A 72,089-nucleotide genomic window follows, 5' to 3' on the forward strand; every position below is an offset into this window, starting at 1 on the left:
GCCTTCTGTCATCTAGCTGTATTTACAGCTTGGGCTGCAAAAAAAAAGGTGCTGGAAAGAGGCAACATTTTGCAGACAGGAGGCAGTAGAACACTTTTATATTCACATTCTGACCTTTTAAAGCTTGAATCTGCAGCCAGAAATACTGCAGTAACAAACTTAACTGCCACTTATGCCATTTAAATGCATTAGCGATCTTGCGATTGTCCAACTGACCCAACACACATGGCGGACCGGATCTACCAGAACACAAGCACATCACCTGGAAGTGTCAAGGAGGCTGCCAACGTGCCAGAAAATGTGGTCACTGAGAAGGCCTTCAGGTAAGACTGAAGCATTGGGGCATGTGAGCCCCCCCCCTCCCACCTCACCCACTCCAGCATCCTTCTGGCCAACGTACAATTGCTGGAGAATAAGATAGAAGACCTAAGAGTAAGACTGCTGTATCAGAGGGGTATGAAGGACAGCTGTGTACTTTGTTTCAGAGTTGGAGACATGGCTCACCCCCAGCTCACTGGTCATGTCTCCAACTCTGAAACAAAGTACACAGCTGTCCTTCATACCCCTCTGATACAGCAGTCTTGCTCTTAGGTCTTCTGCTTTGTTCTCCAGCAAGATAGTTTTTCCATCCACCATATGTACAGGAGTGAGATAGAACATCTGGTTGTGTGGTGCCTCAGTAACAACCTCATGCTCAATGTCAACAAAACCAAGGAGCTAATTGTTGACTTCAGAAAGGGGAAGTCAGGAGATTGGTGGGTCAGAGGTGGAGAGTCAGCAGCTTCAAATTTTCGTACGTTAACATCTCAGATGACCTGTCCTGGGCCCAGCAAATAGATGTAATCACAAAGCAAGTGAGCCAGTGCCTCCACTTTCTTAGAAGTTTAAGGAGATTTGGAATGTCGCCAAATACTCTAACAAACTTCTACTGATGCACTGTCGAAAATATCCTGATTGATTGCATCATGGCTTGGTACGGCAATTCCAACGCACAGGAACAGAAGAGACTACAGAGAGTAGTGGAAACAGCCCTGTCCATCATGGGCACAGCCCTCCCCACCAGTGACAGCATCTACAGTAGGTGCTGCCTCAAGAAGGCAACATCTATCATCAAGGATCCCCACCACCTGGGTCATGCGCTCTTCTCGCTGCTACTGTCAGGCAGAAGATACAGAAGCCTGAAGTCCCACACCACTAGATTCAGGCAGTTACTTTCCTACAACCATGAGGTTCCTGACCTGCATAACCCTAGCTCAGTAATGGAACACTACAGACCACCTCTTGTACTTCCATGGACTTGCCTCTGTGGTATTTTTTGCACTTGCTTCTTGTTTTGCACCATCTTTTTCTTTCTCTCTCTTTACTGTCCTGTATAATTTATGTATGATTTATATTCTGTGTGTTGTCTGAACCTACATGCCAGTTATGCTGCTGCAGGCAAGTTTTTCATTGTACCTGTAGCTCACCGTACGGACGCACATGACAATAAACTTGACTTGATATTTGATATAGTGCGCTGTACTGTACCAATCAAAGCTTTCTGCACATACGGGCTGAGCCTCAACTGAGTTGATTCCTCCAACCGTTCCATAGTTTCCTTAGATCTTCATTTACTGGCCATAGTTCTGACTTGTGTAAAGAAATCACATACTACTTGTTTCTTGCCATAAGAATTGGACTTTGTGTTTGTTAATAAGGTGATATGATTTCAGCTAGAGGAGCAGACTCAATTTTTCAAAAATCACATCATAATTTCTATTCGGTCTTATTTCCCAACTGTTGAAAGCACCTAATCCTTTTTCACATTTCCAGAAAAGGATGTGTCTGACATTTGTGTCATCACTTGTGCCTTTAAGAAATCTACCGAATATTAGCTTTTTAAAAAATTTTCTGTCTGCCTCAACAATGTCATCATCTTCTGAGTCAACGGAGGGCTGAAATTGTGCAGTGAGTGCAGCTAATTTTCACATTGTCAGACAATTACCCCAAGCTAGCACTTTCACCCCCCCCCCCCAACCACAAACAGCAGATTACATCTTGTCTGTTTTCCAGGACACTGTTTGCTAATTTAAATTCCAGTCTAAATTGTCACTGTTTCTCGAACTACTGCTGTCAGCCCAGTTACCTCCAGACAGAACAGAGACAGAGTTCCCCATGTCCTCACCTTTCACCATACCAACCTCCGCATCCAGCATATCGTCCTTTGTCATCTCCGCCAGCCACGATAAGATCCCACTATTAGCCACATCTTCTCCTCCCTACTGCTTTCCTGTCTGCATCTCCTCCAACCTTGTCTACTGCATTCGGTACTCCCAATGTGGTCTCCTGTACATCAGCGAGACCAAGTGCAGACTAGCTGACCAATTTGCAGAGCACCTGTGCTCCATCCACAATGGCCATCCTGAGCTCCCAGCTGCATGCCATTTCAATTCCCCTTCCCATTCCCACATCTTTGGCCTTCGCCATTGCCAGGGTGAGGCCCAACACAACTAGAGGAGCAAACCTGGGTGGTCTACAACCCACTGGTATGAACATAGAATTTTCCAGTTTCAGGTAACTGTCACCTCTGGTTTTCTCCCCACACCCCACCTTCTGATCTTCCTCCTATTTTTGTCCCCTTTCCCATACCTTCCCCCCATCACCCATTTTCACCCCCCTCCCTCTCCCAGTTCCATCCACCTACCACCCACACATTTCACCACTGGTACTCCATCCCTCCCCAATCTGGTCCTGCTTCCATCTACCTTTTACCCTTCCCCTAATAGTTCCCATTGTCACCTTCCTTACAACACTGGTAGCCTTTGTGTTCCCGCTCATCACCCTCCCCTGCCCCCTCCATCTTCCTTATTTTGGTCTGCTTCCATCCATCATCCAGCTGACTCAGTCTCCCAGTTCCACTCCTGCTCTCCCCTACCTTGCTTGATCTGCCCCCCTTCCCCCCCCCCCCCCCGGATCCACCAATCACCTCTGGCCCCTGGCTCCCTACTCTCCCTCTTCTCTTTATACTGGCCATCTCCTCTCTCCACTCTTAGCCCTGATGCAGGGTTCAACCCAAAACATCCTTTCGCCACACAGATGATGCCTAATCCACTGAGTTCCTCAGCAGATTGTTCCTTCTCCGATTCCAGCCTCTGCAGTCTCTTGTATCTCCAGACTAAGATCTGTGGCTCAACAATTTGTTTATTCTTGTAGTCTCAAATCATATGGTCATCGATACAATGTGTTCTCTTTATACAAAATATAATGCACCATTGATTGGTGAGGTACAACAAGTATGTAGTGTACAGATAAATATATATATATATCTATATAGATATAGATATATATAGATAGATATAGATATATAGATATAGATATATGCTTAGTAATATATTTATTCTTACAATATATAACAATATGCATATACTTATGCTTAGAGGCAGTGCAGCATAAATTCACTGATTCCTGGGATGAGAGATTTGTCCTCTGAGATCAGACTGAGGAAATTTGATTTAGATTCACTGAAGAATGAGAATTGCTGCCATTGAAGCACGTAAGATTCTGAATAGGACTGACATGTGGATATGAAGGCATCATTTCTCCTGTATGTAGAAACTAGAATTAGGAGGCATAGAGGATCAGCCACTTAGAGATTGAGAAAGATTGTGAATTTTTGGTATTTCTGAGCATGCTCAGCAGATAAGGCCACATCTGTGGGAAGCGTCAGAACGAAAGGTCTTCAACCCTAAAAGTTAGTTCTGTTGCTCTTCCCACAGATGGAGCCTGACCTGCTGAGTACTTGCAAAATTGAGATTAACAGATTATTGGACACTAAAAGAACCAAAATATGTATTGTACAGGTTGAAAAATGATTAAAGAAAACTACAGCATCAACCATAATGTTATTATACCACTAAGAGGGTTTGAGGGGCCATTATGGACTATATGTGATTCTATTTCTTAGTGTTCTGAATTATTGAACAAAGGATGCAGGCCACACAAAAACTTGCTGGGTACAATGTTTCGATCCTCCAAATTAGTAACTTCATGTAGCAAAAAAGCAAATTGCAAATTACACGGGGGGGGGGGCATTGTATGTGAGAACTGGATTGGGGGAATGATTCAGTAACTAAAAGTCTCAGAATATTCAGCAGGTCAGACAGCAAACAATGTTTCAGGTCAATGACATGCTGAGGTATGCCCAGCATTTTGTGTTGTTGTTTCAGATCTCATGCTCCTGTGATTGGCAGTAATAATGTGCAGCATGAAAAAAAACATTCATATGGATTTTCTGCATAAAATAAGCATCAATGCTTCAAATTTCACCCAGTCTCAAAACATTTAAATAAACAATATTGGGTACTGCTTGTATCCAATTCTATACTTTGTTGTGACCTTGCACCTTATTGCACTGCACTTTCTTTGTAGCTGCGACACTTTGTAGTTATTGGTTTTACCTGTACTACCTCAATGCACTCTGTACTAACTCAGTGTAACTGCACTATGTAATGAATTGACCTGTATGATCGGTATACAAGTTTTTCACTGTACCTCGGTACAAGTGACAATAATAAACCAATATCAATAACAACGAGCCGTTGACATGAGTAATAAACGATCTTGACCCAGGTGATAATGGCTTTTGACTGGTTGTTGATTGATTTACATGCAGGGAAGAAACCCGAGTTCACTGAATAAACTAATCCCTAGAACAGCGAGAAGGCTTTGCCTTCCCGCAAACTGAGAACCACGCTTCCCGGTCGCTCTACCTTCAAGCTGAAGCTCCGCCTACGCTGGTATTCCCGCGCTGCAGCGCCTCAGCCCCGAGTGTCACCTCTCCCTCGGTGAGTCGAGTGACCGGCGGCACCGCGGCACCGCCCCCCACCCACACAGGTACCCGCGGGCTGCAGACAAGCCCCCACTGACTCGCGAATGGGACGAGGCTCCGACCCCACCGTTCCCTCAGTTTCCTCACTCCCATTGGGTGGCTGTGCTGAGGGCCCTGCCTCCACTGGTAGGTGGTGTCGAGGCCGCTCTCCCATTGGTTGGCATTCCGAGGTCCTTCCTTCTCCATGATTGGCTATTCTGAGTTCTATCCTTTCCCCCGGTTGGCTGTTCCGAGGACCTTTCCCCTTCTGGTTGGCTGTTTAGAAATCCCTCCCCCCATCTGGTTGGCCGTTCAGAAACCCTTCCCCCTCCGGTTGGCCAATCGGATCCAAGAGCCGAGGCCCGCCCTTTCCTTGGTTACCTGCTGAGTTCACGTCACACACTCTCTATCTGTTCTTCACGGCCCCGATCAGCAACTTAAAACATGTTTGATTTCGATCTTTCCCTATTCCGATGAACCAGATTATTACATTTATTTTTCTCTCCACAAACTCTGCCTGACCTGTTGAATATTTTCAGCATTTTCTCCATTTATTTATGATTGCCATGTTTTGCCGTCCGCCGGCCCCCTTGCGGCCCCGCCCCTCCCTCATCGGATGCTGGCTGAGTTTAGGCTCCGCCCCCCGGTTGGCGCCTCCGTTGACGCCCCGCCCCCGTTGACGCCCCGCCTCCGGCCGCATTTCCCGCGCTGCCGCCACTCACCCCGTTCGCGACCTGTAACGGCCGATCGGCAAGATGGCGGTGCAGCCGCGTGACCGGCTGAGCGGAGCGGACGGTGGGCAGGATGGCGGCGCCTTCATCGCCTTTTACAGGTCCATGCCCGAGCAGCCTCCCACCACCTTCCGCGTCTTTGACCGCAGCGACTACTACACGGTGCACGGGAAGGACGCGCTGTTCGCCGCCAAGGAGGTCTTCAAAACCAACGGTGTCATCAAGTCGCTGGGATCAGGTGAGCCCGGAGCCGCATGCCCGGCTGGGGCCAGTGTTTCTGCGGCTGCATCTCATTCATCGCATGAGGGGCAGAAACCTCTGCAGAGCAGGGTTAGCAGGTTCTGGCCTGGCCTGGCCTGGCCTGGCCTGGCCTGCTGGTTCTCTGTGCCCTGGACTCAATCACTGCTATTTGTTGCTTCACCTGCAGTAATGCAGACACACAAGTCGCTTTCGGTATTTGCAGCCCAACTTGCATCGATTCTTAACCCCTTACATAAATACTGCTATTGCATGGAGCATAATCCGGAATCAGTTTATAAAACCCACCTCTTCCCAAGATAGTGATTGTGTATTTATTGGATATACAGCACTGAAATAGGTATGCTGGCCATAAGTATTCATCAGTGCTAATCCTTTTTCCTAGGCTTGCCATGGCGTTTCAAATGTTCATCTAAATGCTTCTCAAATGTCCCAGCCTGTCTCCACCACCCCCTCAGCTAGTGTCCTCCAGATTTCAACCACCATCTCGGAAAAAAAAATTATTCCTCAAATCCCATCTACAATCTCACTCTGCTTAAACCTACTGCTTTTTGATCAAAGGCAGGCCTGGCTGATTGGAAAAAGTTTCTCACTACCTACCCTATCTATGTCCTGCATTATATTGTATACCTCAGTGAGATTCTCCAGTCCCAACTGTCTCTGCTCCAAAGAAAACAAATCCAATCTCTGTCTTGGCTGAAACACTCCATCCCAAGCAACATCCTGGTGAATTTCCTTAGCACTCTACCATTCCATCCTTCCTTTAATGTGGTGAGCAGTATTACAAACAGTGTTTTAGCTATAACCTAACTAATAATTTACATAAGTTATTGGTTCGGTATATTATTGTCACATGTACAGAAATACAGTGAACAGCTTTTGTTTGCATACCATCCAGACAGATCATTCCATTCACAAATACATTGAGGTAATAAAAAGAAAAACAGAATGCAGAATATAGTGTTGCTTTCCTGACGCAGCAGGAAGTGCAGACAGAGTCAATGGAGGGGAGGCTGGTTTGGTATTGGTTTATTATTGTCACTTGTACCGAGGTACAGTGAAAAGCTTGTCTTACAAACCGATCATACAGGTCAATTCATTACACACTGCAGTTATGTTGAGTTAGTACAAAGTGCATTGATGTAGTACAAGTAAAAACAGTAACAGTAAAGAGTAAAGTGTCACAGCTACAGAGAAATGCAGTGCAATAAGGTGCAAGGTCACAACAAGATAGATCGTGAGGTCATAGTCCATCTCATAGTATAAAGGAACTGTTCAATAGTCTTTATCACAATGGGGTAGAAGCTGTCCTTAAGTCTGGTGGTACGTGTCCTCAGGCACCTGTATCTTCTACCCGATGGAAGAGGAGAGAAGAGAGAATGTCCCAGGTGGGTGGGGTCTTTGATTATGCTGGCTGCTTCACCAAGACAACGAGAGGTAAAGAGAGTCCAAGGAGGGGAGGCTGGTGTCCGTGATGCGCTGGGCTGTGTCCACAACTCTCTGTAGTTTCTTGTGGTCCTGGGCAGAGCAGTTGCCATACCAAGCTGTGATACATCCAGATAGGATGCTTTCTATGGTGCATCGGTAAAAGTTGGTGAGAGTCAAAGGGGACAAATCAAATTTCTTTAGCCTCCTAAGGAAGTAGAGGCGCTGGTGAGCTTTCTTGGCCGTGGCATCTACGTGATTTGACCAGGACAGGCTGTTGGTGATGTTCACTCCCAGGAACTTGAAGCTCTCAACCCTCTCGACCTCAGCACTATTGATGTAGACAGGTGCCTGTACACTGCCCCCTCTCCTGAAGTCAATGACCAGCTCTTTTGTTTTGTTGACATTGAGGTAAAGGTTGTTTTCATGACACCATTCCACTAAGCTCTCTACCTCCTTCCTGTACTCCGACTCATCGCTGTTTGAGATACAGCCTACAATGGTGGTATGATCTGCAAACTTGTAGATGGAGTTAGAGCAGAATCTGGCCACACAGTCATGAGTGTATAGGGAGTAGAGTAGAAGGCTGAGGATGCAGCCTTGTGGGGTACCAGTGTTGAGAATATTCGTGCCGGAGGTATTGCTGCCTATCCTCACTGATTGCGGTCTGTTTGTTAAAAAGTCAGTTACAGAGGAAGGTATTGAATCCTAGGTCTCGGAGTTTGGTGACAAGCTTGCTTGGTTTGCGTGATGGCCTGGGTTGCATTCGCAACTCTCTGCAGTTTCTTGCAGTCTCAGCAGAGCAGTTGCCATACCAAGTTGTGATGCATCCCCATAGGATGCTTTCTATGGGACGTGTAAAAATTGGTAAGAGTAACCGATGATATGCTGAATTTCCTTAGCCTTCTGAGGAAGTAGAGGCATTGGTGTGCTATCTTGGTCATAGCGTCCACATCACTGGGCTAGGACAAATTATTTATGATATTTACATTAACTTCCTCTCAACCATCTCCATCTCAGCACCCTTAATACAGACACGGGTATGTACTCCACCCCACTTCAAGTCATTGACCAGCTTCTGAGTTTTGCTGACATTGAGAGAAGGATTGTTGTCTAGACACCATGCCACTACGCTCTCTATCTCTATCATTAACTGGTTTTAATATGCATAGAAAATGTGGAAAGCCTGTAAGGGACATTTCTGATGGGGTAGAAAACAAGAGAAGTTAAATGATAGACCGTGATTGTGCAAGTTATAGGATATTGATATTGTGACAAGTCTGAGATATTCATTGAGTCATATGGCATGGTAACAGGCCCTTGGCAGACCCAATCCATGCCTACTGTCAAGTATTCATTTGCACTAAACCCACTACACTACACTACACTAAACCCACGTTCCTATAAACTTCTTCCCAGGTTCTACCACTCACCTACACGGGGGCAATTTACAGTGTCCAATTAACCTAATAACTAGCACATGATGTGGGAGGAACCTGGAACACCCAGAGAAAACCTATGTGGTCACTGGGAGAACATGCAAACTCCATACAGCAGCACTGGAGGTCAGGATTGAATGTGGGTAGCTGGAGTCTGAGGCAGCAGTTTAACTAGCTGTGCTACTTTGCTACCCAGTGATGTGTAAGTAAAGAAGGAAATGCTCAGAAGTGATCCCTTCTGACCATGATAAATTGATATGTGTTGATTAATCTTAGTCCATCCAAAGCTGTCAAAGAAACAAAGACAGCTTGGGGTGTAACATATGGTCATAGATCCAAAAAGTTAATTGTTTCTATTTCCACTGATGCTGTCTGGCCTGCTGAATTTTCACAGCACTTTTTGTTTTTAATTCAGGTTACCAGCAAATGCAGTTTGTTTTATTTTGATGTACTGGTCTGGTGGGCTTTTGTCTAGCCTGGGCCACAATCACATAAACAGATTACAAACTAACTTTAAATAAATTGAGTCGTTTGTGGTTCCTTTTAGTTGGAAAAAAACTGTTGAAAGTAACTATTTCCTGAGGGACAAACTGGAGGGATTATTTGTTGGATGTTTATTGGTGGAATGCTTGCTGCCATTGAAAGCAAAGTATGGAATGAATAAATGGACATTATCACCCCTCTTTTTGCAGGAAGCAATAAGCTTGAAAGTGTTGTGCTGAGCAAAATGAACTTTGAATCTGTGGTCAGGGATCTTCTATTAGTCCGACAATATCGTGTGGAGGTTTACAGAAGTAAAGCTACTAAATCCTCAAAAGAGAATGATTGGTACTTGGCCTGTAAGGTGAGTGTTGGTAATCAATATAACTGTTTGTTACATTAAGCTGCAAGTCAGGCTAGAGTTTTTAATGCATAATATTAACTTGAAGGGTGGGGGTGAGAAAGAAAAAAAAATTGCCTATTGGATGGCAAGCTTTTCTGTACATCATAATTAGAAGTAAGCCTTCTTCCGTAAGTAAGGAGGAAAAATTGAATGTGTTGGACAGAGCCATTGGAGTTTTCCAAGAATCATTTACCTACATAAATTTCAGAAATCGCCAATGAAAAAATAATAAGAAAGTTATGAGTGTCTATGGGGGGGGGGGGTGGAATATCATTTTAGTGAAGGGAGTAAAGAGCAAATTTTCAAAGAGGGAAGAAGGACCTGAGGTGACGAAAAGCTGACTATGTGGGCAGGATGTTTTAAGATGAATACTTGAATGTATGGAATCCTCTTCTGAAGCACAATGTTGTCATGAAAACATGAAACACGCTTTTGCCCGTTGAACAGACAGGAATAATTGTGAAGTATTTGTAATTTGGAAATATCTAGAATTGTTGTCTGCATGGTAAAAATCGAATTGTTTACTCTCTCTCCAGGCTTCTCCAGGGAACCTCACTCAATTTGAAGAGATTCTTTTTGGCAACAATGATATGTCCACTGCAGCTGGTGTAGTGGGCGTTAAACTGGGCACTGCAGATGGGCAGAGGTTAGTTGGTGTTGGCTATGTCGATTCCACACTCCGGAAGCTAGGTGTGTGCGAGTTCCCGGACAACGATCAGTTTTCCAATCTGGAAGCTCTGCTGGTACAAATTGGACCCAAGGAATGCGTGCTTTCAGGTGGTGAGAGCGCAGGAGATGTCACTAAACTCAGACAGGTGAATCTCTGGCTTTGTACCTTTTGTATTTTGAGAGTGGGTGAACACAGTGCTAACTTTAGTCATTATTCAGATTCGGTAAAAGTGGATTGGATTGTGCTGGATCAATCAAAGAGTCACACTTGCCTCCTTGTGCCTCCAAGTGCAATCCATTGCTGGAAATGTTCCATGAGTCAGAATGACTCTGTCACAGCTGTTGCAAGCTGCAGTCTACCCATGACCTGCCTGATGGCCTTCTAATGCCTTGTGCTGTCAGAAAGCCTTTATAGTGTTTCTGTATGTTTCTAATTTGTTTTACTTAGAAAATGTTGAAAAAATGTGAATAATTAAAATATTGTTATTAAAATTAGGTGAATTAATGTTAATGAAATTTTTGTTTTTAAAAACTCGTTTCACTTACCTTTTTTAATAAAGGTTGGTGACCTTGTTCACGTGAATGGGACTGAAGTGTAGCTGTCCCCTAGCAGGGTAACTTGCGGAATGCCCTTGACTTTGTGATGTGTCTGGGAATGTAATGGGAACAGGGGTTGAGAGATCTGAGATATGCCCACATCTGACCTCCAGTACACTGCAATGCAAGAGCAGAGTCTGAAGATGCTGAAGCTTCTGTACAGAAGGGCCAGGTGGTCATTGGTGCATTATGATCCAGTATTTTAAGATATCTTTATTAGTCCCATGTACATCGAAACATACAGTGAAATGCATCTTTTGCATAGAGTGTTCTGGGGGTAGCCCACAAGTGTCGCCATGCTTCCGGTGCCAACATAGCATGCCCACAACTTCCTAACCCGTACGTCTTTGGAACGTGGGAGGAAACTGGAGCACCCAGAGGAAACCCACACAGACACTGGGAGAACATACAAACTCCTTACAGACAGTGACGGGAATTGAACCTGGGTCACTGGCGCTATAGTAATGTTACGCTAACCGCTACACTACCATGCCTGCCCCCATTACTGTGTTCCACATTATGATTGAACTTCTCATTGCTCAATTCAATCAACTTGCTGACATATTGTCTGCTGCTTGTGAAATTTGGGTTGTCTGATTGTTATCCAACTAAAAGGAGTTGGGCAAACTCTACAGTGAACATGAAGCAGAATTTGATAGCAGGCATTAAGGTTGTTTGGAAAGATTTAGGTTGGGAACAAAGAATGGGACAGGAACCATGTCAGACAAAAATGATGCTGAAAATTAGAGTGCAGTTCTAGCAATGTTGGGAGGTCTGCAACTGCAAAGTCAGTAATAATTAATGTATGACAAAAAGAGTTTGAACAGATCTCTTTAAATGTGCATAATTTCTAATAACTTACAAATTATTGCACTAACCGGTTCCCCAACTATAAACTGTTATTATGCAAGGTGACCTTGGCCTTTATGCTTAATTTAAAATGACACTAGCTTGAGCAAAAAATCCAGTTCATTTGGAATTCCATGTCTGCAGGACAATAAAAGCATCAGGAATATTGAGTTGGATGTTTAGTTCATCCTATTCATTTTAACCCAGCTTATCTGATGGCAGTCACCCATGATTGGACAAGGCTTTGTGAGCGTTGCTGTTTTTCTTCACTTGCCTTAACAAAAGTGTCCATTAGCCTGGACCCTGAAGATTATTTAAATATAGCATGGCAGACCTGAACTCAAATCTTTGCCATCCTCATTGCGCCCTTGGTTAGAGCACTGTTGTGGTACTGTGACCAGTTCTGTTCTCTTGTATTCCAAAAAGGATGTAGAAGCCAATTGTAGAACAAATCAGTTGGGTACAATGGCTGATTCCTCTGTTTTAAGATTCCAGGCATTGAACATGATTCACTTGACTCCAGCTCAACACCAAGTAGTTACTTATTAATTGTCAAGGTCATTGCTGCATGAAATTTGTTGGCAGGAATTCTCATTTATCTCCCTCTTTCTCTCTTTCATTCCTCCCTCACACTCCAACTTCTCTTGCTTTTTCTTTCCTCACATTCCCGCTCTACTGTGCTTGCTTATGTTCTCCCCACTAACAACATGGTGTTCCATTTATTTTTGTGTTAATTCTCCACTCTTGGTATTTTGTCCACTGACTATCGCTATTTGCTCTTTAGCATTCTGCCAGAATTGACCTTTCTAACGTTTAGCATCAAAGTATACTCTTATTCTTCCCAGACTTGCTGTGGTTCTTCTTCCCCATTGTAGTACTAAGACACAATCAAACTCCCTGTCTGAGCTGCTTCCCTGGCAGTGCTTTTTAAAAGAACCACGAGCTCTTTCTTGAAAGCTTTACATCACAAAGACCCAAGATGACACAGATATCACCACATTTTTTCTCTGTTCTTATCCTCTAACACAAACGCATCTTACTGCTTTGGCTGAGGGTAAATTTGTAATCTCTGCAGAGGCTCAAATCCTGCTCTTTTAAAGGCTGGATTTATGATAAGCACATGGGAATCGTTACTGTTTTGGTTGGGGAGATTGAGAGTCATTTCATGTTTCCATAAAATAGCAAGAAAATAGTCAGTGATGATGAGGAATGAATGCCACACTTCCATTACCTTGTACTGATAAACATACAGTTTGTTTTGAAATATCTTGCTCTTGTCTGATCTAGTCTATTTCTATTAATGTATGATACAGGTAGTACAACGAGGAGGCATTTTAATTACAGATAGGAAGAAAAGTGAGTTTACAAATAAAGACATTGTGCAGGACTTGAACCGGCTGCTGAAAGGAAAGAAAGGAGAACAAGTATCAAGTGCCGCTCTGCCAGAGATGGAGAAGCAAGTGAGTAAAGAATCTTTCATTGGTTCAGATGAATCATGGGTCTTCTGATTTTTCTACCAATGGAGACACATGTAATCTATGCTATAGCCCTTTGTCTTAAGCACCTGGAGGAGATATTTCATCTGAATGGTGTTAAAATGTTTCAGTCAATTGTTTATTGCATTATTAATTAATTTTATGCTAATCACGTGTGCTAGAGAATGGAGTACATTTGGCTACTCTGAAGTTAAGCCCTTGGTATTGTCCATACTTACCATATTTAATTTTATGTTTGTGGTAAGTTTGTTTCCAAGCAGCTTCTATTATCAAGCCTTGTTTATTGTCATTCTGAAAAGGGCCATAAAGAAGTTTGTGGCAGTGAAACATTGACTGTCCTTAGTCTTCTGCAGGGACAGTTCCTGATCTCAATTCATAACTACCTTTCTTCTTTCCCCACCCCCACTTCCCAATAGTAACATGGATAAGCTTAGACTTTATGAATGATGGGTACAAGTATCATCATCCCATTTCTCTTCTGATGCTCTAAAGTCCCATCATGAACTCAAAATGCTACCCTGACTAGAATGCAAATTTCACATGACTACTTTTACACAAACATGGAGGTGGCCTGTTGTTTAATAGTTAAGTATTCAAACAAATGGGCCAGGCAGATTCCAGTTCAGTTCCCAATGGTCTGAATTATATGGAACTAAATTGATGCCTGTCTAGCCAATTGTATTAGCATAGGTGGTCAAATATACAATGAATCATTGAGCAGACAGCCTGACTCACTAAATGAACCCAAGGGGCTAGGCTAGCTAAGCTTGGGATTTTCACTATTCCATTGAAGAAATCCCTGCAGCAGTGCCCCCGGTTTAAGGCCATTCTGGGTGAGCAGATGGCAAGAAGCCTCCAGTAAACAAAGTGATATACACTGTTTGAACTTTATGGGTTTTGTTTTTTTTCTGGGGTGTGTAGAGGGAGAATTCTCTCAACATCAGACAAACAAATTTTAACTGTGTATATGCTTTGCAGGCTTGGATACACGTGCATGACCGTGTCTATCTGTATATCGGATACCCAGCTGATTAAAATAGGTGTAGCCATTTGGCCCCTTGGGTCTGATTCTCAATTCAGTAAGATCATGCTTTTTACTTCAGTGCTGTTTTCCTGCACTAACCTTATGTTGCTTGATTCTCTTAGCACATAAAGATCTGTTAATCCATTGATTAAAAATCTGAAAATAGTTGATGGCACTTTGCTTAATTTTATTTTGTTGTGAGTACAGAAGCATGATTGTGAAAAAGGCTGAAACTTGCATGCTACTATTAAGTTGCAAATAAAATACTCTTTCAAGAATTGATCTTGTATGTAGATATGCATTATTTTAATCCTGCTGTGTATAGCTTTACATAGGGTAAAAGTGAACAGACAACTGTTGCAAAATTCCTGAATTTTTTTTCAAAGGTTGCCATGTCTTCTGTTTCTGCTGTAATCAAATATTTGGAGCTCCTGTCAGACAACACTAATTTTGGTCAATACGAGCTGATGACCTTTGATCTGAACCAATATATGAGGCTGGACAATGCAGCAGTCAGCGCACTCAATCTTTTTCAGGTGAGGTACACGGCCTGACCCAGTATGAAGAGAGGAGGGAAGGTTCCAAGACATTACTCTGTAATTGCTGTAGATCATATACCAAATGCTGTAACAGCTCAGAATTTGAGGGAAAGTTCTCTTGGTAGTTCATGTTTCTAGTGATTTTAATAAATGGGAGTTTTAATGTTGCGGTATGTGTGAGGAATTAATGTATAATACTTTGCATGATAAGGAAGTATTCAGAAGGGGGAAAAGGAATCCCAAAGTGATTGAATTTTAGGATTCCCAAGAAACCAGATTTTCAGATTTTGGAGTTAAAGGGGTGGAAAAGATTATGGAGATCATGGAGTGATTTGCAAACAAGGATGGGAAATTGAACCATAGCTGCACTTGGTGCATTATAGGCCAGTATGCACAGCCAGGATTGGTGAACAGGATTTGATGCATATAAGAACATGGGCACCAGACCTCAAGTTTACAGAGTAGAGTGAAGTCAGCAGGAGTATGCTGGAATAGTCAAGTTCAGAGGTAACAAAGGAAGAGTGAGGACTTCAAGTCAAGTCCTGAGTCAGACTACGTAATGAAGGTGAAAATAAGCCAACTCTAATGAGTTGGGAGCAGGTCTGAGGCCAAAGTTGTGAACAATCTGGTTCAATTACTGACATTTGTAGGAAGAGGGATGGATTGGTGTTTGAATCTGGGACTAAAGAATATGGCTTCAGTCTTCCTAAATATTTAACTGGAGTATATTTCTGCTCATCTATTCAAGAATGTTGGCATGGTTGCAAAGCAGTTAGAAATAAAAGTACTGGAAACACTCAGCATCAGCGAAAAGGTAAATAGTCTTAGTGTTTCAGGTCCATAACCTTTCATCAGAACTGGGAAAGGAGAAAGCAAGTTGATTTTCGGTCACGGAGAAGGTGGGGGAGAGGTGGCTAGAGCAAAGGGAATATCTGTTTCATGGAAGAATAAGACTTCCTATCATATTTCCCAAGGCATTTTATTCACCATAAATGCCATGCGCCCCTTTCTCTCTTCTTGGATCTCTTTCTGTGTACCTCGTGATCAACTGCACAGTTTAATCCTAGGCCAGTGATATTCTCGGAGTATGCGTGTATGTTTGAAAGTGGTTTGATGAGGTGGGTAGTTACTTTGGATACTCGCCTCCCATTCCTCAATAGGGAAACATTGGTCATACACATTTGCTGTGGTGTAGAGAAAAGTAGGACCTGAAAGTACGTGACTACAGATCTTTTAAGGTAGCAGGGCAGATAATAAAGTGGTTATGAAGGTATATGGCATACATTTTTAATCTATAAGCCATAGAAAAAAGGAACAGAGAGATAATGCTGGAGCTGTATAAAGTACTAGTTAGACCACTGCTCGAGTATTGGTCTGGCTACCATACTATGGGAGGAATATGATAGCACAAGATGGGATAAGAACATTAAAAGTATATGGCCAGGAATGGAGAAGTTCATTGTGAGGAAGGCTAGCTTTGGCTATTTTCTTTAAAACACCTGAGGCTAAGGGGGAATTTAACTGAGATGTATAGGTTTGTAAAATGCATACGTGGTTAGGAATGAACCATTTCCCCTAACAAGTCATTAATTAGACTGTATTGGTTCATAGAGGGATTAGAGAGGAAATGAAGAAAGAAATTACTTAATGATTGATGGGATTATACAGCATGCTGCCTGAAAGGGTAATTTGAGGCAGAAAATTTCATTACATTTGAAAGATACGTGGATGACCACTTGATGTGCCATAACTTAGAAGCTATGATTAAGAGCTGGAATACAAGGCTAGGTTCAGTAGCTTTTAACTTCAATTGGATAAGCCTGATCAGTTTATCGGTTTTCATGTTTTGACTGGCACTCACCAAATCAAAACCCTTTGACCAAACTTCGCTGTAATTAAATCAAAAAGCTAAGATATGTGGCCTTTGGCCTTAAAGTTGCAGTTGTTGAGAAATTTAATCTCTAACACAAGATCAAAGAAATATGATAAGAACCGTAGAACAATACAGGCCCTTTGGCCCACCATGTTGTGCCGCCCTTATCAATTTAGTTTTGATTAAACTTGCATTTTAACAAATTGTTCATGCCTAACTGAGCAATAATGACATCCATTGAATTGCAGACTTGTTACCTTCTGGAACAATAGGGCAGCATATTGGAGTTGGGTTCCAAAGAAAGAAGGGCAAAAATTTGTGATTTGCTAAATTTTGTTTTTTTTTTCCGCTTTTGCATTGCCTTCCACTGATATTTGTTCATTGTATTGCACGTGATCCAAAATAATTTCTTAAATTTGGTTTAAAATTGTACTATTGCTGTTATAGGACCATAGAACAATACAGCACAATACAGGCTCTTCAGCCCACCATGTTGTGCCGCCCTTCAAACCACACCGAAGATTATCTAACCCCTTCCTCCCACATATCCCTCTATCTTAAATTCCTCCATATGCTTATCTAACAATCTCTTGAACTTGACCAATGTATCAGCCTCCACCACCACCCCAGGCAGCGCATTCCATGCACCAACCACTCTCTGGGTGAAAGATCTCCCTTGAACTTCCCACCCATTAGCTTAAAGCCATGTCCTCTTGTTTTGAGCATTGGTGCCCTGGGAAAGAGGCGCTGGCTGTCCACTCTATCTATTCCTCTTAATATCTTGTATACCTCTATCATGTCTCCCCTCATCCTCCTTCTCTCCAATGAGTAAAGCCCTAGCTCCTTTAGTCTCTCCTCATAATCCATACTCTCTAATCCAGGCAGCATCCTGGTAAATCTCCTCTGCACCCTTTCCAATGCCTCCACATCCTTCCTATAATGAAGTGACCAGAACTGGACACAGTACTCTTAGTGTGGTCTAACCAGAGTTTTGGAAAGCTGCATCATTACTTCGCGGCTCTTAAACTCGATCCCACGGCTTATGAAAGCTAACATCCCATAAGCTTTCTTAACTACCCTATCTACCTGTGAGGTGACTTTCAGTGATCTATGGATATGAACCCCCAGATCCCTCTGCTCCTCTACACTGCCCAGAATCCTGCCATTAACCTTGTACTCCACCTTGGAGTTTGTCCTTCCAAAGTGTACTACTTCACACTTCTCTGAATTGAACTCCATCTGCCACTTGTCAGCCCAGCTCTGCATCCTATCAATATCCCTCTGTAAGCTTCGACAGCCCTCCACACTACCCACAACACCACCGACGTTTGTGTCATCTGCAAACTTGCTAACCCACCCTTCCACCCCCTCATCTAAGTCGTTAATAAATATCACAAGAAGTAGAGGTCCCAGAAACAATCCCTGTGGGACACCACTAGTCACAGCCCTCCAATCTGAATGCACTCCCTCCACCACAACCCTCTGCTTTCTACAGGCAAGCCAATTCTGAATCCACACTGCCAAGCCTCCCTGGATCCCTTGGCCTCTGACCTTCTGAAGAAGCCTACCATGCGGAACCTTATCAAACGCCTTACTAAAATCCATGTAGACCACATCCACTGCACTACCCTCATCAATCTTCCTGGTCACCTCCTCAAAGAACCCTATCAGGCTTGTGAGGCAAGATCTTCCCTTCACTAAGCCATGTTGGCTGTCCCTAATCAGTCCATGATTCTGTAAATGCTCATAGATCCTATCTCTTAGAGTCCTTTCTAACAGCTTACCCACCACAGACGTAAGGCTCACTGGTCTGTAATTCCCTGGACTATCCCTACTACCTTTTTTGAATGGGGGACAACATTCACCACCCTCCAATCCTCCGGTACCATCCCCATTGACAACGAGGACTCAAAGATCCTAACCAACGGTTCAGCAATCTCCTCCCTCGCCTCACAAAGCAGCCAGGGGAATATTCCGTAAGGCCCCGGGGACTTATCTGTCCTAATATTTTCTAACAACTCCAACACATCCTCGCTCTTTATGAGTATAACAGAATGGTGAAGGGTACAGAATATGACCTGCAGTATTTTCTTTTAATCCAAGGGCTCATCAGAAGATGCTAGCAATACACAGTCACTAGCTGGTTTATTGAACAAGTGCAAGACCTCTCAGGGACAGCGCCTTGTCAATCAGTGGATCAAACAGCCACTGATGGACAAGAACAGGATTGAGGAGAGGTAAGCTAATTTTTATTTGATCTGTACTTTTTGAACTATGGGTCCTTTTTGTTCCCGCATCAGCTAGGTCATTGGGCCTAGGGAAATCTCATGATTTTCTTGATGACAAATATTGAGTTCAGTTGCAGTGTGTGACTACTATCCTTCCAGAAATCTAACTTGGCTATCAGTGACCTCTTCTCCACTGAGTCTAGCTCATTAAAGTGCATATCCATAAGCCTTCACCCACAAAAACCAATGGTAGATATTTTAAATACAGCAATTTAGAATAGAAATTGTAAAGAATAAATATCACAAAACATGGGATTATCATTGTTCTCCATTGTTCAGAAGTTGGCTGTATATTTGGTGTTTTGAAGTAAGTGTTTTATTGCTTCTTATTGCTGCCTCTGTGTTCTGTTGCTGAAGAGATTAATTTTTAGGGTTTTTGGAAATTTTTTGGTGGCAACTAAAAAGGGTTCCTGAACAAACTACTGTTTATCCAAATAAGCCTCCGTTAAAACAAACTACATCCTGAAGGAACCCAGCTTTTAATACATTCTTTATTACGTACATTCAGACATTCTTAATATCTTAATCCGAATCATTCAGGCACAGGCTGCTTCATCCATGAGCAGTTTTTTTTCACAACTATATCTATTTGCTAAATATATTCTTGCAACTCTTTTGGAAGAAGAATGACAATTAAAACATTCAAATGATTTATCACATGGAAAATTTTGAGATGTTTGTTTCTTTGGTTGAAGATGATGATTACCGTGATCAAACAGGCTGAGGTCTTTTATTTCTGTGTGTGTGTTTAGACCAAAACATTTCACCGGGTTAATTCATCAGCAATGAGAAGGTTCCTGTAATCATTTTGCTAAAAGCAGCCCTGGGGATCTGAGAGTATACCATGACAAGCATTCCCAATTTAATCTGTTAGGCATGTTTCAGCAGGAGAAATGGATACTTGTGCAAGTAGGTTAGCAACTAGTTGATAAGCTGGCAAGTTCCAGCACATTTTTGTTTTGAAGCACTCGGCTTGGATTGGATTGGTTTGGTTTATTATCGTCGTGCGTACCAAGATACAGTAAAAAGCTTTTGTTTGCATGCCATCCAGACAGATCATGCCATACGCAAGTACATCAAGGTAGTGAAAAGAAAAAGAGAATGCAGAATATAGTGTTGCAGCTACAGAGAAAGTGCAGTGCAGGTAAACAAAGTGCAAGAGCCATGACAAGGTAGATTGGGAGATCAAGAATTCACCTCTAGCATATAAGAGGTCCATTCATGAGTCTGATAACAGCAGGATAGAAGCTGTCCTCGAGTCTGGTGTTATGTGCCTTCAAGCTTTTGTACTCTCTGCCTGACAGGAGAGGGGAGAAAAGAGAATGACGAAGGTGTGAGGGGTCCTTCATTATGTTGGCTGCTTTTCTGAGGCAACGGGAAGTGAAGATGGGGTCAATGGAGGGGAGGCTGGTTTGTGTGATAGGCTGTGTTCACAACTCTCTGCAATTTCTTTTGGTCTTTGTTAAAGCATTTGGTGTACCAAGCTGTGATGCATCCGGATAGGATGCTTTCATGGGTGCATCTTTAAAAATTGAGAGTCATCAGGGGCATGCCAAATTTCCTTAGACTTCTGAGGAAGAAGAGGTGTTGGTGTGCTTTCTTAGCCATAGTGTCAACGTGGCTGGACCAGGACAAATGGTTGGTGATATTTACACCCAGGAACTTGAGGCTCTCAACCATCTCCACCTCAACACCATTGATATAGATGGGCGTGTATTCCACTCTGCTTCCTGAAATCAATAACCAGTTCCTTCATTTTGCTGACATTGAGGGAGAGGTTGCTGTCCTGACACATGCCACTGGGCTCTCTATCTCCTTCCTATACTCAGTCTTCAAATAGCTGCTGGATTTCAACTAGATGCTGGAATTCCTGTAATGTTTTTTATATAAAGAACAATATACAGTCACTACTTATAATCCTATAAATGGATATGACTATCATGAAACACTGATAATCAGCAATCTAAATATTTGGAAATGTGATTGTTTAGCATCTAGCTCACCAGGTGATGTTTCCCCACGCTCACCCCAGACACACTGGGGCCTTGGTACCCACGTGTCCTTCAGATGCACTGTGGTGCCTGGAAAAATTATCATAATACTTGGTAACATCTAAAAAAGCAATTTAAAAGTGAAGTATTAATGGGAATAACGTCCAGTAGTCCGGCACTTCTAAAGTCCTGACTGTACCGGATTATCAGAGTTTTACAGCCTGAGGGCACAGCCTCAGAATAAAGGGACGCCCCTTTAAATCTGAGATAAGGAGGAATTTCTTCAGCCAGAGGATGGTGAATCTGTGAAATTCGTTGTACAAGCCAAGTCATTGGATGTATTTAAGACTGAGATTGATAGGTTCTTGATTGCTAAAGGAGTTGAGGGTTACAGGGAGAAGGCAGGAGTATGGGATTGGAAAAAATATCAGCCATAATTGAGTGATAAAGCAGACTTGATGGGCTGAATGGCCTATCTGCTCCTATATCTTATGACCTTATTTTACTGTATCTGTAAATAACTCGGTCACTTCTCTTTAAATTGTGGCTTCATTTTTGACTGAGGGAATCAGCTTTAGGTGTTCTTAAATGCTGCAGCTGTTGTCCTGTATAAGTATTTACATTTAGGTACTTGTATATGCATGAATTAGAAGTAGGATTTGGCCTTTTCCCTTGAGCCTGCACTGCTACTCAATAAGATCATAGCTGATCTGATTGAAACCTCAACTTCACATTCCATCCTATCCCTGGTAACCTTTTGCCCCCTTGATTATCATGAATCCATTTAACCTTGCCTCTCTTGGCAAGGTTAGATGGATTTGTGATAATCAAGGATGGATTCGTAAAAATCATGGCAAACAAAAAGCCTCTGTTGTTTTAAAACCATAATTTCTAAACATTTTTCTTGATTCCCTCACCAGAGGAAACATTTTCTCCATATCCATGCTGTTTGGACCCCTCAGGATCCTGTGTTTTTAAACAAATCCCCTGTCTCCCTTCTAAATTACAGCAGATACAAACTTAGCCTGTCTGACCTTTACACCAGTTATCAGTCTAGTAAACCTTCACTCAGCTGGTTCCACCATATTTGCGTCTCTTCAATAAGGACACCAATACTGTACACAGTGCACCAGATGTAGTCTCACCAATGCCCTATATAACCAAAGCATAATCCCACTAATTTTGTATTCAAATCCCTAGCATAAATGTTAACATTCTATGAGTCTACATAATGACCTGCATGCACCAGAACCCCCAGATTCTTATGCATCTCCAGAACTCTGCAATCACTCACTAGATAACATGCTTTCTTAGTTTTCCTACCAAAATGGACAATTTTCACAATTTCCCACATTATACTCCATGTACCAGATCTTTTCCCACTGTCATCTATATTCCTTTGTAGCCTCCTTGGGTCTTCACAACATACAATCTATCTTTGTGTCATCACAATCTATCTTTGTGTCATCAGCAAATTTAGCAATCATCCTTCATTCAAGTCACTTATATAAAGTGTGAAAAGTTGAATCTCAGCATTTTGCCAACCAGAAAAATACTTCTGTCATAGAGCATGGAAACAAGTCCTTCAGTCCATGCTGACCAAGATGCCCATCTAAGTTAGTCGCACCTGCCCACATTTGGCCCATATCCCTCTAAACCTTTCCTATCCATGTACCTGTTCAAATGCCTTGTAAATGTTTTAATGTACCTACCTCAACCACTTCCTCTGGCAGTTCATTCCAATTTGCCTACTCTGTTTCCTGTTAGCCAGCCAATGTTCTAACCATATCAATATGTTAATCTCCTGCACCATGAACTTTTATTTTCCTTAATGGCACAGTTAGTGGAGCCACTACCTTGCAGCCCTAGCGATCCAGGTTCAGTACTGATCTCCAGTGCTATCTGTGTGAAGTTTGCATGTTCTCCATGGGTTTCCTCCAGGTGCTCTGGTTTTCTGAAGATGTGCAGGTTGGTAGGTTAATTGTCCATTGTAAATTGCCCCTAGTGTGTAGGTGAGTGGTGAAATCTGGGTGGAGTTGATGGGAATGATCAGCATGGACTCAGTTGGCTGAAGGGCCTGTTTCCGTTCTGTATGATTCTATGACTCTGTAATGTTATCAAACACCTTTATGCCAGGATATCTTAGTATAGTAGAAATATTAATTCCCCTTTAACCACAATGCATGTTACTTCTTCGTAGAACTCCAGTAAATTGGTCAAACACAATTTACTTTTCATAAAGGCACATCAACACCTTTAGTGTAAAAACCTTGGCTTGTATAATGAAACAAACTAAGCTGAAGGATCCACTATAGAAGAATGTCCTAAGAAGGGGAGAGGTGATCAAAGGGAATTCCAGAGTTCAGGGCCCATTCAACAGAATGTGTGTTTTCCAGGGATTGAGTGAGGGTGAGAATTCCATATCTGGGGATTTAAGGGGAATTTATGATTGAAGAATCTAGGAGAGATGGAAAAGTAAGGCTGTGGAGAGAGATGAATGTAAGGATGAGAATTTTAAAATCAATATGATGTAGACTAAGAACTTATGTAGGTCAGCAAGCACATGATTGGTAAATGTGATCGCTCAACATCACAACTGAAAACGCCTCTTAAGTTCTGTCCTGAAGCTTTGGTCTGGATTCTGTCCCACATACAAGTTTACGACCTTGTTTCCTTACATTAGCAGTATGTGATTCGCAACAAGGTGTTTTGGGGGAATCCAGGAATTGTGGAAAATGCTGAATAGAAGTTCTTGTGTATATGATAAAAGTTCTGGATGATTTGGATGGAATCCGTGGAATGACATTGCATACACTTCCTTCATCATTCATTGCTCATCCTTGATGAGACTAGCCTGGGACTGAGTTAACATGGCAACTTACCAAACTCAAAAGCAACATTTGTGAAAATATGCAACCGGTCTCAGTTTGAATTAAAGCTGGGATCTCTTGCTACTTATAGTCAGTATTCCAAAATTCATTAGTCAATCATGGTAGGTGCTTTTCAGTAATGCAAGCTCATTATTAGTGATTGTCGGGTTAGAGGGAGGAAAAGGAGGTGTTTTTTTTAAAATTAGGTGTTTGTGGTTGACTTTTTAAAACTTATTCCTAATGGTTTTTGTTCCTGAATGTCACAGGTTTCTGAAAACTGAGACGAGTTGACATCTGACAAAAGCTGGAAGTGGGTTTTGCCAGTTGTTAGGGCCTAGGTTTCTTCATTGCATCATCTAGGGCCCTGGCAGAGCTCAAAACTTTGATTCTGCACTCTTGGATGCTTTGGGGCCCATTGCATCTAGAACAGATAAGTTCAGGGAAGAATGGATTGTGGGCTTATGGGCCAAAGCTTGATAATTATCAACTCTTTCAACTACCTTGGATCTGTAACTCTTCCCTAATTGATCAACTTCATAGCTTTTTGGGGATAAATTTTCCACCACCATGGAAAAGTAACTTTTCTACTTTGTTTAAAGTTGTGCAAGCCTGTGCACTTTTAATGTTGAGTGATGCCCTTTATTTATTGTTTCAATCTGTTCCTGTCTTTACCAAAATTGTTACTAATGATAGGCCTATATCTTGGTAAAGCACCTCACTGAAATCATGTAGCTGAAGGTATTCTGGCCAGATGTTATCCTCAAAGGATAAAACTGCTAGTCCTTTATTTGAGCAAAAGCAAAAAAGCTTGTTTCCTTGTTAGCTATCCAGCAAGGGTATTTTTAACAGGACAATTCATATGTCTGGGGGGGAGGGTAGTGGTGGAGGGGAAAATATCTTGTTGATCTGACAATGTCTCTATTGATATCTGCTGCCCTCCGTGTATTGTGAGTTTTACCTTTGCTAGGCTAGGAGAGCAGAAGCTAATTTTGGTATTTCCACTAATGAGCAATTGAGTACCTCAACTTTTGCTGTGCAGGATGATCCACAAGCCACATTATCTTTAGGCAAAACCTAAAAACAGGACATCAGATCTGCATTTTATTTCCACAACATTGGATGACGAGAGCTTTAGGCACGCAAACTTCCTTTATGTATTGACAGTCCTGTAGTTAAATGGGATGTTTCCAGTAGTGGGAGAGCCTCAGAACAGAAGGACATCCCTTTAGAACAGAGATGAGGAAAAATTTCTTTAGCCAGAGGGTGGTGAATCTGTGGAATTCATTGCCACAGACTCCTGTGGAGACCAAGTCATTGAGTATATTTAAAGCAGAGGTTAATAGGTTCTTGATTAGTAAGGGCGTCAAAGGTTACAAGGAGAAGGCAGGAGAACAGGGTTGAGAGGGGAAAAATAAATCAGCCCTGATTGAATGATGGAGCAAACTCAATGGACTGAATGGCCTAATTCTGCTCCTATGTTTTATGGTCTTAAACAATAACTATTTTGAACCAGAGTAGCCTTCAGATCTGCTGTGGCTGATGTTTCATCTTGGCAGCTAGTTTGAATCGCCCACTTGAATATTCTCTTTTAAGAAGTGAAGTATATCTGTATTAGAATTGTTGGCCAGAAATGGCTAGGTATAGCCAAAGTAATTTTCAAAACTATTTTCCAAAGTTGTGCTGGAGCTGAGATGGTTCTGCTATTCTCAGATGAGCCAAAATACCAATGGTGATTTGTGTGTATGCAAGCCTTGCTGTTATGAAAATGATGCAGCCTGCGTAGAGTTCTTTATAATTAATTGCAACCCAGTGAAAGTAATTAAGTTTTTTTTCTAGATTACTAAATATATCACACATCACAAATCCAACCATTTTCTCAATCACAAAGTTTCCTCTCTCTGTTCCACCCCACCCTTCTCAGCAGTATTTTGACTTAAATACTCAGAGGCTTTGTTCAGATCTATAGAAATGCATACATTGTTTCTGGGTAGTTGCTTCTGCCATTTACACTTAGTAAATAATCCTGTCTGACCTTTCTACATAAGTAAACTTCCCATTTTTATGTTCTATACTAACACAGTCTTTAATTTGTATCTAGGTTATGTTTCTTGTAGTAGCCAGCAGAATGTGGCTTACTGTGGGGAAGTCTTGTCTATTCTGATAAAAACAGCACATATTTATCATCGCCCTTCCTTAACTCTTTCTTGAGCTTGGTGGCAATTTTAACCTCTTGTCTCAAAGTACCTTGTTTTTCCACTGTAAAGGCACATGTATTATATAAATGTAATTCATTAGTTCTTCACAAGATTCTTTCAAAATGGAAAATATAGCAGCAAGAATTTAAAGCAGATTTGGCTGCCCCCTGCTGGCCATATTTTAAAACTTAGAATTTAGTTTTCTGTAAAAAGGTAACAAAAGGGAAGTATAAAATTTATATGCAAGTAAGGGATCAGTTTCTAAATTTAGAATTTTACTTTCTCTCCGGTTAACTTCCCTTTGTCCTCTGTTTTAGCAGGTAATACCTTGCAAAAGCTTGCACATATAGAGTGCCTTTAGATGGCTAAACATTTCAAGGAGCTTTATCAAGCAAAATGTGACACCAAGCCACAGGGAACTGTTAGGGCAGGTGCTTTAAGGCTTGGTCAAAGACGAGAGACAAACAGGAAAGTTAATGAAAGGAATAGGAGCTTTAGGCTCGGATAGCTGAAGGCATGGCTGCCAGTGGAATGTTCAAGAGACAAGAAATGGTGCAGTGCAGGTATCTGAGGCTTGTAGGAATGGAGGAAATTACAGAGATGACAATGAATATGATTAAGGTGGGATTTGAATTTGAGGCAGAGCTACATGGGGAGCATCTGCAGGTCAGCATTCACAAGGGTGATGTATTTCTGCACTAAATGCAAGTTAAGTTGTGGGCATGGATTAGATCAATTTTACAGAGGGTATAAGATCTAAACCATCCAGGAGAGAAAGGATAAAGAGATTCAGTCCCATCAGCCTTTTAGTACTTCTCCTCTTCCTCTTTTTTTCCAAAATTAGAGGCATCAAAAACTTTTTGATTAATTGGTGAAAACTAAGGGTTAAATTTGAAATCTCCTTCTCTCTATGATTTGCTTACTAGACAGTGAATTTTCCTGCAAAAACATCAGAGGTACTTAATATAGCAAGGCCTGTTTTTGGCCCTGTTTTCTCAAATCTATCTGTAAGCTCCATTCCCAGCTCTTTCCTTACAGAATTGCATATATTCTTACAGAGCTCTCTTGAAAGTAGCCACTTGAATCTACTTTCATTACCGTTTTTGGCACATTGCGTAAGAAATAGGATGTCCTCGCCTGACTCCCCAAAGCATTTATTTCCCTCAAGGTACAAGTCAGGAGTGTGATAAAATAATCTCTGCTTTTCCATGGATAATTCTGGCTTCCAACAGAACTGTAGCATTTCATTGCTATCCATTTTTGGCAATTTATCTACTTCAAACATGTACTCCCTTCATTACCAGTGCACTGTGACTACAATGAATCTACAGGATGCATGGCAGTTACTCTCTGAGGCTTTCTTGACAACCTAAACTAGTAATCTCTAGCACCTCGGGAGCAAATAAAGTGTTCCTGAAGGTCATCCCTTTTCCCTTGTACTCTTCTAGTAAATCACCCTGCATCCTCTCTAAAGCTGCAAGCCCTGAATTGGACCCAATCAGTTCTTCAGATATAGAAATCTAGATTTTCCATATCCTAAAGAAAACCTGGTTAGGGCACATTGATACCACAACCATATGTTCAGAAACTTTATTGTGGCCAGAAAAATATGCAATATAATGATCTGGAACTTTGCAAACTTTTGCTGATCTCAAATTTTCATATACAGCTCAGTCACAGATAATTAATTATATGCTTATTTTATATGGGTGAGTGAATGATGTAAATGTTGCATATGCAAAAGACAAGAAAATGTTATGCTTAAAATAATTTAATTGGGAGTTTGTTAAGATACCTTTGTCAGGAATGCTATTGTGCAGATCTTCACTATGTTTCCCAAGAAGTTCCACTGTCATTAGGCACATGCCCAATAGCTTTAATCATGGAATTATAGAAAATGAACAACAAAGGAGACATTCAGGTTATTGTGTCTATACTGGTTGAAAAAGAGCTACTCAATCTAATCCTGTTTTCCGGCACTTGTTCAGTAGTTTTGCAAGTAATGGCTCTTCAAGTACACATTTTAACAAGAATTTCTGCCTCTATCACCTTTTCAGGCAGTGGGTTCTTACCCATTCCACCTTGTGGAAGAAAAGTATTTTTTCCATCTCCCCTTCAATCCTTTTACTTTAAATCCATACATCATGGTTTTTGACTTATTTGCTAAAGGGAAATGGATTTTTTTCTATTTACTCATTTCTAGCCCCTCATAATCTTATAGGTCTTAATTAAGTCTCTCCTTGTGTCCCCGTTTTAAAGCAAACAACCTGAGCCCATCCACTTCTTTCCTCATGGTTACAATTTTCCAGTCTTGACAACATCCTTAAATCTCTTCTGCACTCTCTCCAGTGCAATCACTCTTTTTCCTGTGATGTGGAGACCAAAACTATACATCGTAAGCTATGTTAATTATAGAAGTATCGTTGTGAAATACACAGTTATATGGCAGGGAAGCAGGCCCTTCGGCTCATCTTCTCCATGCCAACCAAGATGTCTATCCAAGTTAGTCCCATTTGCCTACATTTGGCCCATTATCCCTGTAGATCCTCTCTGTCCATGTACTAAATGTCTTTTAAACATTGTAGTTGTACCAACCTCTACAGATTCCTCTGGCAGCTTGTTCCATATACCCACCACTCTCTGTGTGTGGTGGGTGAGGGGGGGGGGGGGCGGTGGTAAAAAAAAAGTTTCCCACCAGGTCCCTTTTGAATCTTTCCCCTCTCATCTCTCTCTAAGGTCAACCCTCAGCCTCCGTATACTCCAGGGGTGAACATACTCATGAATCTTTTATACAGCCTTTCCAACTTAATGACATCCTTCCACTAGCTGGTGGCTAGAACTGTGCACAATACTCCCAATGTGGTCTCACCAAAGACTTGTACAGCTGTAACGTGACATCCCAACTCTTGTGCTCAGTGACCTGACTGATTTGAAGGCATATACCAAACGCCACCATTACCACCCTGTCTACCTGTGTCACCACTTCCAGAGAACTATGTGCCTTTTAAATAAGATGCGGGTGAATGGAAAGAGGGGAATTAATTTTTCTATTAGGTCCTTTGATTTTCTTTTTATCTGTACTGCACTATTATAGCCACACAGTGGCAGAATAGTACCCAAGAATCTGATATATTTTCAAGTTGCAAGATTAGCTTTTTTAAATTTGATGATGGCAGAACAATATGAGAAGATTTAAAACTAAGAATACAACACAGGTCGTCCGTAGGTTACGGCAGGGTTTCATTCCTATGAACTGTTCGTAACCCAATCAGTTCACAAGTAAAAAATGCAGCCATGATCAGAGTTCCCAGGCAGAAGAGAATGCCTGCAACCCTGCAGCAGCTGGCAAATCCATACCATCAGTCTGTCAGCCGCTTGTTCATGTGTACAGGCTGTACATAAGTCAGGCGCTTGTAAGCTGGGGAGGCCTGTATGTTGAAATGTCAGGAGTAGGATTTTTCATAACTTGCAAACAGAGAATTAACATCCCCTCCCACTTTCACCTTTTATCTGTGACCTCCTGTAATATTACAACAAGCTTGAGGAACAATTTGTCTTCCGTCTGGACATATTGCAGCCTTCTAAATACAATATAAATTTCTCCAACATTAGGTAACTTGCTTTTCCTGTCTGTATTAGAACCAGCCATTTCTGCTGTAAGCCATCCATCTGTGATGTTGACTCAGTTTCTCTCCCCAGTATTACAGCCTGACCTGCTGTGCATGTCCCACAGCCCTGCTTTTAGCGACACACAACACAGAAAGGTGTAATTGTACTGCAATTGCCCCATTAACCCACTTGACCTGATCTCACCCTTTGTCCTATCTGTCCCTTCTACCACCTTCTCTGCAACATACGCTGTAATAATACTATATGCTTAGAAGCTTTGTGACTGTGGTGCTCCACAATTAATATTGACCTTGGCATAATCTATTTTGTACTTGGGGGCAGCACTGGAAAACAATCTGGAGTTAGAATCTTGGTTTCTTGTTTCCTCTGTAATCTGAGGCACGAAGTAACTTGGCATTGATCAGATGTATCACTAAGGTTAACGGGGTGTTTCGTATACAAAATGGCCACATTTCAAAAGTTAAGAGCATTGGCAGTACCTGCTTTGAAGTGTCTGGAGGTTGGGAAAATATTCTATTTTGTGAACAGGAATTCATAATTAAGTGCTGCCTTTTTATCTAAGTTGACCATCTTCAAGGGTCAAGACATTTGTCTGTCTTTTTAATTCTCTATTAATTTTCTCCCTAAACCACCTCTCATTCTTTTTTTGGCCATGAATGAAAGCCGCAAACAGGTGATGCGCAGCCAATGAGCTGTCGGGTACCTACCGATGTTGCAATGAATTTTATATGAGAAGGTTGTATGTAGGGAGTCACAACTCTTTCCAAATCCCACCTGGGTGAGACCTGGTTCCCAGACTTGCCATTTTTGCACAAAAATGCAGATAAAATGGGGAAATTGAATAATATGTCATTGAGCTGGGCAAAGCCCTTTCATGTGCCACATTGCTGCAGTTGTCAGGTTGAAATGGTTATTTTCATTTTATGTTGTCCCCTCTGTTCTGTGAGTTTATGATTTGAAATTAACTTTATTAATTATTTTGGACACTGATCTATTGAAACAAATGCCTAATGATTTCTTATAATTTGCTTTAACAAGACTTAACCTAGTGGAGGCTTTTGTGGAAGACACAGAGCTTCGACAGAATTTACAAGAAGATCTTCTTCGGCGCTTTCCTGACCTCAATCGCTTGGCGAAGAAGTTCCAGCGTCAGGCAGCAGTCCTACAGGACTGCTATCGTATTTACCAGGCTGTCAACCACCTCCCAAATATGGTGCAGGTGTTGGATAGGTACCAAGGTAAGAAGTAACATACAAGGTACTTGTATGTTCAACATAAATGAATAGTGTTCTGCATTGAACATTTTTTAAAAAAACTGCAGATGGTGTAAATCTGAAATTAAAACAAAGTGCTGGAGAAGCTTAACAGCACCTGTGGAAAGAGAAATAGAGTTACTGTTTCAGGTCAAAGACCCCTTGTCAGATCTGGGAAAGAGAAAATAAATTCATTTTAAGTTGCAGAGAAGGTGGGGGAGATGTAGGACAAATGGAATATCTCTGATAGGGTCACACTGGTGGGAATGCACTGTAGATTACATCATCCATTTGATAGGTTAGAGGACAGTCAGAAAAGAGAACATGAATAATGAAATACAAAAGCTATAAAAATGAGGGCAGTTAGAAAGAGAGAGAATGCAACCAGGTAAAATCTGCGAAGTGCAGAGCTGTAGGAAATGTCCAGCAGGTTAGGCCATGCTTATGGAGAGAGAAAAACTGAGCCAATACCATGGATGGTTGACCTTCAGCAAAACTGGCCGGATGTGATGCAAACAGATGTGAGTTACTGGAAGTTGTAGAGTTTTGATACCAAGTGCAGAGGGCCACAATATATCCAGAGGCAAGTTGATGATGGTTCATGGATACCCAGTTTTGAGAGTCCAAACAACACACACAAAATGCTGGAGGAACTCAGCAGGTCAGGCAGCATCTATGGAAGGAAATGAACAGTCGACGTTTCGGGCCCTTCATCAGGACTGGAAAGAAAGAGGGCAGAGCCACATAAGCCTCCGTATCCAAATATCATTCTCTGCAACTTCTGCCATCCTCAACGGGGTCCCACCACCAGGCACATCTTCCCCTCCCCTCCCCTCTACACTTTCCACAGGGATCGTTCTATCTCCCTTGTCTGCTCATCCCTCCCCACCAATCCCCATCCAGGCACTTATCCCTGCAACTGTGCAAAGTGTTACACCTGTCCCTACACCTCCCTCACCACCATTCAGGTTTCTAAACAGTCCTTCCAGGTGAGACAGCACTTCACATGTGAATCCATCAGTGTCATTTATTGCATCCGGTGCTCCCAGTGCAGCGTTCTGTACAGCAGTGAGACCTGACACAGATTGGGGGATCGCTTTGTCGAGCACCTTCGTTTCATCCACCAGAACAGCCAGGATCTCTCAATTGCTGGCTATTTTAATTCCCCTTCCCATTCCCACACTGACATGTCTGACCACTGCCAAGTTGATGCTAAACACAGATTAGAAGAACAACACTTTGTATTCCATCTTGGTAGTCTCCAACCTGACAGCATCAACACTGATTTCTCTAACTTCCGGTAACCACTCCCCACTGTTTCCCGACCCTTTACCCCTTCTTTTTCCCCTCCCCTGCCCTTCACCCACACCTTCCTCCTTTTGGTTTCCCCAGCTCCTTCCCTTTTATTCCATGGTCCTCTGTCCTTCTATCAGATTCCATCTTGCTCAGCCCTTTCCTCTTCTACCTATCACCTCCCAGCTTCTCACATCATTCCTACTTTTTCCCCCAACCCCCGCCACCCCCACCTACTTACCTTCTGCCCTCACCTGGATTCGCATATCACCCACAGGCTCATTCTCTTCCCCCTCCCCCCCCAACCTTTTATTCTGGTTTCTGCCCTTTCTTTTCGGTCTTGATGAAGGGTCTCGGCCTGAAGTGTTGACTATAGATTTCCCTCTGTAGTTGCTGCCTGACCTGATTTCCTCCAGCATCTTGTGTGTGTTGCTCCAGATTTCCAGCATCTGCAGTCTCTTGTGTCTCCGTTTGAGTATCCAAGTTTGTTCCAAGTCATCTGTTCTATTTAGCATAAAGGTGGTGGCAACATTGAGCTTTGCTATAACAGTTCGGGAGACCACAGACAGATAGGTCAGAGATGGATGGTGATTTGAAGTGTCAGGCAGAGAAAGCTCGGGATCATCCTCGCAGGCTGAACACAGGCGTTCTGTAAAGCGGTTACCTGATCTGAGTTTAGTGTCTTCATTGTGGAGGAGACCATGTATGCAGTACACTAGACTGGAAGAAGTGCAAGTTGCTACTAGAATCCCCTACCCAACAGCTTTGTGGGAGTACTTTCACCAGATGAACTACAGCAGTTTAAAAAGGTGGTTCACCACCATGATCTTAAGTGGAATTGGGGACAGACCATAAGTGCTGACCATAACAGTAATGATGCAGATGCAAATGACAAATGCATAATAAAGAAGCCACAGTATTTCTTTGGTCCGTTAAGTTTCTGGTCAGTGGTGACCCCCAGGATGTTTATGGTTAGGGAGTGGATGATGGTAATACTGAAAAATTCTCCTCATTGAACCAATGAGTCTTGGTGCTCTGGCTTGATGGTAATGTCAAGTGCCCTGGCCACAAGGTTCCATTTTGTAGTGGAATACAATTCTGTTGATGATGGCCCAAAGTACCTCATGGATGCCCAATTCCAAGTCTGCTCCATTGCCACAATGGTAGTGGCAACAACCAACAACATAATAGAGGGAGTCCTTGCTGTAAAGTTGGGAGTTTGCTTAACAATTATTGGTTACCCCTGTCAGTACTATAATGGAAATGTGCATCTGCAACAGATAGAATGGTGGGGATGACATCTGGCAGATCAATTCTTGTGTGGGTTGATTCACCACCTGTTGCAAACCCAGTCTGGCAGCCATGCCTTTCTGGACTGTTTCAGCTCTGTCAGTAATGAGGCTGCACCCTGCCAATTTTAGTGATTTTCACTGAAGTACACTTGAAGTACATGTGATCATGTATTTGAACCATGTAACAATGATCATAGTCCATTCAGCCATAATTTGCTCAGGCTTAAGGTTAGATCTTTAATTTTGTTTTGCACAAAAGACTGTTGAAAATGCAAGGACTGATAATCCTCTTATTGAGGGGAAGGGGAAGCAGGGCCATGAGTGAGCAGAGAGAACAGTGTTTCTTGAACCATTAAATTGGAAGATTTAAGAGCCCAGGGACTGACGGAAATATAGAGTGGATGAACTTGGGTACAGAAAGAGAAATAAATGGGGGCAGAGGGGGAGGTGGAAACACTGGATTACTATGGAGAGAAGAGAAATGGGAAGAGTCTTGAATGTTTAAAATCATCAATAGTTAACACCCTGAAGGGATGATGTTCCACACTTGTAGTAAATTTTCACTCTCTGGAAGGTTGATGGGCAATTGTTAAAAGGATGCTTCAAACGAAATGGGTAAAATTTTCCTTGGAAAATTTACATTGTACCTACCACAGTAGTTTCATTGGAGAGCCAGGTGGCATTTATGCGAATCTAATGGTCAAGTGCCACAAGTAGCGCAAATATAGATTTCTGTATTTAGCTTCACACCTGCCTTCACCTGATATTGCTGCAACAACTATACATAGATAACTGGGCTCATGCCCTCATTGTTTGTTTGCACAATAAATGGCCCATAATTAAGTCATTCAGTGAAATGCTGGTATCTTGACTATTAGAATTTTCATTAATATATTGTTTACTGAAATAAATCCTTTCTTCTCTTGTGTTACAGCCTTGACTTATCTAATGTAATCGATGTTAATTTTTTCCACAGGAGCACACCAGATGTTACTGAAAGCTGTCTTTATCTCCCCACTGACTGATCTTATCTCTGATTTTGCCAAGTTTCAGGAGTTGATTGAGACTACATTGGACCTGAATCAGGTATGTGGTTTAGCTGAGGCAGCTGATGTATAAAGCTCTTACACATGTAATCTGTGGAAGGTGAAAGTGAGCGCCTGTGTGGATTAAATAAAAACAAACTTGCATATTATGCAGTGTCTTCCAATGGGTGTAATTAATTAAGAATCCAGACATTGGAGAGTAACAAAGAAAATAATTCTCTTGCAGCATTTTGAAATGAGTAAACTAATTTCTCAAAAGTCTGGATGAAAATTGGTGAGGCTAATTAAATTCCTCTCATTGTATTGTAAAGTTGTATCATGGTTTGAGGGCAGAACTATAATATTTAGCTTCTGTATTATGTCAAGTAAATATTTCAAATTTTAGAAAAATGTTATCAAAATATTGCTTTGGATATGTGCCAGTAATAGAACAGCCTGTGATGATCAGAAGGTGCTCTAACTTCACTGCTAATATCTGACTTGGAATTGGTTTATCTTAATGAGAAGGTGCCAGCTCCTGAGTGTTTTGTTTTCCCAGAAGTGCTGTTGACAAAGCTGATTGGACTTGGGGAAGCAAGTCAGTCTAGAAAGTGGTTGCTTGAAGCAGCTGTGTGGATGGTGCACTATTGCTGTCTTTTTTTGTATCATGGAATCCAACTCCCATTTGCAGTTTGGTGCTGTAGGATGAAGGGAAATGGCATTCATTAGTCTGTGATGGGACATTGCACACTAATGTGCAAGAGGTGAGCAAGTGATTTTCAGGTGAAGGTGAAATAAAGTTTAATTGCTGGTGTGGCAGTGGATGATTACTGCTGGGGAAAAAAGTATTAGAAGGTTTACAATTTCTCTCTCATAAAATCCTGTGACTGGCTTCATTACTGGGGCCCCCAGTAAACTGCATTTGCTTTTTTTGTTGTGTTTGTTGGCAAGCATACTGGAATAATTCCACAGTTGTTGTTCTTCTGCATAGTGCCATGGGTCTTTTTCATCTGTCTGAAAGGGCAGATGAGCCCTTATTTTCATTTATCAGCCAAAGACACCACCTCCAGCCATGCAATATTACTTCTGCGTACACCATCTGCCCATTAGCCACACACTACTCCCATGGGGTCCCTCCCCCCACTGTTCCCACCTGCCCACCCCACCTCCACCTTCCTTTCTTATCAGATTCCATCATCTGCAGCCCTTCGTTGCCTCCACCAATCACTTCCCAGCCTCTGTCGCTATTTCCACCCTTCCGTCCTCCATTTGTCAATCATCCCTCCTCCCTGGATTCACTTATTGCTTGCCAGCTCTTGCCCCACCCCTTTGCTTTTTACTGCCACCTCCCCTTTAACTTTAAGTTCAATTGAAGGATCGTGACCAAAACATTGACTATCCTTTACAGGTGCTGCCTGACCTGCTGAGTTCCTCCAACAGTTTGTTTTTTGCTCCAGATTCCAGCATCTGTAGTCTCTTGTGTCTCCAGTGTTATCTCGTTCCTTCCCATATCAATCCAGTTCTGTTTGCTTATTTCCTTAAGGTTATTCCATTTTGATTTATTTATTTGTGGTTTTGGTTTCCTCTTATTGTCTTCATGGCTTCCCTGAAAATGTGAAAGATCTGCTCTCAAATCCTTTCCAAATGCTGCTGTATAGTTGAATTGAATGAAAGAATTGGGATGGATTACTATTCTGGTGCATAAGGACAAATGAATACCTGTAATATTAATTATCCTCTTACAGATACCGAGAGATCTGTTCTCGTTTCTGGTACTTCTGTCTTGTAATCCATGTCGAGAACTAACAGATATTTTCCAAAAACAGAAAATACTGGAAATGCTTCACAGATCAGGCATCTGTAGAGAGATAAGGTTAATATTACTTGTCAATTCCAAATTTGAAATTGAGTTTATTGTCATATGCACAAGTACATGTATGCACAGGTGTAATTACAAACTTGCTTGCTGCAGCATCACAGGCACATAGCATCATATAAGCAGCATTCACAAGAAAAACATAAATTATACAAGAATTGTGCAAGAAAGAACACAATTAGAACAAAAAAAAGTCCATTTTAGTGCAAAGTGGTCATAGTGTTGCTGAACCGTAGTGGTTGAAGGGAAGTAGCTGTTCTTGAACCTGGTGGTGTGGGACTTCAGGCTTGTGTACCTTCTGCCTGACGGTAGCTGTGAAAAGATGGCATGGCCCTGATTGGCGGGAGGGTGGGGGTCTTTGATGATAAATGTTGCCTTCTTGAGGCAGCGCCTCCTGTAGATACTACCAATGGGGAGAGATGTGCCCATGATGTATTGGGCAGTTACCATTCATCAGAAGAAAGGTCTTCAACCTGAAATATGTACTTTTTCTCCAGAGGAGCTGCTTGATCTACCTAGTATTTCCAGTATTTTCTGTTTCCTGCATCATCACTTTTTTTTCCTTTTTTTCCCTTCCCAACCTCCTCAGAAATGGGCACAAGAGCTTCAGTGTGCTGAATGGCCTTTTCTTTACAATGATAAATTAATTAGATAGCTTTGCGATAATTATGTCAACATTGAAAGCAATCATTTGCTTTTAACAGGTGGAAAATCATGAGTTCCTGGTTAAACCATCTTTTGATCCAAATCTGAGTGAACTGAGGGAGAAGATGGATGACCTGGAGAAAAGTATGCAGTCAGCTCTCAACCAAGCTGCCAGAGAGTTAGGTACAAAATAGATTTCTGATTCATTCTTTTGTGTTCATACAACAATAACTGCAATGTCTTTGTTTTGTGGCTTTAATGTAATTAAAAAGTTCCAAGATGTTTTACAGGAGTATTACCAATTAGTGATATGTAGCAGTGCACACTTTCCATTTGAAAACTGAATCAAAATTGAATATGAAATCCAGGGAATAGCTGCTGTTATGCTCTGCAATGTCTTTTGACCTAACTTTAGAAGAGCAATGTTTAATGTACTCGTATGAGTGTTCATTTCTCACATTGGCTATTCTGTAGCTTTATCAGGTATTGAACTAAATTTATTTGGCCACTGTAGTTCCATTCTCACCAGTAAGTGGATTGAGCATCATGTTAGGTGGACATGTGTAGGCGAAAAATGCAGGTGAGCTCCATCCCATTAGTTTGGGCTGGATTTAAATCGGATTCCAGATCTGGAACCCCATTTCTCATCCCAGTGCACTAGATTAACTTAACTGATACTCATATAATGCCCTATTTTAAATAGGCTGTTGTGTGGGGAAATAAAAGTGTCAGATTTCTGAATGATTTATGATATGGAATTGTATTTGACCCTGAGATGAGCTTCCATTACTTGGACACCTCCTAGCGTAACTCGACTCTACCTCAGTTTATCTGCTGCTGAAATCATCACCCGTGTCTTTTGTAACCTGTTCTGATACATTCCTGTTTATCGTACCATTTTCCATCCTCAAAGTTGAAGTGATCTAAATACTGATGCCTGCATCCTAACTTGCACCAAGTTCTCTTTACCCATCACTTCTATGTTCTCTAAGCTACATTAGCTCTCAGTGAAGTTGCATCTTCATTTCACAATTTCATTTCCGTTTTCTCTTCCCTATCTCATTACCTTCCTCCAACACTTTAACCTTCCAGGATAATTCTGTCCCTGCTTGTACACGAAGGAGCTGGAGGAACTCAGCGGTCAGGCAACATCTATGGAGGGAAATGAATTGGTCCTGACTCTGGACTCTTGATCTGGACATCAGTTCAGATGAAGGGTCTTGACCTGAAATGTCAACTGTTCATTCCCTGCATAGATGGTGCCTGACCTGCTTAGTTTCTCTAGCTCCTTTTTTTTATTATTGCTCCAGACTTCCAGCATCTGCAGTCTCTTGTGTCTCTATCTCTGCTTATGTTTCATTTTAATCAAAACATCATTGTTATGTGTGCCATCAACTGCCTGAACTCTGGAATCCTCTTTGTAACTCTCTATTTCTCTCCAACTCTAAAATACAATTTTTAAACCAGCTTGTCCAACTTTTTGGTATTTGTCCTGTTATTCCTTATGTGTCAGTAATACTATGAAACATCAGATATGGGAGTGGGGTGGGACTGTTTTACTACATTTAAATGTGCTTTATCTGCAAGTTGTTTTTAACAATGTTGAAAGCTAGGGTTTTGGTTGACATTAGGCTTGCTCCCAATATCACGTGGGGAGGTTTTGAATTGGTAAGGGACTTCCCTATCAAGTGTGGGAAATTGGGGGAGAAAATGTGCTGCAATTACTCTTCCTTGTACCATCTACTATAGGGTAATAGAATATTTTTTTTGTTTGAGATTAGTTACAGATGATAGCATATATTTCACTTGCTAGGGTATAACGAAATGTTACCTGGGATCAATGTTGCTTATAGACATTATCATTAGAAATGTAATTACACAAAGGTTGTGTACGTTTTATCAGAGGAGGAAACCTGCAACTTTACTGAGTGACTGTTTGTGATTATTGGATTCCCTAACGTAAACCACACCTGTAACCTTTCACTTCAATAGCAAGGCAAATTTGAGAAATCAATTGGGATTTTGGTGAAAAGCCATTCATAGTTTGCCTAGGATTTATATGTAGGTTGTGGAAAATAGCTCAAAACCCTAGTTAAATGTGGGGGAGAAATATGTATCCTATTGAACTGGAACTCTTTCTGAAAGTGATACTATATTCATTTTTTTAAAATATCAAGCTTTACCTAATCAATATTGTTACTGGAGAAGCTTCAGTTTTAAGGGTTTTTCATGCTCCCTTCTGCCAGATGCCTGCTGCTGGCTAAGAAGTGAAACTGACTTCTTCCACAACTCACCTTAAGGTGGGAGGAGTTAACATGTTACCAGTGATGAAACTTGCACTGTTTCTTTGCTGTGGGTTTGCGAGGAGGGTGTGGCGAAAGATGCAAGGGTCCTTGTCACGGTTCATCCCCAGCAGCTGCGTAACAGATGATTCTCTGATCTACGGGCTGTTCCCAGGGACACACACAGAGACAGACATCAACTGCTGCTGGAAGGTCATCAACTCGGTGAAAGACGCCCTTTGGTCTACCTGAAACTTGTTGGTCTTCAGCACTGCAAGATGTCCGTAGGGGAATGTTCCCAACTGGCACATTCTAGGCGCAGGAGTATGTGCTGAGGGACGCACTGAAGCTGGGTGCAGCCAACGCAAGGGCTCGGTGGGGAAGGACTACAGTTTAGGGTTCTTCTGCCACTGGAGAGTGAGGGGCAGGGTCAGGTGAAAAAGCCCCTTGAATATTGTAAATACAGGACTGGGTAGCCCCCAGGCAGCCACACGCGTGGCATCGGTGCTGTGTTATTTATATAAAAAGGTGACACTAATGATTGATCTGTACAAGAATGTAAAGGCTTGCACGGTTTTATAATTGTATATAGTTTGTCTTTTATTATGAATAAAGTTTATTTTGGAATAAAAAAAACTTTGTCAAAAATTTTGTAATAAGCTTTTATATCTTGCCTTGGGAAGCTAGGATAGATTTCAATTGTTTTCCTTTTACCTCCCATGACCGGCAGCTCAAAATCTGAGTGCTGCATTTTTTTTCCACCCTGCAAAGATATTGTGGATAGCAGATCAAGTGAGCATAAGTAACACCAGAATATACTGTTGACAGAATCACTGACCTTTGGAATTAATGTGATCTAGTAAATGGGATTTACCATAGTTTAAGATAGAGAAAGGTGGTGTTGGGAGTGACGAAAAAGAATGAATCAAAAATGAACATTTTGTAATTGGATACCTGTGGGACAGTTTCCTTTAATTATCTCCTTAATTTATATGTAGGTCTGGAAGCTGGAAAGACTGTGAAACTGGAGTCAAACGCTCAATTGGGTTATTACTTCCGTGTCACCTGCAAGGAGGAGAAGGCCCTTCGCAACAATAAGAAATTTAATACTATAGATATCCAGAAGAATGGAGTCCGGTTCACAAATAGGTCAGAATTTTATTTTGTTTTGTCCTTTCTAGCGTTATTGTCACTAGTTCAGTTATATTTTGGGTGAATACCCAAAACAACACTTTGCATCTTTGAGTGTTGACATCTTTGAGAGTCACATTACATCGAGCTCGTCATTGTAGGATGCAAATTTGAGTCGAGCTGCATGGATAGAAGTTGAACTTCTTTCAAAGAACCTGGGTGCATTTCCTGGAATTAACTTGTGATTAAACACAGTTGGAGTACACAAGGACTTCATACTACCAACCAGAATGAAACTGCCTGAGCAAGTTGATTTGTTACATTCACTGAAATACATCATTTGGTTGAAGAGCTGAGCCATCCAAACTAAAAAGGTTTCTGGTCTGATCTATTGTTGCTGCTGCATATGCTGAGTTAGGTAAAATTGCAGTTTGCATACTGTGTTTGATCTCGATGCTTCTGCTTAATGGTAGGGTGGTGAGTATGGATCTTGAAGGAAGGGTTGAGGGGAGTTCAGGCAGAACCATCCAGTATGGCCTCCTGATTTCTGCTGGGTGGTGCATTAATGGGGTCATTGGTTTAAAGGAAGCATAGCTGTGAATTCCAAATGTAATCTTTAGGGTTGTCCTCCGTTTCCTTGTTTTGTGGTGATCCTGTCTGGCAGCATGGTTCCATTGCTTCCTGACTCCAACCAGCAAGTGCTGTGCTGACATCCCCTGTCTGCATGTGGTAAGGTTTAACATGGTTTAATCTTCATTACTTGGCTCCCTTACATTCCTCAATTTACCTGCTGCTACTTGGCACCTATGCACGGTGTGCTTATAGCATCCAGCCTTATCTCTGTTTTCACCCTGGATTGTACAATTGCTGCTGTGTTATCTAACTGCCTGTGTGACATCACAGATGGGCCAGTTACTCCAGCCAAAACCTCACCCACGATTACGGCATTGCCCATTTGGCTAGCTTCTTGCATGCACATCATGTCAATTATATCTTAACCTGCATTAAATCCTGCTCGTCTTATCACATTTGTCTATGGAATATCCCATCCTTCGGACATTGATTTCAAAGTTATTCCCTCATTCATCATTCTACCTCTGCAGCCTCCTTCAGTCCAGGTTATACCTATGCTTTTGAGCCTATAATAGAATGCACTGTTCTATCCCCTCAGCTGTTGTACTCCCTGTACCATTATATTTTTCCACTGTCCAACAAGTGAATGTATATTGGTGCTATTTATGAGTAAAATGGGTTGAAAATTCTAATTAATACAGTCAATTTAGCTGCTGTGGATGTCATTGTTGTATTTGGGACAAGGGGCTGAGCATTAGAGCATGACTTCAAGTATTGCTTCTCCATTATTAATGCTTCATTAGTCCACAGAACACAATTTTAATTAGTTAATAGATTTTGAGAAACCAATTGCACGGCATTAAGATGAGTTATGGAGAGGACAAGTCAGTTGATGCAGGACAAGAATCAATCTTGTGATGGAAGATACAAGATCAAAAAGGCCATTTGTGTTGTGTTTGACAGAAGCAAAATAGTGCAAGTTGTGTTAAAGTTGAGCAAAATCCTGATGCAGGGTCTCAACTCAAAATGTCAACTATCCCTGTGCCTCAACAGATGCTGTTTGACCCACTGCGTTCTTCCAGCAGTTTGCTTTTTGCTCCAGATTAAAGCGTCTGCAGTCTCTCTTGTATCTCTGAGTTAAAATTGAGGTTGATTTAAAAACTTTTCCCAGTTTGATGAAAGGTCACTGAACTGAAACAATAATTTTCTCTCTCCACAGAAGCTATCAGACCTGAGTATTTCCAGCATTTTCTATTTTTATGATCTAGGACATGTCTCTGTGTAGTTGAATCCTTGTCAAGTTCTTTCTGAAATTACTCTGAATTTAGTGCAGCCAGTTCCCACTGTTGTCCCTACCTTCTTTCCCTACTGTGATACAATTCCAGAAAGCATCTGCTTTCAGGTTTTGCTTGGCCAAATGCAAAGATGTCCTTAAAATGCATTGCTTACGTCAGAAATATTCTGATATTCACCTCTTAAGAACTGAATTTGTGAAACTTGGTTTTATGAATGTTTCTTCTAGTAAGCTGAGCTCTTATAATGAGGACTACATGAAGAGCAGAGAAGAGTATGAAGAAGCACAGAATGCAATTGTTAAAGAAATCATTAATATCTCTGCAGGTAAGATGTTCTGGAAGAAATTTCACTGCATGTTTTTAAACCAGATAAGGCATTGAATAGAAATCTGGCTGGTCTGTTCACTTGCGTGCAAATGATGTGATTTGTAACTTGGAAGACAGAGCTCTTCAGATGTCTTGCCAGAATTCATCTATCAAGAAATAACTTGTTCATCTGGTTGTTGCAACTATAAATTTAGTTATCTGCAAAACAGCTTCATTGGTTCATTATAGACTGCCCTTTTGAGATGTATAACTTGATTGGGCATTCTGCAAATGCAAGCATTGTTTATGTAGCAGCATTTACAAGCATGGTTGAATTGAGGTAGAATGGACCAACTTGTGTGCAGATTATTGGTAGCCTCGGTGACTGGACATCCATCATTCAATATAGTTATGTATAATGCTAACAGAACATAGATCTGGAGTGGTATTGACCTTCTAGCTAACTGCCATGTTTCTGGAGTTCTTGTTAAGCAATTAACATTTTAGATGGAGTAGGAAGTAGTGAATCTTTAGTAATTTCCAAGTTGAATATCATTAGTTATTTAATCAGCTTGCATTTTGAATGTCATTGGTTATTTAAACAGATTACCTTATAGCCTGGTTATATTAATCTCATTATATAGGGTAATTTTGTAATCTTAGTCATTTCTAGTATACGAGCTGATGTCTACTAGTAAGCTAATAGTTTTAAGCTATCTGCTGATGGCTCCCTTAGCCATCAATATAAACCCTGACCTAGAAAGCAAGGACAGGCAGAAAAAAATGAAGTAGGTTTTCAGCCATAGTAACATTACAGTAAGTAAAGAAACACAAACTGGACATGTGATTTATGCTGAGGTGAAGTGTTTTCTTTGTTGGACATCTTTTTCAGAATGGAGTATTATTAATCTATAGAATTTAATTAACTTTAATCGGGGAATTAACTTTCAGGATTTCTTTTCGAAACATTGTGTCTTAAATCTACTGACTGAAGGTATAATTCAGATACTGTGAGTAACGTCTGTAGTAACAGTATGTAATCAAAACATTGACAGTATATTAATATAGTCACATGAACTGTAAAAATGTGGATTATTGACATGTGTCACAATCCTCTGTCACTAGATTAATGTTAAATTACTCAGTTTGAATATTAAAGTTACAGCTGATGCCCAGTTAAACATTAGCCTGGTTGAATGAAGGGTCATTGACCCAAAACATTTGACTTGGTTTCTCTCTGTGGATGCTGTCTGACCTGCCAAGTTCTTCCCAACAACTTCTTTTATTTGTTTTGAATTGGTAGCATCTGCAGTTTTTTTTTGCTTGCTCCATTAGTTGCAGGTTTGTTGGCTGTAAGCCAGAAGGTTGAGAGCTCAAGATCCATTCCAGAGACTTGGCTGACACAGAAGTGTAACAGTGAAAGAATGCTACACCGTCAGAGGTTCTGCCTCTCTCAACCAAGACTCTGTCTGGGACGTCAAGCGGATTATCCCGTTATTAGGCAAGGTCTTGTATGGAAGGCTAGTCTGAAAAGGATGCACGGAAAAGTAGCTAAGTGGATATACAGTTGGCATGATGGTAGGAAGCAGAGGGTGATGGAGGCCTGTGACTAGTAGTGTGTCACAGGAATCAGTTCTGGCCCATTTTTGTCTGTCATTTATATAGACTATTTGGATGAGAATGTACAAGGCATGGTTAGTAAGTTTGCTGAAGACACTAAAGTAGGTGGTGTCATAGACAGTGAAGAAGGTTATCAAAAATTACCAGGAGATCTTGATCAGCTGGGTAACAGGGTCAAGGAATGGCAAATGGTATTCAGTCCAGGTAAGTGTGAGGTTTTGCATTTTGGGAAGTCAAACCAGGGTAGGAATTTCAGTTAACAGTAGGGCCCTGGGGACTGTTGCAGAACAGAGGGACCTAGAAGCACAAGTACATAGTTTGCTGAAAATGGCGTCACAGGTAGACAGGGTGGTGAAGAAAGCATTTGGCACACTGGCCTTCAGTCAGGGTATTGAGTATAGGAGTTATGACGTTAAGTTGCACCCGGAGTATTGTGTACAGTTTTGGTTACCCTGTTATAGGAAAGGTGTTAAGCTGGAAAAGATTGCAAAGAAAATTTACAAGAATGTTGCCAGGAATCAAGGGATTGAGTTATGGAGAGAGTTTGAGCAGGCTGGGACTCCATTCATTGGAGCGTAGGAGAATGAGGGGCATAGATAGGGTTAATGCACACAGTCTTTTTTCCAGGGTTGAGGAATCAAGAACTAGAGAACATGGGTTTAGGGAGAGAAAGGAAGGATTTAATAGGAACCTGAAGGGCAACTTTTTTACTCAGGGTGGTGCATATATAGAACGAGCTGCCCAAGGAAGTGGTTGAGGCAGGTACAATACAACATTTAAAAAATATTTGGACAAGTACATAGATAGGAAAGATTTGGAGAGATATGGGCCAAACACGGCAAATGGGACTAGCATAGATGGGCATCTTGGATGGCATGGTCAAGTTGGGCTGAACGGCTTGCTTCTGAGCTTCTACATTTCTTCAACATAGTGTTGTAGTATTTTATTTACCGTCAAGTGCTTAGTGATGGGCTGTGAAAGGCAGCACTGCATGAGCGAAGCCCTGTAGTCTTCACCTGTCTTTAATTCTGACGGCAGTTAGTATGCTCTCGAATCAGAAAGCACACACATTATAGTTTACTGATGCTGGTGACTGAGGAAGACTGCTGTGCAGTTGTCACTGTAGATTAAAGTTAAGTTACTCAGAGTTGAGTAAAGATACTATTTTGATATTTATAGTAAAATTATGGACATTTTGAGCACTAAAGCATAACTTATGATGTATGTGAGCTTGTGTGATGGTAATTTGGGTTAATCTGCCTAATGTGCTGATGTAAATTCAAAACTGCCAATAACCTGATTATTGTGTTAAGTAGATTCAGATGACCCCATTGAATTAGTCTTCCAGACTCTGGTTTCAACTGAAGTGATGATGTGTACGGGGTGGGGGGAACCTTTTTTTTGTGTGCGCCTAAAATATTCTGTGGTTTGTATAGTTAATGTTTCGCCGTAATAGAGAAAGCATAACCTGGTCTCTATTTTCTAACTGAGACAACCTGTTGACATAACATTCTTAATTCTGCAAATAGGGGGAACAGATTGACAGTATTTTTAATGAAACCACTATTTATTTCAACTTTGGTTCTTTTGCCTATTACATTTGATAATTCACTCTTTACTATTGAAATATTTGTTGGGGTGGTTCTTTAAACAAAGTATGTTGAATAAGATGGCAACTGAATTGCCTACAGAATGGCATTGATCCTATAATGGATGTTGAATATTTGCTTTTTGATCGAGGTTTAGAACTATTGTATGATTAGAATAGTTTGCTTCGCTATAATTCAGTAGGTTTCTGATCCTCTTATGAGTGCAGAGGAGGTTCACCAGGTTACTGCCTGGATTAGAGAGTATTAGTTATAAGGGGAGGTTGACAGACTCTGATTGTTTTCTCTGAAGTGTCAGAGATTGAGGGGAGACCTTATTTGAAGTTTATAAAATTGAGATGCATAGATGGGGTAGACAGTCAGAATCTTTTTTCCAGGGTAGAAAGAGGGGGAAAAGGGATATGTGCTGGTAAGTTTTTTACACAGTGTGTGGTAGGTGTCTGGAACGCACTGCCAGAGGAGGTGGTACAAGCAGACACGATAGTGGCATTTAAGGGGCATTTAGCCGGATACCTCCTGAACATGATGGGAATGGAGGGATATTGATCCTGTGAAAGCAGATAGAATTAGTTGCTTTTGGCATCATGGTTTGGCACAGGTATCATGGTTTGGCACAGACATCGTGGGCTGAAGGGCCTGTTCCTGTGCTGCACTGTTCTGCTGAATTCCTGCTGAGCAACTTGGGTGATGATCCATCTTGATCTCTATCAAATTACTTCCCTTTTTGGAAAGTGAGTGGGTGGGGAAGAATTGCTTGTCTCTGTGTGTGTGTGTGTGTGTGTGTGTGTGTGTGTGTGTGTGTGTGTATATATAGTGCTCCTAAATCTCATTTAGCATGGTTTAGTTCCAGGGCAAAGTTTCTTCTCATCTGCACCAATAATATACCATTGACTGTCTTTGGTAGAGCATATCACTTAATATTTAACACTTGCACCTCCTACATCAAGCATGCCTAATGGCATTTCATATAAGTATGTCATCAGTGTTTAATTGGGAACATCAGCTGTCAAGGGTTAGATTATAGTATAGCAGCATTGAGATTGCTTTAGTTTAATTTCACTGATGGCCTTGAGACTTTCATACTCTCAGTTTAGATTGAATTTGCGTTGGTGTGAAAGATGTGTGCCAATCAGTCCCTAATTCATTTCAAAATTGGCTGGAGTTTCCAAAGCATTATGGACGGTTCTATAAAAAGAAATTGGTAGCCAAGAAATTTGAAATGCCCAACAAGCAGATCTTTGTCTATTTTGAGCTATGGAATATTGCTGTGATAGCAGGATTAAATCTTTCCATGTCAGTTATCCATTTACTTTTCTGTTCATGGAACTTTTTGTTGGGGATAGGAGTGGAGAGAATTTCTGTCTAAGTCCATATGGTTCTAACGCGCATCCGAAATGCCTTACCCTTGCTCATTTCCATCATCACCCTGCAGTAAATAACATTTAATTATTAATATCTTATCCTGATAACACATCTCAAAATTCTGCCTCCAGTTACAAGTGTGGAAAGTCAGATTCTAACTGTGCTGCTAGTTGTTCTTGCACAGGTCAAATGGATGTAATGAGTACCCTAAATGAATCCTTTGTACTTTACTGAAAAAAGAGTAAAAATTGTCTTTCAAACACTATTAGAAAACTTTGGAACTTAAATATTAACTGTCCCCATCTGGTGGCAGGTGGTTTTAGATGGCAAATACTATAACAAGTGGTAGATACTGTAGAATGGGTCAGGAGGTGAGTATCAAATAATAGGACAAAATGTTTGGAAAACTCAGTAAGTCAGGCAGAAATAGAATTAACAACTCCGATTGATGTCCGATCATAAGTTGGTTTAAAACTTTATTTTTGTTATGGTGTCAGAGTGCTCCTCCACACCTCACACAGGCATTCCTTGCTAACTCCCCCATTGTGGTAAGGCACTGGCTCCAGTGTGATCACACTCCCTGCCATCATCCCCACCTTACCCAGCTAGACTCAATTTGTCTGGCCCGTAAGCAGGGTGAGATTGCACTATTTTATATAACTTAGACTGTGTCATTTATATTGGCTAGGCCTTATGTTTTCAGATTTTTGATGTGTTCTCCTGCACCTTCCCCCAACTCCCCATTAAAAGTATGTTTCCAGACCCTGATATTAATGTAAAACACTGTAAATACTGGAAGTCTGAAATAAAACATAGCAGAACAAGTGGCATCTGTGAAGAGAGAAAGCAAAGCAATGTTTTGAGTCTTTGATATCTCATGAGAATGAATGATGAAAAGTTATTGACCTGAATCATTAACTGAATTTCTCTTTGCTGTTTGACTTGCTGAGTATTTACAGCATTTTTTTTGTTTTATTCCAGATATCCACTGCTTCTTTGCCGTAGGTATCCAAAATCTTTGCAAATGAGTTTGTGTTTTACAATAAATTACAAAACCTATCTCTCCCTTTTTTTTCCCATACAGGCTATGTAGAACCACAGCAGACTCTAAATGATGTGATTGCACAACTGGATGCAGTGGTCAGCTTTGCCCATGTATCCAATGGAGCACCTGTGCCATATGTGCGGCCTGTGATCCTTCCAAAGGGTCAAGGTCGGATTATCCTGAAGGCTTCTAGACATCCTTGCATTGAGGTCCAGGATGACGTGGCCTTCATACCCAATGATGTTACATTTGAGAAAGATAAGCAGATGTTCCATATAATAACAGGTAATTGTTGATGATTTTACTGGATACAATAATTATAAGGTGAGAAGAAGTTAACTAATGGTTAACGTAATTGGGACTTTGCCATCTATACGTCTGTTCTGCTCACCATATACAGCTGTCACTGGTCTGAACGCCCAACTTATGGACACTCACTACATACAAACAAGCTCCCATGATACTAAATTCAAAAATCTGACATACGTGCATACATTCATTCCTACAAACACCAGAACTAGTACTTGTTTTCTCTCTCTCTCTCTCTCTCTCTCTCTCTTTTTAGTAATTGTTCTTTCTTATCAGTCTTGTGCGCTTTTGATGCCATTCATTACTATACTATGATCAATATGGTTATCATATCAAATGATTTTTGGGTATTTTCTGCCTATGGACACCTGTAAAAACAGAAACCATTTGTTACCTGAAGACTGCCTATAATGTTGTGATTTTGCTTGAAAGTTCAGTGAAGGGTGTTGGCTTGATAAACTAGGTCTGTAACAATTCTGTGCACAATATCTAATATCCTGGAATTCATCCAAGCCCAAGAAGGATTAAAACTACCCTGAGCTCCGCACAGTGCAATAATTTCCAAACCAGGGTGAAAGTTTTGTTTGGTACCTGAAGAATGGGCTGACCTAAATTACTAAGTAAGAGAGCAACTGATACAACGTTTTATACACAGAGGTGATGCATTGTGTGGTGATTCTTGCCTACAGTGGAATGTTTAACTCCTTGCTAATTTCTTGTAGCAGGAAATAAAAACAAACTACTGAAGATGCTGGGAATCTGAAATAAAAAAAAAGTTATAAAAACAGAAAATGCTAGAAGCACTGGCAGGTGAGACAGCATCCATTGATATAGGAACAGAGCCAATGTTACAAGTTAATGACATTTCATTAAAAGTAGTTTTGATGCTGCCTGATCTGCTAAATGTTTCCAGCATTTTCTATTTCAGATTTCCGTCACTTATCGTATTTTGCTTTTGTAGCAGCTGCTGACTCTGTCACAGCTGTTTTGTCCATTGATCATTGATGAGTAATATCTCTTTAAATGATGTTACTTTTTATATTTAATTCTTCTTTGCTCATTTTTATGAAGTTTATGGAAACAAAATATAACTTCACTTGATAGGACAGCAATTGACTACAGACATGGATGATTCAGCTTTGTTATCTGTACGTATGAATTAAAAACATCATTACTGTCAGGGCACAGATAGCAATAGACCCAGAATACTCTGGGTCAGAATTCTGCCATTCAGTTAAAACCAGCAAAATAAACATGAGGGTTCTTCAAAGCTTGCAGCAGATATCCTAAAACTTGTACCAACAGTGATTGATTACAAATTCAAGATCTTGAAGCACATTTGTAAACCACTGTTCTTGATGATACCAATCTAATTTGCTTTTGTTTGTACTTTCTCTTAAGGTCCAAATATGGGTGGTAAATCCACATATATACGGCAGACTGGTGTGGTGGTTCTGATGGCCCAGATTGGTTGTTTTGTACCCTGTGATTCTGCGGAGATAAGTATCGTCGACTGCATCCTTGCTCGGGTTGGCGCTGGTGACAGTCAACTCAAAGGTGTTTCAACATTCATGGCAGAAATGTTGGAAACTGCAGCTATCTTGAGGTAAGAATGCTCCTCTGATAGCTACCTTGGTGCGCCACATAAGTGAGTGACTTTTTTTAAAAAAATTGTTTTCTAAACCTGTCAGCAATTGTTCAATCTATTTTAGCCTTTAAGTTGTGAGTTCTGAAAATGGTTTCCATAGAAAAGAGCCAAAACTGGAATACAATGGAATTTAATTACTTGGTGCAGCTGAGGGACCCCTAGCCGGACAGATAATCTAGAATCTCCCGAGCTGATGCTATATTTTTAGTTTTTCATTGATCTTTATATCACTCTGTCAAATTCCCAGCGCGTCCAGTTAAGGCCATGTTTTTTTCTTTCTTGGTTATAAAACAATTGTTGACAGCTCAATTCATGCTGACTAGACTGCTGGGCCTAGAAATTTGATTCATGGGTTCTGATAAAATAAGAGCAGGTACAGCTCTTTTAGCCTGCTTAACCAGTTCATAAAATCAGACCAATCTTCTACAGAGCACCATTTGCATACCCGGTTCCCATATTCCACGGTCCAAAAATCTATCTATCTTATTCTTGAATGTACTCAGCAACAGAGTAACTAGAGCCAATTAGGCCATAGAACCGATGAAAATTTCACCATCTTTCAGTGAAGGAACTTCTCTTCACACTCTTCATGATGCTTATCATAAATATATTATAGCTCTAGTGGACTGAAGCTATTTCACAAAACCACATGGAAAGTAAGTGCTACTGGATCTGTTTTTTGAATGTGGAAGGAACTACTGAATCAAGGATCCAGGTGTTGTACATTATCAGTTTGAAAACCAAGTTGGCATTTGTCTGTAAGGTATAGAACAAACTTAAACAGAAAATTACATTCTCACTCCAGTTCAATGCAGAGTTTTTATTACAGAATTCAGAAAATTTTCAAATTAATTGTCTGCACATTGTACAATACCATTTATACCACTGCACCCATTTTCTAAAGGTGTCAGTCATACTACAGTACCTGCTGAAGTTAGTGCTGCTGCTTCACAGCTCCAGATTTGATCCTGACCAAAGCTGTTGACTGTCTGGAGTTTGCACATTCAAGTGATTGTGTTAATCTTCCTGCTTCCTGTCTCATCCCAAGGACGTGGTGGCATTGACCACTGTAAATAGCTCTAATGTAGCTAAATGACAAAGGAATTAAAGGGGAGTTGACAAAAGCAAGCAGTAAGTTGCAGGGCTATGGGGAAATAAGACTGATAGAGTTGCTGTGCTTGGGAGCTGGCATGATTCTGATGGTCCAAGTGGCTGCCTCCTGTGCTGTAAAAAGTAATTTAAGCATTTGGCACTGTGCTGACTGCCTGTCCTTTTGCGCACTGTCCAAGAGGTCATTGTACTTACATAATTGAACAATGAAGTTAATAGAGGGCTAGAATGAACAGAAGGATAGACACACTGGCTGATATTCCTCTTCCTTCAACTTTCTACAAGAGGCACACAGTAGCCTGTTATGGTATCTCCAATTAACTTGGCATAACTGTTCCCAGTATGTAGAACTTATGAAATTAAAGACTTTCATGTTAATGACTCCAGCCTTTGGAAAGGGACAAAGTCTTCTAAATGTAAAACAAAAACCCACTCAATTTTTTTGTGTTATATGAAATGCAGTTCTGTAATTTTAAAAAAAATCCTCAAGAAAAAGCAGCATGTTAATGTGTTGAACAGAGGAACGATGGTTGTCATTTATTCCAAGTCTCCAATTTAAAAGGGCTTTAAATAGTGGAGAAACAGGAAGTGGAGCTATGGTTCAGATCCAGCACACCAATGAATTAAAAATGGGTCACATTATCAGGTTTTTGGTTTTGTTGCAATGAGTTACAGGGATGGCAGTGTGTATCGTGGACCATCTAGGGAGAAAAGTTGAGGCTGGTATAAAGGGTGAACTTAGAGGCTAAATATAAGCAAAGGACAGGACACACTTGTTGTATGCTGTCAAGGAGAATGCAGGTGTTTAATGATGGAGGAAAATCTCTAGCTAGATAGAGGTTTCAGACAACCCTTGTGATCATTAATTTTGACATGTTCTTTCTTTCCCAGATCAGCAACTGAACACTCCCTGATCATTATTGATGAATTGGGCAGAGGAACCTCTACTTACGATGGCTTTGGCCTGGCCTGGGCCATATCAGAATATATTTCCACCAAGATCCGTGCGTTTTGTATGTTTGCCACTCATTTTCATGAGTTGACTGCCCTGGCTGATCAAGTACCAACAGTCAACAACTTGCACGTGACTGCCCTCACCACGCATGAAACGCTAACCATGTTGTACCGTGTGAAGAAAGGTAAAGTATAGACATAAGCGGCAATGGTTTAGTTTGAAGTGCTATCTGCTCTATTCATTGAATGGCACTGCATAAAGCAAATAAATGACAATGGTACTCATTCTGCAACTTTCTCGTTGCCTGTATGCAAGTACTGCAGGTGTTTTTGCATATTTTTTTTCAGGATGTGATGTCTCTGGCAAGGCCAGCAATTTTTGTTCCCTATGCCCTTGGGAATGTGGTGATAAGCTGCTGCCTTGAACTGCTTTAGACCTTTTGGTGCTGTTGGGGAGGGAATTCCAGGATTTTCACAATGTAAGAATCTCTGGAAGAGGTCCCTGCAGTTGAGGGTGTACCTTATGCCTGCTCTCCTCCTCGGTGGTGGAGGCCATTGGTCTGGGAGGTGCTGTCAAAGTAGCAAGACGCTGCTTTAGCTGATATTAACAGTTAAGGGTTGGAATATAATATAGCAGAGGCAGAAAAAATAGGATTTTTAAAGTAATAATTCTTTTAAAAGTGATGTTGATAGCAAGGCTGCTTCAGCTTAATAAATAAACTGAGATGGGTATTGAGCAGTAAAGGTAGCTAGAATGACACACAGCTTGGGAGGGCTGTAGACCAAGGGTTCAGCTCACAGTGGTCATCTGTGAAAATGTCACTATTTTCAGGAAAGCAATTGGTGCTGATGGATTTGGTCTTGCAAGTCTGTGTGGGCACTTCATTTCATGCTTATAATTAACGTGGGAAGGAAGCATTTGTAACTGGAAATAAAATGTTGAGTTCACAATGTCTTTAAAGCTAATTTGTTTTACATAGCTTTAACCCCTCCAATGCTTGTTAATGCAGTTGTACCACAAGATTTAGCTACTGCTTTCCCTCCTCCTACCTTTCAAAGTTGCTTGAGCTTCAGCTTGCTTAGTTTTGCTTCCATTTTCCCTTTTTTGAATAGTTTTACACCCTCTTGCCCACATTGATTCAAAGGTTTAGCTGTCCTGTAGTTTGATTATGTGACCATTTATCTTGTGCATCAACTAAGGATGAACTTGACCAACGTAGCTGATTTTCTTTCTGTAGCAATCTGCCATCTCTGTTCCTGGACCATGGTATTAGAACTTCTGTGACTTGAACATCTTGACTTTTTGTCAGTACCACCCAAATGTGTAATCTAATTAATGATTCAACACATTAGGTACTTTCTGCATTTGTATCCAACTTTGCTTACAACCTGCTTCTTTTATGTTCTCTTGCATTATTTTATCTTGAAATAGTGCTCACAGTTAACTTTTTCCCAACACTTCATAAAGGTATACAGAGCATTATTAAGTGTTCTCTCCTTTGCTTCCTTAAGTCAGGAACCTTTTCCAATGACTCTTTTCCTTTTTAATGTTGCTTTTCTCTATCATTTTTTGGACTTGTCACTGGAGCACAAAATTTAGTTCCCAGTACTGATTACAATATTCAATGTAGCTTGATGAGCATCATATAGTTTAAGAACGGGACTCCTATTACTTGTAAACTTGTACTGTAATATTATTCAGCATTTGCTTTGTTGGCTGTTGCTCCGCAATGATCGAACCTGGATTTTAATCGTGAATTATTCATCTTCCTGTATTATGAACTCGGTAGACAGTGAATTGCGATAGGTATTTCTAAAATACGCAACAGCTTTCAAGAATTTTTTGTTTCATTGCCTACCTGACATTCTGGAAGTCAAAGCAAAATGCAGAGTTGTTCACGTAAAATTTTGTTGTTATGAGCTTTACTTTGGCCAAAGTGTAAAGAAGCTATATTACTGGATGTCCCGATTCAGAAAGGACACGGTAAAATGGAAAAGTAGATTCTGTACTATCCTAATGGGTGTTTGTTTCCCAGTTTTATCTGTAGTTTCATTGTTTTCTCTGTACAGTCAGTGAGCAAGAAAGAACCATTGACCCTCTTATTATTGCAGTTACACATCACTGAGAAGCCGGAAGGAAATAAGTAAATTTGCATTGCATAAATACTTCCATTTCAGATGTGGCTAGCCATCAAAACTTCTTTTGCTGTACAGCAAACACCAGAGCTTAAAACATACCCCTGACTCAACCCTTGCCCCTAAAGAGTTGCCAACTGAGAGAAAGCAACTTTCATGGCATGCCACCATCAATAAGAGGTTTTATTACTTATTGCTTAGCTTCACATCTCAGCTAGATTTGGTAAACTTCGCCTGATAATAGTCTCCCTCGGATCGGAGGCAACAAGATAGAAGATTTGAAGTCTGCAGGTTACAGTTTTTAAACATATGATCATCTTTCGTAAATCCTATTTAAAAATTAATTATGCCAATAAAATATGCATGTGTCAGTGCCAGCTTTGAAAGGTCTACAAGTGCCTAGTGAATTCTTGATGAGCAAAAAAGTGAGATGAAGCATAGTCATCCCATTGGTTATCTGAATGTCATTTGCCCTGTGGATAGAAACTTTCCCAAGTTTCAATTTCGGCTGCTTCAGTGACTAGCATCCCGATAATGCATTATGTTTACAATTTTATCTCAGCCTGTAGCACTATTTCTTTTGGTCTCAATTAAACATCAGCAGGGTTTATATCATTCCATATTAAATTTATTTTAAATGTACATAGTTGAGTCTCTGCAATACTGTAAGAGAGAGTTTATGCGGAGGATAGTTGCTGCTCTTGTACATCAATGTATTTTGTTGCTTGGTCTCTAAATATCTTGGAATGGTGCAAAGAATCATTAACCTTCTAGTTTTGGCTGTGTTTTCACAGTGGTGCATTGTCTTAAGGACAAGGTCTCTACCTGTATAGCACTTTCCTGTAACATTCACCCAGGGTTAAACTGTCAATTAAATGACTGCAAATGTGATATCTCTTGCTACAATTGAGTGCTTTGCAAATAGAAGCAGTTCAATGATCAGATGTATTTTATACTGTTCACATCAGGAATACAGTTTGCATGCTGTCTCTCGTTCTCTCTCATGCAGATAACTTGTCACATACACAAGTATGCTCTGGGCCTTTCTTGTTTCAGACTGCTCTTTTAAATTAAATTAAATTTTTTAAAAATTTTATTTACAGTGTGGTATCAGGCCCTTCCGGCCCAACAAGTCCACGCCGCCCATTTTAAACCCAAATTAACCTACCCATGCGTCTTTTTGCAATGTGGGAGGAAACCGGAGCACTCGGAGGAAACCCACACAGACATGGGAGAACATACAAACTCCTTACAGACAGTGACGGGAATTGAACCCAGATCGCTGGTGCTGTAATAGTGTCGCACTAACTGCTACGCTACCGTGCTGCCTTTATCTGATCAAATTTGATATTTTTGTAAAGTATTCTGGTATTCCACAGGTTTTGTTATTGTCGATCCTAGCATTTTCAAAAGTTGCAATTTTACTTTATGGGTGACTAAGTGAGTATACTGTTAGCTGCTTAAACTTTCATATTGATATCACTTCACACTCCAGTGCTCTTAGCATACAGTACTTGGATGGAATTGAGGCTTCTAAAATGTTTTATAATTTTGTTTGCTTGTAGGGGTTTGTGATCAGAGTTTTGGGATTCATGTGGCTGAGCTTGCTCAGTTTCCCAGACATGTCATTCAAAGTGCCAAAGACAAAGCCCTGGAGCTTGAGGAGTTCCAGAATACAGGGAACACTGAAGATTCTGAGGAAGGGCCATTGGCCAAGATATCTTGTCAAGAAAAGCAGGTTTGTGACTGAACCCAAAATTGTTTAGATGTAGCAGAGCAGGCTAGACCCAAAACTCTCAGAAATTTACCTCAAACCTGTTGTGGTTAGTACTGTCTTGCCATTTCATCCAGTGTGGGCCAGCTAGTGCTAATGAGCCCTGAATTGTGTTTCTTTTTATCATTCTGTCTGGAGTGCTAATTTAACTAAGCTTCAGAGTCAGCAGGAAGAGATTTATATTATCATTGTTTGATTTTCAAGCTGCAGTTCAATGCAGCAAATATTTTCATACAATCACAAATTATTTTGTATAGGGTTTGCTCATCTTGCCTGGCCAAGCCAGAAGTGAGCAATTTTTGTTTATGGACGTATCCTTTCTTTTGCCCCTAGGATTTCAAAATGGACAGCCATTTCACACTGGAGGGAGTCTGAATGATTTTTGATGTACCATTTAATTGGATTATTGGAGTAAGAGATGTGCACAGGCAGAGAGGAAGTGAAAGCAAAAACTGCACAGGTCATGAGCAATCTGACAATTTAAACAAATAATTTCAATCAAATTGCAAAGCAGGAGAAATGTAGATTATGCCAATTTGTAATATGGAAAGTGAAAATCAAAACTGCAGATACTGAAAATCTGAAATAAAAACAGAATGCTGGAAACACTCAGCAGGTTAGGTAGCATTCATCTATGAAAAGAAAGCAGTCTTAACATTTCGTGTCTGAGATCCTATAACAGTTCCAATAGAGGGTTCTGAATTGAAAATGTTAACTCTCTTTTCACACATTGCCTGCCTGACTTACTGAGTGTTTGTAAAATTCTGGTTTTATTATCTTGGAAAATGATGTTAGTATTGACTTCAGGCTCCACCCTTTCTCCCTTTTTAAAATCTGAAGATTCCTCTGTGATAATAGATATAATATTAAGACTCACTTTTGTCTACAGTTTAAGAATGTCAATCAGCATTTCTACTAGGTATCAGAACATTGAATGAACTGGAGGTTGGGGAACTAGTCATTTCCATAGGATTTCCAGGATCATGCAGCTTTCAAGCTATTTGATTAAAACTAATAGGACAGTATCTTCCTTGGAAAATAATTCATCTGAAACATTTAGTCTCTGGTCATTACTAAAGCACTGAAATAGCACAAAAATTATGAGATGATTACTGCAACCATGGAATAATATTTGCCCTTCCATTTCTGTAGGATGGTGAAAGGATCATTGCTGACTTTCTGTCAAGCATCAAAGCTTTACCCATTTCTGACATGTCTGAGGAGGAGGTAAAGCAGAAGCTGATGATGCTGAAGTCTAAGGTGCTGGCACAGAATAACAGTTTCATCAGCGAAATAGTTGCAAGATCCAAGGTGACAATTTTAAAGTAAACTTCAGAGTGAAAGAATTTAGAACTTCAATCCCAACCAAGTAACATGGACAGTCATGGGAAAGAGGAGTAGTTCCTTCATACTGAGCACAAGCTAATGTGCAAAACTATCTAGTTCATAAACTGTACCTGAAGGCAAAAGAAGAATCATTCTTGGCAATGGCTATGTTAATCATTTTAACCAAGAGATTGAGAGGTGCATCACCCATGCAGAAGGCAAGTGTAAAATTGCAGTCTGTTTGGAGTACTTTTCTTGCTTTTTTTTTACTTCATTTGTGCTGTATACTGTATCTGCAATGTGAGTCACATTGCACTTGATAATTATGATTTTCTTTTCTAAAAGATGACATTTACAATAAAATTATTAAAATCCCCTGCTAATTGTGGTTTGTGTAACTATCAAATTGTACCCTGCTGTGGAAATACCCACACACACAAAGTTCTTCTTTTAAAAAATTTAATGTTGGGATTCTGAAAAAAAAAACTTGCATTTGAAGCCTTGATCAGATGTAGAGTTTTAAGGAGGAGAGAGATTAAGGTTTAATTAGGGAAGTCCAGATTGCAAACCAGTAGCAATTCAAAACATGATGACTGTTTGTTGTAAGAAAACAAATGCAGAAAAGATCAAGGAGTTGGGGAGGGCTAGAACGTGACCCATAAGGAGAAATGAAGGCATAATGGGATTTAAATGGACTAGAATTATAGAACTGAGGTCTTGTCTAATTGGAAATCATTGGGCACAATCACACAGCCAGGGATGCGAGGTCTGTTAGCTGTCAGTTCATGTCGCAGGAAGTCTTGGATTACTTCATGTTCACAGTCAAATGTGAAATTTTAAAATGGCCTGAGGATTAGATGACAACTCACTGAACTGACGGATTCACCCCTGGATTGTGCCCTTGGAAGAAAGAGTCAGGATCCAAAATGCATCCAGACCTTTATACCAGGGAGAACTAGTGCTGGAACAATGACCGTACATCTGAATAGAGTTGCCAACCATGTGAAAAGAAATCAATAAAGTTAATTGCTTTAGCTCAACAATTCTAATTATGTGTTAGTGTTTAATTTTTTTAAATTTTTGAATTAAAACTATAGGAATAGCTTTTAAACTATCATTAGTTAAAAAGTTGGTCTTTGACAGCTGGTGCGTGTGGAGGTACATCTTCAGGTTATGCTGCCTTCCGAAGCTGCTCTGCCTCACTGTACATGTACTAAGTGGTGGGGGTATCATTGTTTGGCCCTCTCTGTCCAGAAGTACAGCAAGCAGAGCTGCAGGCATGAAACTGTGCGACAGGCCAGCTGTGGGACAATCCAGCCCAATGAATGTCAGTGGAGATTGGTTGTAGATGAGAGGAAATGTAGAATGGAGTATATAACAGTTTCAGATGAACTGAAGTTTGTGGACCATGGAACAGTGAGCAGCAGAGTTTTGGAAATAACGTGGGTTCCAGTAACAGAGGCTGAGGTAGGGGTGGAGATGGACAGTCTGACAAAAATAAGTGTGTCAAATAAGATACCTAGAAGCATTCTGGTAAGGAAGATGGATTAAACAGCTACTGTCTTCACAGAAAAAGGCACAATAAACCTGCCAAAAAATACCAGAGGACCAAGGGTCTCGTGAGAATGAAGAACTGAAGGAACTAAGTGTTAGGTTTTAAAAAAAAGTACTAGAGAAATTGGTGAGACTAAAAGCTGATAAAATACCAAGGATCCGATCATCTAAGATCCAGAGGCTTGAAGGAGATGGCTTTAGAGATGGTGAACACTCTGGACAGAAGAAAATAGAAGCAGGAGTAGGCCACAGCTCCTCAAGTCTACCTTACCATTCAGTATAATCATGGCTGGTACATGCTGACATCAACTCCTGTGCTAGTTCCCCATAATCCTTAATTCCATGATCTTTCAAATATTTATCTATCTCCACCTTAAATACATCTAATGAGCTGGCCTGCAGCAGCAAATTCCAGAGATTCACCACCCATTATTTTAAATGACCACCCTCTTATTTTGTAACTATGCCCCCTTGTTTGTGATTCTCCCACTAATGAGAACATCTCAACACTTACCCTGTCAAGTCCCTTTAGGATCTTGTATATTGGAATAAGATCACCCCTCATTCTTCTGAACTCCAAGGAATGCAGTCCCAAACTGTCTAGCCTCTTTTGACAGGGCATCCCTCTCATCCCAATATTAGCTTGGTGAGTCTCCTTTGGACTACCTCCAATGGAGCCAATAGGCTTTTTTGGGTAAGGGGACCAAAACTGTGTGCAGTATTCTAGGTGTGACCTCACCAATACCCTATAACTGTAACAAAACCTCCCTATTCTTGAACTCCAACCTCTTTGCAATAAAGTCCAAAATGTAGTTTGCCGCCTTAATCAGTTGTTGGACCTGTCTGCTAACCTTTTGTGATTCATGGACTAAAATATCTAGGTCTCTTGGGGGGGGGGGGGGGGGGAGAGAGAGAGAGAGAGAGACTACAAATGAGTGAAGTTCCATTTACAAGTGCATGACTCACACTTTCCACATTTTCGCCCAATCACTCAATTTAGCTATATCCCAGTGAAGAATCACAATGTCCTCATCACAAAATGGCTTTCCACCTATTTTCGTATCATCAGCAAACCTGGGAACCTTGCGTTTCGTTCCCTCCTCCAGGTCATCAATGTAAATTGTAAACAATTGAGGACCAAGAACCAATCCCTGAGGTACTCCACTAGTCACATACCTCCAGCTTGGTTTATCATCTTCCAAAGTTCTACAGATTCTGGTCTTGTTTCTGTGGTTTTGAGAGTAGTAAATATGATGCCACTATTGAAGGAGGAAGGGAAAAAAAGAATTGAGGACTTCTGTTAGCCCCAAGATCAATGATGTAGAAGACTCTAGTAAAAAAAATAATAGGATTGAGCAGAGTCAGTATGGATTTATGAAAGGAAAATCATGTTTTACTAGTGTACTGGAGTTCTTTGATAATGTGTAGAATGGACAAAGGGGAACTGGTGAATGTAGTTCAGGAGTGAAGAGGTCTTCAATTAAATAGGGCCTTGGTGCAATCAATCATACCTGTGATATTGTGTACAGTCTTGGCCTCATTCCCTAAAAAAAAAGAGGGAGTGCAGTGAAGTTACATAGACTTGCCACAGAGGGAGTGCAGTGAAGTTACGATCGATTAGTTTAAGGGATAACATACTAGGTGCTGGAGGAACTCAGCAGGTCCTCCAGCACCTGCAGTTTCTTGTGTCCCTAGTTTGAGGAATGGTGGGTTTGCTGTATGAAGAAAGATGGAGTAGACTAGTGACATTCTCCAAAGTTTAGAAGAATGAGAGGAGATCTCTAATAACCTGAGTAAATTCTTACAGGCCCAATAGGGATGATGTTTCCTTTAGCTAGAGTCGAAAATCAGGGGTCTAGAATAAAGAGTCACATTCTCAGAAAAAGGGTAGAAGATTTAGGACGGGGTGGAATTCTCTGCCTTGGAGGGCTGAGAAGGGTTGGTCATTGAATTCATTCAGAACAAAGGTCAATAAATTTTGGATGTTAAGGGAATTGAGGAACATAAGGATGTGCAGGAAAATGGTATTAAGATAGAAGACCAGCTATGATCTTGCTGAATGGCAGAGCGGGGTTGGTGGGCCAGATTGACTGTTCCTTCTCCTATTTCTTATTCTGAACATTTGGTTTGAGAGGGAATGACATGGTTGCCAAGGGCTGGGGGCTTGTGGCATTTCAAAGATGGCTTCAGACTTGCCTGGAGCTGGAGGAAGTTGTGGCTAAGAGAATGGATGCCTACACTGCCAGCACAGCAATAGGGGAAACAAAGGCCAGTCAGCATCTACAGAAAGGCAGTTATGACTTTTAAGATACACATCAATCATCATAATTGCTGTTATGACAATGATGCCACTTTTAATTCTAGGTCGATTCAATTACTGCATCCTGGCTCGTTTTCCTCCCCTAAGAAATGTGCACAGATTCCCAACTCCTTATCATTAACTGTGCTGTATTCAAACAATGCAATGTAACTGCATCAAATAGCCTAGTAACATGCAATTGTGTGAACAATGATTTCTTGGGCACAATACCAGAAAATCCACAAAGCCATACTCCACTGCAAACCTGAATCTTCAGGAACAAATACTGCTTTTAGTTTAGTTTTCTGTCACCCGTAGTAAGTGCTGGCTGCTCAGCAGGTCAAGCAGTATGGGCAGATGGGGAAATGACTGTTATCCATTTAGAGAAGGTTTAAATTGATGTAGTCAGGAATCAGAGTTCAGTTTTTTTTCCCTCTAGTCAAAGAAGCACAATTGCAAATGCAGGCTTCGGCAAGGAGGTTTCAATGACAGGTTTGTGGAAAGGGTACACGGGGGGCAGATGTAATTTAGAGCAAGTACAAAGTAATACATTTTTGTTGGAAAACAACAAATATGAATAGACACTCAACAGACAGAAGCTGCAATGTTATGAATGAACTGAGACGTATGGTATAATGTATTTGAACCCTTGAATACTTGCAATAGGAGCCAGGACAATAAAATGACAAATTGGATTTTGAGCTTTATAAATAAGATGATACAATATAATAATGTGAAGGTCCTAATTAATTTGTACAAATTGGTTGGAAAATTTTGTTCAATTTTCAATGCCCCATTATAATCATGGACACTGTTTGGTGTGGATGGAAACCTAGTTATAACATAAGAGATAAGATATCTTTATTAGTCACATGTACATCGAAACACACAATGAAATGCATCTTTGCATAGAGTGTTCTGGGGGCAGCCCGCAAGTGTTGCCACGCTTCTGGCGCCAACATAGCATGCCCACAACTTCCTAACCCATATGTCTTTGGAATGTGGGAGGAAACCAGAGCACCTGGAGGAAACCTGCGCAGACAAAGGAGAATGTACAGACTCCTTACACACAGCGGCCGGAATTGAAACTGGGTCACTGGCGCTGTAATAGCGTCATGCTAACCGCTACACTACCATGCCTGCCCATAATTAGTTATAAGGAAGAATGAAATCTTGGGATGGTTACCACGAAATAAGAGGTTTGTAAAGTCTTTTCAAAACAATTGTGCCTTAAGGGAGTGAATAGTCAAAAGGATATTTCCTTTGGAATTAGAATTCAAATCAGATTTATTATCACTGACTGATATAATGTGAAATTTGTTCTCTTGTGGCAGTAGTACAGCACAAAGCCATAAAATGACTATAAATTACAAAAATAAATTGGTTAGAGATTCATTATCTAATTACTTGTACATCTATGATTGTGTAAGGAGACCAGGAAACATTTCCTTACGTAGAGGGGTGTTGGAGCATGCGATACTTTGTCAAAGGGTTTGTTTGGACTGAATGGAAATGTGTATAAATAGCTGAACCAGTTGAAGATATAGGGTGAAAGCAAAGTGGGACTATTTAGAGATTGCTGCAGTAAAAGGTTGACTCAAACATGATAGGCTAAACGCCTTCTGCACTTTAAACATGAATCTTCTTTAATAAACTGGGCAGTTTATATGTCAGGAAATTTAGCTGAGCATATAAGGGACATATACTCAAACGATTAGAGGATCAGCCTGCAGAGCTTAGGCTGAGAATGGAGTAAGTCACTTGTGAAAGCACACTGGGAATATAGTTCTCAAATTCTGATTGCAGTACCTCAAAGAGGACATGCATACATAAATGAGTGTGCATCAATATTGGTCTTGGCATTAAAAAGTATAAATTGTGAGGAAAGATTAAACTCGATGAATTTTAGCAGGATAAGAAGTATTAATTGGTTCAGATTAGGCAAAGCCAGGTTATTATTTCAATATAACTCAGCTAATAGACCAAAGGGCATAAATTTATATTAGCTAAAGCAAAGGAAAGAGTATGCAGTCAAAGGCATTAGAGGAATCGAATATTAGATGAACATGCAAATGTCTTTCTTGTTTTTTATCTTGGTCATAGTAAAAGATTGTTATCCTATTAATAAAAGCCAATAATTTAATTATAAATAAATACCGAAAGATTTTTTACAACTGTGTTTACTAATGCCTTAATTTCTGATGGTTAAAAATGAATTTGAGATTAACTGTTAATTTAACTTCAAATAAAAAGTTGTTATTTTTAGCAACCATTTAAGAACTAACCAAATAACAAGAGGTGGATTTATACTTCATGTTCACCAATTTGTTATCAATAAAAATGCATTTTGGATGGTGGAATAAAACTATATTTGAGTTATTAAAATATTTACAAATATCCCCTAACTAAATCTGTAAGAATACAGGTCGGCTAGCATTTTCATTGATTCCTGTCCTCAAAATAGTGAAGTCCCAATGCCTCATGGTGCAATTGCTTTAACTGAACACCAGAGGGTGATGCAGAATCCAATTTCAATCACAAAGTATTTTCCCAATTAATTCCAATGGCAATGTTGCCACCTCCCTCTGTGGCACTTGAAAGGTTGACTGCCACTGATATGAGGGAGTATAAGAAAAGGCAAAATAAAAGTGACTTGCCCCTTCTCGAATGACGATTGTGCCTCAAATCTAGCTCGGTGGATATAATACAATCTCAAGGTCTGAGCATCTAGAAACAATTTGATATCAGACTTGATTGTAACCCCAACTCCGATTTCCTGACATTCCATGGTATCCTTTCACCCCATTGCTTACTAAGGTTCTATCTACCTCTCTTTAAAAAGTATATATTTTAAGACTCTGCTTCCGCCATTGGTTGAGAAAGAGAGTTCCAAAAACTCACAATCAGATGAGAGAATTTTTTTTTGCCAATCTCCATCTTAAATGAGTGACCCCCTTAGTTTTAAGCAGTGATCTAGTCCTAGATTCACCCTCTCCATACTCACCCAGTCTAGTTCCCCTGGCGCAGTACAGCAGTTAGTGCTACTGCCGCACAGCTCCAGCAAATCGGATTCTAATCTCTGATACTGTCTGTGTGGAGTTTGCATGTTCTCCCTGTGCCTATGTGGGTTTTCAATGGGTGCTCTGTTTTCCTCCCACATTCCAAACACATGCTGGTAGGTAACATACAAGATGCTGGAGGAACTCAGTGGGTCAGGCAGCATCTATGGAGGGAAATGGACAGTCAACGTTTCAAGTCAAGACCCTTCATCAGTTTGTGTGTCCACATGGTGGTAGGCTACTGCACTATGGGTGGTAGGAAGATCATTGGGAGTGAATGTGCATGATAAATAGAATAGGTTACAGGGAAATAAGTGGGGGAATGTTCTGAGAACTGCCATAGACTTAATGGACTGAATGGCCTCCTCTAATGTATGAGGATCTTATATGTGTCAATTGTTTCTTCTCTTCCTTCCGAATTCCAGTGGATACAAGTGTAGCCTATCCAACCTTTCCTCCTAAGACAACTCATCCATCCAAGGTATTAGTCTAGTTGGTATTTTAGTCTATTGGTATATAAAGTTATTTGTACCATTTACAATGCAATCAGTTGTTCTTAAAAGGGATAATGCAATGCGTTTCTTGTATTGCATCAACCTATTACCTCAGTGGCCCAAAGCTTAAGTATGTTTTAATTACTTTATTTGTTTCTATAGTGGTGTTCAAATGAGTACACTTCCATTCTTCTCACAACACTGCAAACAGATTTGAATTCCCAGCATAGAATGCAATTGAAATCATTCCTTATGTTAGCCTGGATAGCCTGAAGGTCAGTAATTTGATAATAGTTCCCTTTCCTGTTAATTAAGAAGGCATAACATTAAAAAAAAAGCTATTTTGCCCAACTCAGTTTTCATAGACTAAATACAATATGCACATAGCTGTTACACGGCACACACTGACCACGTGGACACATATACACGACCTGGCCCACATAAGACATAGGAGCAGAATTAAGCCATTCGGCCCATCTTTTCCTTGGTTCGCCTATGGCCCCACACCCTAATACCCTCTATATTTCAGTTTCCCTACCTCTTCCCCCTCCGCTAACTGCCTCCCTCAGGAGGTACCTAAATTTTTGAAGGAGCTGGGCAGAGAGATATTGCACCCATTTGCAGAAGGGTCAGGAACCAGTGATTATAGAATGAAGGTGATTGTCAGGAGAACAAAATGTGACACAAAGACTAACATTCCCATGAAACATGTGGTTAGGATCAGGAGAGCATTGCCAAGGTTATGGAGGCAGATTCCAAGGCATTCAAAATAGAACTGGATAAATTTTTGAAAGGGAGAGGGATTGCCTGAAATTCCCTTTCATAGAACCAGCAAGAACTTTAATTAATTAACTGGCTTCTTTCTATGCTGGATTCCTTCTGTGGTTCTAATGTGATGTAAGAAATACCGCAGTGAGTTTACATACAACAAGATCCATAAACAGTAATGTAATAATGACTTCCACCAATGAAGCATATCCTCAGTACTACATTCAGTATTAGCCTTAATTCTCACAATTAAACCTCTGCAGTGTAATTTGCAGAAGTTCAAATAAGTGCAACAAAAAATGGAGGAGATCTAAAGTGAGGAATGTGTGACTAAAAAGAAAGTTCTGGAAAAATTAAGGAGACTAACACCTGACAATTTCCCTGGGCCTGAGCCCAAGTCCCAAGGTTTTAAACGAGTTGTCTGCAAAAGCAGTGGATTCATTAGTGATGATCTTACAAAATTCTTTCAGTTCTGAAATAGCCTCGGAAGCTTGTATGGTACGAAATGTAACAGAAAGATGGAAGAAAATCTAGAACTATTAATCAGTTTTCCCTTTGGATTACTGAAACGGCGCCCTCTCAAGTAATTTTTCCAGAAAAATCAACAGTATCTATCAGGATAGTCAATAATGGTAAATGTGGCATATTTTCTTCATATCATTTTTTATGACAAAGTTGCAATACCTTTGGGTGTGTGTGTGAAACAGGACCTAGATATTCAACTGTATTAAGACAAGACAAGATCAGCCCATGGTAGATGCTTGATTTCAAATAAACAGTTATAGAAATATGGAACTCATAAAAAAGGAATGGAGGCGGAGACAAAACTGACATTTTAAAAAACCGTATTGATTAACTTTAGTTCAGTTTGGACCAAAGGGAGTTAAATGAAATTGAGGCATTGTAGCAATCATGATCCAAGGAAATGTCACAACAGCCTGGAGGGTCTAAATTGTCTACCCTTGTTCCTTCTCATCATCCTCCCATATGTTCCCTTCAGAGTGTCTGCTTAATCATAATTAAATAGATGACAGCAATATGCCTCATTAATTGTCTGTGGCCGAGTCAACATTATTGAAACCTGTTTTTTTAAAATGCAGAGATACAAAGGGAATATGTACAGAACAACAAACAGTCTGCTGCAGGAACTCAGATTCCTTTCCCACCCCACCCCACCCCACCCCCGCCACAGATGCTGCTTAACCAGCTGAGTTCCTCCAGCAGATTATTTGTTGCTTCAGATTCCAGCATCTGCAGTCTTGTGTCTCCGTGAATATGTACCATTTCAGATTAACATCTGGACTATAAAGTAATATGCAGTATCTGTGAAGAGTGAAGTTTTTCCAGTATTTCCTGTGTTTGTTTCAGATTTTCAGTATGTACAGTTTTTGGCTTTTGTTTTCATGTCTCAGAGAAGATTTTAACCATCAATGGTCCTCAACATAAAAGTTCTATTATTTGGCCTATGTGGAGCAGTCATCCTCTGCACCTTGTCAGTGACTGTACCCGTATATGAACTAGAGATAGGGCTCTTTAATATTTCCTCCTGCTCCCCCCCTCCCCCACCATCAGTGTAACTAACTAGGCCTACCACTCTAGCTGAGATCAAATATCTCAGCACAGACTATTATATTTAGGGGTTAGAATGCACAACGTTCCACAAAATATGAAGTTTTTTTTTTAAAAGGTTTTATTTTGGGTTTTTTTGTTAACCAAAGTATCTTATTTGTTTTGGTGCTTTGTATCAATATGAAGGGCATGTTATAGGTCATTATTTTATACTGCTAAGCAGTGGGTGGATAATAATTGAGATTATTGAAACAGCAGTGAGATTGGAGTGGGAGTACAGTAATTAACTGAAATGATTAGAATTTCAGTGGGAGGATAATATGCTTTGAAATAGTTTTCAGGATTGTATCAAAACCCCACTAATCTCTTTATAGTTCAAGGATTGAAGAGTTGCCAGCCTATTCACTACCTCCATTATCCACCAACCATTTACTTTTTAAATAGGATCTCGTGCATTAAGGAATCCTATTCCAAACAACCCATAAATAACCCATAAACATTCCAAACATCCCATGGATGAACCAGGAGATCCACTCCCTACTGAAGAAGAGCACTGCTGCACACAAATCTGGTGATCCTGATCTGTACAAGAAATCAAGGTATGACCTTTGAAAAGCTATCAGGGATGCCAAGAGGCAATATCAACTCAAAATAGAGTCCCTGACCAACCGCCAGTTATGGCAGGGCTTACATGCCATAACAGGCTACAAGACGAAGTCGGGCTGCATAGCTAACAACAGTGCATCCCTTCCTGATGAACTTAACGCATTCTATGCGCGTTTTGAACAAAAGGGAAGTGGATTGTCACCATCCACCCTGACAGCCACCAACGCAGCTGAACCTGTGATCACAGTGGAGAACGTAAGATCAGTCTCCTGGAGAGTGAACACGAGGAAAGCACCTGGCCCAGATGGCGTCCCGGGCCATGTGCTCAGATCTTGTGCTGATCAGCTGGCAGAAGTATTTGCGGACATATTCAACCTCTCCCTGCTTCAGTCTCAGGTTCCCTCCTGTTTTAAGAAGACCACTATCATCCCGGTACCAAAGAAAAGCAAGATAATATGCCTCAATGACTACCGACCAGTGGCTCTGACATCCACCATCATGAAGTGCTTGGAGAGGTTGGTCATGGCACGCATCAGCTCCAGCCTACCAGACAACCTGGACCCATTGCAATTCGCCTATCGGCGAAACAGGTCTACAGTGGATGCCATCTCCCTGGCCATTCACCCATTCACAGTGACCTGCAGGAACAGTCTGCCATTTGCAACACCCCAGGAATGGCAATGAAGGTCACCAGTGACTTCAGCTTAACAATGCAGTGTCATTCCAGAGACTCACAAGAGTCCACGATTCAATCTATTGCACATTAAGTAATTACAGACTGCTTAAAAAGGTAAAAGTGGATTCTTTGTTCCAATGTGCAGCAACACAATTCATGCATCAGATGTGGATGTTGTTGGGGATGGCAGCATTTATTGCCCTCCCTAACTTGTCCCTGAGGAAGTAGTGATGAGCCACCACAATCCATCCGGTGATGTACTGTAGGGAAGGGGTTTCTGAGACTCTGTCCCAGCAATGAAGAATGAGCAGTAGAAGGCCAAAGCAGGCTACTGTGTAACCTGGGGTGGAACCTGCTAGTGGCGGTGTTCATGTATACCAGCTGTCCTTGGCCTTATACGCTCAGGTACCCAAATCTTTAGGCTTGGAGGACCATTTTCAGATCAGAACAGAATAATATTGGCCAAAATAATGGCTGGTATTTCTGTGCATGTGATATGCAAGCACCACCTGTGAAAACTTATGCCAGCATACAAGGCCACCAAGAATACTGATGCAGTTTGAAACAGGGAGGTTGAGGCCAACTTCATTGTAAGTTGAAGGATCCTCCCCTGTCTGGGCTATTGTCAGGAAGTCCAAGGCATCCATTTTTCTCCAGGTAGGTGTCTTCTTTAACTTCATGTTGTGACTAATTTTCCCCACCTCTGCTGGTTTTCTGCATCCCCTCCACCTCCATCATCTGCCAATCACTCTGATCCACCTATCTCTTCCACCCATGTGAGACATGCTCCCTGAGTGACTTATCCCCATAATGGCGAGAAATCATGAAGGAAAGACATGATCCACTGTGCACAATGCCTTCAAGTGTGGTAGAATATCAGAAGCCCTTTGGTGGGCCAGTCCTGGGTTTCTGTGGTTCATAGGTTGGGCATTTCCATTTCAGGGAGTCGATGTCAAGGGTCTTGGAGCTGTTGTTGAGCAAGTCAGAGAGTCACGGAGTCATACATCACAGAAACAGGTCCAGATGAAGGGTCTCGACCCAAAATATCGACTGTTCATTCCCTCTACAGATGCTGCCTGACCCGTTAAGTTCCTCCAGTAGTTTGTTTTTTTGCTTTAGAAACAGGCCCTTCAGCCCACTGAGTCCATGTCAACTGCTGCACCCATCAATATTAATTCTATTTACCTTCCATTGTCTTCTATACTTTGGTGATTCAAGTTCCTGACCAGGTTCTTCTTAATATTCTGAGAGTACCTGCCTCCACCACCTCCTAAAGCAGCACGTTCCAGATTCCAAATACTCTGTGTGAAAAAGATCCCTCTTCAGATCCCCTCTAATCCTTCTACGTCTCAAGCATATTCCCTCTTAGACATCCCCACCTTGGGAGAGTATTGCCGTAAATCTTGTAGACCGTATGCACTGCAGTTGTGGTGCACTGGTAATGGGGGGGGGGGGGGGAGCGAGAGAGAGAATGTGTAAAATGCTGCACACCCTGTCAATCAACAGGACCTCTTTCTCTTGTAGGAAGTAGATTTTTTATTATTGTTGGAGAATTATATACACGTTCTTTGCTGGCATGGTTGACTCTTATATGCTGTAACAATCTATGTGTTGATTGTAGATTAACTGCCTCTCAGTGTTCCATTGATTCAAGAAGCAGCACAAGTAGGAGGCTAGAGTACCTACTGTGGAGCTGGAAGAAAGCAGAAATCCTGCAGCCAATGCTGATGTACTTGTAGAGTGCAACCACTGTCCTTTGTTGGAAAAGAAACATCAAGCATTTCAAAGGCAATGTTTTCTGCCTTGTCACTTATAGTCCACACAATGGCACAAAACTCAGGAATAATTGCCTTTGTGATTTAGCCTCCCTCCCCCCAGCCTTTTCTTTTCCAGTTCTGGTCCCTGTTGGTGGTCTCCAGTTTAAAGCTCCAGAATTCTCTCTCTAAAGCTCTCTGCATTCTCTTCCTCTCTTCCTTTAGGATGGCCTGTCACCAATCTTTTAGCAACCCATCCTACTACTGCAGCAATCCTTTGGCTCAGCTATATTTTTTGTCACTTATCAATGCAGTGACACTGTGTAAATGTAAGTTGATAATTGTTTGCTGTTTTTTTCCATTGAAATAACACTAGCAGGAACCTCATAATTCAAAACTGCATACTCCCTTTACTCTATCAGTAGGTTTTAAATTACATGAAGCAGGTGAATCTCTTTTTAAACAATAAATAGAGGATGATTTTTTCCAGCATCCTTATTAAATGTTCTCAGGGTGCTCTTTATGAAACTAGCTATTGCATTGCCAAAAATTTTACATTTGGACTTATGCCAAGGAGTCCAGCAGAGATTTATCAACTCAGGCTGGAAGAAAGGAGAGTTTTATCTGCAGAACTGGAGCTTGGAGGTAAAGTGTACCTCATGATTCTTTGACACATTTGATCCTGACTTTAAATAACATCGAAATAACCACTTCAAATATTATCGACTGGATATTTTATCAGAAAAAAAGTAATTAAGACCTACAAGAGATGCTAATTATCTAATCTTGGCATTCAATGGCACTATACTCACCAAGTACACCACTGTTACTAACCTGGAGGTCACCATTGACCAGAAACTCAACTGGGCCAGCCATATAAATACCATGGTTACATTAGCAGGTCCGAGGCAGCAAATGACTCACCTCCTGGCACCTTAAGGCCTTTCCACCATCTACTAGGCACAAGTCAAGAGCATGAATGAATTCTCTCCACTTACCCGGATGAGTACAGATCCAACAACTCTCAAGAAGTGTGATACCATCCATGACAAAGCAGCCTGCTTGTCTGCCACTCCATTCATTCTCTCCAGCACTCATCCACCATGACTGCAGCGTGTACCATCAATGAAATGCACTGCAGTAACTTGCCTTCAATACTCCAACAGCATCTTCTAAATCCATGACCTCTAACACCAGGAAGTACATGGGAACACCGCCACCTGCAGGTTTCCTTCTAAGTTGCACACCATCCTGATAAGGAAATATAATGCTGGCCCCTAGTCCTGGAACGCCAGACCCGGGGCATTATGGAAAAACCTTCACCATTTCAAGATGGCACCTTTTCTACAGCAATTAGAAAGAGGCAAAAAGTGTTGGTTTTACCAGCCTTGCCCAGACCCCAAAAAATGAATTTAAAAATATTTCCATGAATATAAGGTATTAGATGTATGGGACTTTAATTTTTCAGTTTGTAATTTCGGTTCAGTTCAGGGGTATTGTTTCAGGCTTTTTAAAAAATATTTTCAGTTATTTAAAAAGTCTTCAAATAAATGAATTGAAATTGGTAATAGTAGCAACACATGCATTTTTAAAGTCACATTAACATTAAAATTTATTGACATCTACCAGGTAACCACTATTAGGCAATGACTAATACATCCCAAAACAAATGGGATTGGTTAGCATTTTTTAAAGTAAATTGAATGAAAAGTAAATTTGAATGGTTTAAATTCACCACTGACACAAGTTTTATTGTTTAAATAAAAGCAAATCTTCCAAACATGCATTTCAGGTGTTTTGTTTTTCATTTTTCAGGTAAAGCTGAAAAATTCAAGCCCTAACACA

The 72,089-nt window shown here is 40.8% G+C and overlaps 1 protein-coding gene across 1 annotated transcript; it reads left to right on the plus strand.

Moving 5' to 3' along the window:
* The first annotated feature begins 5,258 nt into the window (after positions 1-5,258).
* On the plus strand, positions 5,259-57,844 carry msh2 (mutS homolog 2 (E. coli)). The gene is made up of 16 exons (XM_052011173.1): positions 5,259-5,815; positions 9,392-9,543; positions 10,119-10,397; positions 13,011-13,157; positions 14,604-14,753; positions 18,733-18,866; positions 30,642-30,841; positions 34,418-34,527; positions 37,047-37,170; positions 40,268-40,418; positions 42,496-42,593; positions 48,248-48,493; positions 49,919-50,123; positions 52,167-52,414; positions 55,931-56,103; positions 57,292-57,844. The coding sequence occupies exons 1-16, from the start codon at positions 5,602-5,604 to the stop codon at positions 57,466-57,468; spliced, it is 2,808 nt and encodes a 935-aa protein (XP_051867133.1). The 5' UTR covers positions 5,259-5,601; the 3' UTR covers positions 57,469-57,844.
* The last annotated feature ends 14,245 nt before the right edge of the window (positions 57,845-72,089 follow it).

This window comes from Pristis pectinata, chromosome 3, assembly GCF_009764475.1.
Source record: "Pristis pectinata isolate sPriPec2 chromosome 3, sPriPec2.1.pri, whole genome shotgun sequence".
In the NCBI taxonomy this organism is placed as follows: Eukaryota; Metazoa; Chordata; class Chondrichthyes; order Rhinopristiformes; family Pristidae; genus Pristis; species Pristis pectinata.

Excerpts from the sequence above, each read along its gene's own strand:
- msh2 (XM_052011173.1), top strand. The coding sequence starts at position 5,602 with ATGGCGGTGCAGCCGCGTGACCGGCTGAGCGGAGCGGACGGTGGGCAG. Across the intron at positions 50,124-52,166 it reads GAAACTGCAGCTATCTTGAG|ATCAGCAACTGAACACTCCC; the intron begins GTAAGAATGCTC and ends TTTCTTTCCCAG. Across the intron at positions 52,415-55,930 it reads GTTGTACCGTGTGAAGAAAG|GGGTTTGTGATCAGAGTTTT; the intron begins GTAAAGTATAGA and ends GTTTGCTTGTAG.